This window comes from Diadema setosum, chromosome 9 (genome assembly GCF_964275005.1).
Source record: "Diadema setosum chromosome 9, eeDiaSeto1, whole genome shotgun sequence".
Lineage (NCBI taxonomy): Eukaryota > Metazoa > Echinodermata > Echinoidea > Diadematoida > Diadematidae > Diadema > Diadema setosum.
The window spans coordinates 37,766,450-37,822,412 of record NC_092693.1 but is presented as its reverse complement, the minus strand read 5'-3'; the positions used below and the strand labels follow the sequence as shown (position 1 = coordinate 37,822,412).

Here is a 55,963-nt window from a genome sequence, read left to right as displayed (position 1 = left end):
TATAGTAGAATAATTACTGCATTTCAGACAAAATCATAAAATACATAATAAATATACTCTTCAAAAGTGTATATTATTATACAATGTATTAAAGATATAAAGAAGTGTGTGTGTTGTTGTCCTATAGCATAAGGGTGCATGGGTCAACAATGCTTAAATACGAGGAGGGGCATCACCAGGTCTCTCAGAGAGGGAACGAGGTAGATATACGTCATAACAATACTATATAGTATCATGTAGTAAATGACTTGTAATGTATACGGTTTTGCAAGTTGTTTAGGTCGTTCTATACTTGCAATCAGTTCTGATTAAATAGAATGTTTTTCAAAATATCATAGACGGTAAAAATTGTTACTTGTGTAGTAAATTTGTGGGGAGTTTTATGCGTATTACAAAGTCTAGTCGGAAGTTCCTCAAAAAGAATTCACCATCCTGTGGATATAGTTATGCTGTTTGTAATGTTGATGGCTTGATACCTTATTCAGCCTGCACCCGCAGCTCGTCTTTCATGGGGTCTCCAGTCGTGAGTACACGAAGTCATTCTCACAAGTGCAACACCCACTGGAGTCAAGGCCCATATGCACGAGCAAGACATTCTACAAAGTTCTACAATGTATAGAATGACCACAACGAGATACGTCGAGGCTGTTCTTCTCTAAATTGCGGTTTTCTTCAAAATAAAAAGAAAGTCTTTCATCCCAGTACTGCAGTAACACGTTTCCAAGACAACTGAGTATAGGCCGATCTCATGTGCAGTTGTACGCGTATATGATTAATGATAATAATAACAACAGAGAGACTCTTAGGGGTTGGTGTAGGATTGCTCATTTTCCAATCAGTAAATATTATTTAACCATTCTTTTTTTTTTGCGATTTCACTTTTGAATAACATAACATTATGCTAGACAACTTTGCTACATTAATCATTGTCAACAAACTAAGGCCATCATACTTTATACGAAATTCATTAATATCCATGTATAATCACCAGCACCCCGTTCTTAAGTGATTATGATAATTCATTAATTTGTTAAAACTTTCTGGGCATCTACTATTCAACACCTCATGAAGTATATAGGGGATGCATTATCAGGCCTATTGACATTCTTATCATTAGAAGTTTGGCAAAGATTCATTGTTTGAAAAAGTGTTCTCGGATGTTGTCTTAGTGATTCCAGGGCTGCCAACATTGGAAACTAGTTTAGAGTGAGACTTCCATAGGCCAATGCTATAATTTAGGAGTCAAAATGAGTGAGATCAATAGAACTGCATGCAAATGAAGTAAAGTTTTAGTTAGAGTGAGAAAGGACCAAAATGAGTGAGTCTCACTCTCAGTGAGTGAGAGTTGGCAGCCCTGTGATTCCATTATGAGAATTATCCCAATTCTGATCATGAGGACAGATTTTCTTAAGACCTTTTATAGGTTCATTACGAAGATCAGTATGAGCATATGGAATTGTTTTTCAAGCATTTCCTTTTTTTCAGTTATTTTAAGACTAATATTGGAAAGATCAATTTGACTATCAATTTACTGAAGGGGTCGGTGCAATATAGTGCTAGCCCACACAATAGTCATTTTGAGATAATCGCTGTTGAATCTTTGGAAAATCCATATACATTGTACATTAATAAAACATGAATGGATGCATTTTTTTACCATCTTATTGGTTGAATTCAAATATGATATTTTCACGGAGGTTAGAGTGAAGGATAAGGATTATGAAAATGCATGTAACTCAATTTTGACAAAAGTGTGAGTTAGCACTATATTGCACCGACCCCTTAATTTTCGAGTGGAACCATAAGAGCTCAAATTGGCATGCATGCTTAAGTTTTCCTCAATCCATGGGTTGGATGGATGATGGTTTTGAACACAGATAAGTGTACGGTTTTGACAATATCCAGGAAAAGAAGAAAGGTGCAACACGTGTATCATCTAAAACGCCCCTCTTGAATTTGTTGAATCCGTGAAGTACTTGGGTGTAACCATCACTTCTGATTTGAAGTGGACCCAACACATCAACAATACTGTCAATAAAGCCAATAACGTCCTTGCATTTCTAAGACGCAATCTTCGCATAAAATCTTCTGATGTTAAAGCCACAGCTTATAAAACGTTGGTTCGACCATTGTTGAGTATGCTTCCACAGTTTGGGACCCATCTTCCAAGAACCTAATCCACCAAGTGGAAATGGTCCAGAGAAGAGCTGCGCGATTCACTTTAAATCGCTACCATAACACGTACCTCAAGTGTCACCAAAATGCTACAAGAACTTGATTGGACCACTCTGGGACAACGCAGAAAAAATGACAGGCTAGTTATGATGTACAAAGTACGCAGACAGCAGTAATCTTACTCCTCTTTCAGCACAGGACTGTATAATTAAACGGGCTACTCAGTTGACGAGAGCCTCGCAACCACGAGTCCTATCCCATACCCGAGAACTGAATCGCATCGCCATTCGTTCTTTCCAAGAACTGTAAGGAATTGGGATAACTTTAGAAATTGTTTCAGCGCCATCTGTGGGATCATTTCGAAGCCGTCTAACGGTTGATCACAGTGGCTAGTTATTTTCGTCCAATTTTACATGTGCTTGTAAATATCTATAAATAAATTGTATCATAATGTAAATAGCACAGTCTGCAAGAATCTTCAGTCTATTGAAGGAGCTGCCGAGGCAGGCTTAATCGGAAGAAGAAGAAGAAGAACTAGTTGACTGCGCTGAAGGGCAATAAGGTATTGCTAGTGCGCACTCTAGTTCTTGATGTAACTCTATGAGTACTTCAGGCAAGGATGCACACCACATCGGATGTGTGTGTGTACGTGTGTGTGTGCGCCCGAGCGCAGCGCAGCATAGCAGCTCCAAAGAATGACAAGGGCGGCCGGCGGCAGAGGCATCACTCTTCACTCACCACCAAGCCGACGAGACCCGCTACCCTAGCCCTGCTGGCCCTGGGCACTAGCTAGCTAGCTGCAAACACGTCACGGGTGCACCCCAGCAGGATCACATCAGTTGAGCCGATACCCTTGCGTCGTGCGACGACCCCGACAGCGAAGCCGGGCTGCCTGAAAACGGAGATTCGTCTTCGATTTGGCAAGTGGAGAAAAGAGCTGGAAAATCGCAGAAGTAAGTGCTGTTCAGATAAGAAGAACGTTCATAGATAAGCAGATTTGAAGGAGGTAAATAATGCACTAGGCACTAACGCGATGTAGCAGTTATTTTCGTGCGAGCCTACACTTACAGACTAGAGGGAGAGTCTAGTGTAAGTTTAGTGCGGTGTCCTGTCCAGAACAGAGTTAATTCTCTTGACTATTGTTGCTTTGGATGCTCGAAAACCTGTGGTATAAACTTTAGACCCATTGAACATGATTACATACCATGTAATATTGTTTAATAGTCGGACATTACCAAACTGGTTATGTAATCTTGGTGTGAGCATTAACTGAAGCTTCATTTTCATTTGGAAAGGAAATTCGTTTATATTTGCTGTGCAGTCTTTAGAAAGTGTATATGTGCGTTCGTTTGTGTTTGTGTGTGTGTATGTAGAACTCTATTAGAGTTTTATTTTTCAGTGGATTATAGGAATATTATAATAGTTAAACTCGTTAGATGTGGCAGATCTAGACTAATAGTAAAATAGTCGGCCTAAATAGTGAGGCACGTTAAGCTGCACAATGTACTTGTGTCTATGGGCCAGACCAAGCAAAGGGGAAAAATGTAAATTTTATGTCAGATGCTACAGCAGGCACTCAATTGGGCCTAGTTTTAATCAGTGATTAGGAATTAATAGATCTAACCAAAGTAGACAGAAAAATCCATGAGTCTTTTATCTTATTTTATTTTTTGAAGTTATTGCTCTCCTCTGTAGACAGTACATAGGGCCTAGGGGATCCACGAAGCCAGACACAGTCCCTGCGGAACATATATATTCCCAACAACCGGATACAGACTAAACTTTTGGTCAGTAAGTAAAACTGCCCTTAAACTCATTGTTTAATACACATGTACTTCTGACTAAGTTTATTGTATTTCTCTTGATGATCGATAACATCTTGTGCAGCTGGTTAAATTCCATGAAGGAAAGGCTGTAGCATACAGTATGATGACTATAACTAGAGTGTGGCCGAAGGATGAAAGAATGTCATTTTGAACGCAGCATTTGTATGTGTATTACATGTAATGCTACATGTACGTAATAGCTGTGCATTCACTTGTGTAAAATCTGAAGATGATGCTAATGGAAGATGAAGAATCTGGGTTCGATATTAAAATGTGCAGGTGGCAATCAAATATTACATGGGGACCTGAAGGATTCTAATATTTCAGAAGAGAGTCTAGAAATGGTTTAAAACACAGTGTTCAACAGAATTTGGGTGTTGTTTAAAATTATCATTATCAATATTAGGCCATTCAGTTGAAAAACAACATAATTGTCAATGAGCATTCATTATTTGACCCTCATAAATGATTATAAGGCAGTACATAGCTTTCTGTCCAGTGTTACATTGTACACTCAAATCTATGTTCACCTCAAATCTCATTTTGCAAAAATTCTGATGCATTGCTTCTTTGAAGCAATTTTGGGGTAAAGTTAAATCTCATAAGTTGTTCTAAAAGATAGTATTGTACTGGGGGTAATGCACATTGGAAACAGAGAACAAAGCAACATCCCTGAGATGTACACTTTTACTGAGGAAATGCCCACGTTGTGGTTGGTGAAGATACTGTACCTGGCTCCTTTGTGACAGGGGTGCTGGTTTTAAAAGTCCTAGAGTGTAGTGAATGAAAGTATACACACCACGTCGACATTGCAATAAATGTCTTTGGTTTATAACAATCCCTTTTAGCTCTATCCAGCCATGAACATGTGTAATCATGTAAACCTGTGCCTCGCAAAGCTCCCATAAATCAAAATTCCCATATCCTATCAGAGAGGAGAACCGGACCATTGTGAATGCTCAGGGGTCAAGAACTGAAACTTGTTAATGCATTCATGAGCAATGCATAATGCATGACCAGCGACGTACAGTGTAGTAATCTTTCAATATAGCTGGTGTATTCTTGCAGAGAAACCCACGTCTTTGTGTGCCATACAAAGCCTATATAGCATGCCTAATAAGTTACAAAGGTTTGATGTCATGAGACCTCGAGGCTGTATGGTACCCATAGTAGTGAGAGCTTGCTAGAACTGCCAAAGTGTGAAGGGAAACTTACCATTTGCTTTGTACACTTGTACCTAGTAATCAATTCAAACACCATCTGCAACAAAATTGTTGGAAGTACAGTGAAATGAAATAATAATAATAATAATAATGTGTCAGGGACATTGGCTGACATAGGAAATAAGTGAAATGATGCAGAGAGCCCAATCATGTGGATTACTGTACTTCAGTAAGCCCCCCCCCCCCCCCCCAAGCAGGTGCAACAGCAACAACAGTGCCACAGATTTGCCTGATGAAAGGGCTTACTAGTACTGTGAAGTCATGTGTGCATGGGAGATCAACTCCTGCATCTAATTCTCACATGGTATCCCACTGGGTTCATGAACCCCCTTATACTGCTTGTGAAAATTCACAATCACATCCTATGCATTGTACTTACATACGGTAGCTACTGTAGCAGGGTTGCCTTGGTAAAGCTACACCATGTAAAGTGTGTGCAGTGGATGACAGCAGCACAAAGAATATGGTACGTAGTAATTGTTGTCACATGAGAGTGCAGTGGAAATGCACACATGATGTGGGTCTTATGACTTGTGGGAGAGGGGTTTTTTGTGGGGGGGGGGGAGGGAGGGGAGGGGTGCACAATGGCCACAAAGTGATTGCTTCTTTTGTGTGTAATGTGTGTGTGTTTGTGAGTGTGTTTGTGTCATGTTTATAATGCTGTTCCTACAAGGACACAGAACATACACTATGTACAGCTGTACATGTGGACGACAAAACCCATGGATATATATACAATGTAATTTGTTGTTGGTCAACGCAATGTGAACCATCTCACATAATAATGACCACGTCACATTCTCCCTTAGAGAAATGTCAAGACACCCTAACTATGACAAATTGCCCTTCATCGATTTGAATTGTATAAGCACAAATTATTTGGTGTTTTAGTTGTAGCCACAATAAAAAAGAAAAAAAAAACAACAATCTATGGGCATACATACTCTGACTGTACAACCAATAATCTCCTGATTACTAGACAGGCGTCATATCCACTAGACTATCAAGGTTCCGTCAGACAGCTAGTGCTGGTTCTAGTCCTTTTCAGCAGGTATTGCATATATAAAACTAGAGAAGCACTCTGAGAGTGCAGACCTCCACCAAGCATGCAGCCCATTTCCACCCGCACTGATCTTGTTCTTCCACAGAGATGTGCTGAAAGCCGCCCGATTTCCCAATTATATAGAAGCCTTTGTTACGTCATAAACCCTCAGCTGCACAGCGCGCCTCGCCCTAGCAGAAACTAGAGCACGTGCTTTAGTGCGCGCATGCAAACCTCAAATACGCGCAGCCTGAACTCCCAAGTTCATTGACCCTACCTGCCAAAATATTAAAAATCCTTCATAAATTCCCAAAAAATTCTCGGATCACTACCAAAAGTTAATCGTTTGTTACTTGTGTCATTCTCAACCTTTCCTGCAAGTTTCATCCCAATCCGTTGACTGCTTTTTGAGTTATTTTGCACACGGACGAACGAACGAACGAACTAACTTACAAACAAACCAACGGTAACGAAAACATAACCTCCCCCTTGGCGGAGGTAATGAAAATGTTTGTTGAAATGAATTAATTCTTTTAATTGTTTGAATGCCCAACTATTGCTCAAAGGATATTGTAGTGCTGTTGTAAAGGGATGTTTGCAAATTGTAATGAGTGGAATTAGATCATAATTTCCTTTAGAATCCTTCTGTTTTGTAAGTAAATATGTCTTCTTTTTTCTTCACTGCAGTTGTACATAAGGTATATGTAGGTGGTGAATCATAATTCCAAGAAATTAGTTCCCTCCATTTCATATCTGATGGTCATGCTTATTTGAGACATACAGTGTAATATTTTAACATGAATTGAGTGGAAATTTACAGCTGTAGGGCAAAATCTAGGGAGACAGGAATAGACAGGAATACACACTGCACACAATGTTTCTTGAATTACATTGTAATGTGCCTTTCAGAATGACACTGCATTTTTTTGTAACAATTGACCAATCTTCTGTCTTAGAAAAGAAATGCTTTCTGTAAAACTAATCTTGCCAAGTCATGTTGACTTTAACCTGGATAGATAGTCTTTGCCTTCAGAACCTTTTACCCCCTTGCTTAGAACTAAACAAATATTTGCTCCTTCTCAAAAGTAGCCTAGGGTGTAGAAACAGAATGTAAATGGAAAATTATAATGAATAATTTTCATAGGTCTCAGAACACTTACAAGGAGGATATTTAATCAAACACATTGTATGCAAACTATGACCACTATTCAAGTACATACTTGTTCTGAATTTGGAGTATCACAGCTGTAACAGTGTACAGTAAAAGCATTTATGGTCTGTCTCATGATCTCACGCATGGCACTCATTTTTCTCACACATCGGGTGAAGTCTGCAACTTGGGCCAAAAATAAGGAGCATAGCAATTGAAGGTATATTTCCCTTCTGTCTTTCAAAATAAGTAGAAAATAGTTACTTAGATATGCACCAGATCACATCATTAAGAGCTAATAATTAAAAAAAAAAAACTCCCTACCATGGGAGGGGGGACACCCCCTAATTTGCGCGTGCATGCGCGTGAGCGCCGAGACGCCGAGTCATGAAAATCTCACTCCTGCAAATTTTTTGAACTTGGCATCACTGAAAACCAGAAATTTTCACATGCCTGAAACTTTCACTAATTTTTCGAGGAGTCAAAATTTGTGAAAGTAAATTGCACACAAAAGTTCTTGTCTACACAACCTCATAGATGCTTAAAAAAAAAAGCAAAAAATCTATGCTGGAAAAAAAAAAGCTGTTGGCTCCAGTTCTTAAAGTTTTATGCTGCAATGTTTCTGGATTTACAGTAAGATGTGCACTATTTTTGTAGCTGCACCCATTCAACTACCACACCGGGGTATGTGTAGAGACCTCTTGTCTATGATCAAGACCACTGCAATTGCAATGTACACTTTACTTCTATCAAAGCAACTTTGTGAAGAATAGAGTAATTGGACAAAGCTGAAACCTATTCACACATAGCTGCTCTTATCATGTGCAAGACAGGTTTGACTGTATATACTAAAAACTGAATGCTGCCAGTCACATTTTGTGTGTTTGTGACTCTTTGCCCAATTATCTAGACATCAAGTCACCATGACGACGTCGGCCAGCAAAAATGGATTCCAGTTTGCCATTGACCGCGGGGGCACCTTCACGGATATCTACTGCCGATGTCCAGGCGGGAAGGAGGTGGTCATGAAGCTTCTGTCCGTTGACCCTTCAAATTACTCGGATGCTCCGATGGAAGGGATCCGACGCATCCTTGAACAGGTAATGCAAGAATCCTACAATTTCACTGGGTCATTTCATGGGCCTGAAATTCATCCCTTACTTTTTACAGACAGGAGATCTGTGATGTATGTTGGAATCATTTCACCGTAATTTATTTGGAATTAAGCCTATTTGAAAGAATATGGCACATTGAAGTACTGTACTAAAAAAGAAAAATTAAATAAATAAAAAAAAAATAAAGAAGATTATCCATACATTCGTTACAAGGAGATAAGTGTACTGTAACATAATTGTTATTGGTTTTTCTAAAAACACAAACAAAATTATCGCAGTGTTTTGTTTAATAAATGCCACGAGTCCACTGACATCCATGGAAATAAGCAACTAGGCCTCCTCGTCAAGTAACACAAACATGCTGCATATTGTGGGAAAGTGGGAAAGCACTCATTTTGTTACATGAGACAGTGATATTGCTTCTTGATTGTGGTTTCAACCACTCACAAATTTGTCTTTCAAGTCCAAATTTACGAAGTATGGTACTGTCAAATACTAGTATGGCATACTATGTATTTAAAAGACAATTCTATACCATGTGAAAATTAACTTGAATCACAAGAGTAATTCAGCTTCTATTTGTTTGGACAATCATATGAGAGGGGTGTTTCAGAATTTGTGAATTTCTCATTTTCAATTTTAAAAAAAAAAAGAATGTTCTCAGTTATACATCAATTATTAGATGAGACAATGATGTCATTTGTTTCTGACTCTCCTATAGTGAAAAATATTCAGATATCTTTCTGTATAAATAATTGGGATTTTAGTGAAGTTTCACTGTTGTTGTTGTTGTTTTTTACTTCACTTAATGTATGGAAAAGCCAACTTGAACACAGGTTTACTGTAGTTTTAGTTACCAAAACTCAGTGTCAAAATGGAGTATTCTTGACATCAGTTCTCTGTGGGGCCTTTTTATTACACTCTCAGGTCGACCCTTTATGTGTCAGTTTATGTACAAATGTAGCCACAATTTGCCTAGATATTTCATCTTTATTCTGGTAGCCCCCCCCCCCCCCCCCCCCAAGCTCACGTTGTTACTAAGACCCCGTTTACAGTGCGAGGCTCGGCCGCGGCTGAGCCCACCTTTATTACAGTGTAAACGCGCAAAAGGCCAAATGCGAGGCCAAAATTGGCCTCGCATTTGGCCACGCTCTGGAGGTGGTCTCGGCTGCAGCCGAGCAACGGCCGAGCCCGGCCTTTTCTCAGTGTAAACGCAAACTGGGCCAAATGCACGGCCAATTTTAGTCCGGCTTCCAAACCCTCTGCCTATACTATTTCGCTATTCAGGATATTAACCCCCTCAATGTCAAAAACTAGTATAGTTTAAGTTGGTTTTGTCTTGCAAAGGATTTTTTCCTTCGGCAAAGGCCTTTGCCCGAACGGTGACTTCGTCGCCACAAAATTGAGTTGGCAAAGGGTCTGAAAACCAGACAATACCAAATTGCGTTTGTTTACAAGCAGAGCGCCACTACAACAAAATATTGAAAGGTTTTAATCAAAAGTGCGGCCGAGCCCGGCAGTGTAAACGGACAAAATTGCGAGGCTCGGCCTCGCAATTGAGGCTGGGCTCGGCCGCAGCTCAGCCCAGCCCCACACTGTAAACGGGGTCTTACATGTCACACAAACTTGTGGTCAAAGGGAGTATTCTTTGCTTCAGTTCTGCTGTTTGTTTGTTTTTACACTGTCAGGTCAACCCTTTATGTTTTATTTGCCTTAGCCATGACTAGCTGGGATATTTCCTTCTTTTCAGTGGCTTTCCCCACCCTATAACCTTGACCACTACCCATTCAGGTCTAACAATGTACTTGTAGTAATCCCACGCAGAGGGTCATTATGAGACATACTGGTACACTGCTGGCAGTGAACTTAGTAGCAGGATTACATAACCTGTATTCATGAAGACTGAGAACACTTGAAGCAGATGGGTGAATAGCATAAGCCAGCACAAGCAATCCAGCAGTAGACTCGTAAATTTGTGAAGAGAGCATTAACAGTATATTAAAAGGGCACAATAAGCCAATGCACAGTTAGCAGTTGTCTGCAATATGGTCTCTGAACTTCAGACTTTTCAAAACATGGATTGATTTTTTTTAATAGAAGAATATTTTAAAGCAGCCAGATGGAAAGTAGCAATTTATGTGTAAATGCTGCATGAATGACTTCTTATTAATCTGGCTGAAAACAATACACACTCATCTACATATCATGAAATGCACCAACTTCATGAATATTTATTCACTACTTTCGAGGGGCTAAGTGACAAATGGGCTCACCTACAAAGTGTAGGTTGGAAGAACCATGAAGTGATAGACTATGATGATACAAGTGTGTGATACCAGTATTGTTGTGATCACTACTGTTATTACTTATAATATGTATGTGTAGCAGCCAGCAGCAGCAGTTATAGTAGCATTAGTGGATATTATTATTATTAGTAATAGTAGCAGTAGTAGTAGTCTTTAGTAGTAGTAGTAGTAATAGTAATATTAGTGGATATTATTATTGTTAGTACTAGTAGTAGTAGTAGTAGTCTTTAGTATTAGTAGTAATAATATTAGTGGTACTGGTGTAGTAGTAGTAGTAATAGTAGTACTAGTAGTTTAATAGTAGGTAGTCACTCTGATATTGTTATTTTTCTTCTTTGTCTTGTAGTCATCAGTGAAATTAAAAAAAAAATAAAAAACCTATTTCTTGTCTTTCTTCAGGAAACTGGCACACCAATGCCACAGAGCCAGCCGGTAGACACGTCTCAGATTGAGTGGATCCGCATGGGGACCACGGTAGCCACCAATGCCCTGCTGGAGCGGAAGGGCCAGAGAATGGCCCTGGTCATCACAAAGGGCTTCAGAGATCTCCTCTACATCGGCAACCAGGCACGCCCCAAGATATTTGACCTGGTGAGTGTGGCTTGCCCCACATCATACCAGTATATGTAGCGCCATGCATCACTGTCTTGTTGCTCACATTATACTGTGGTACCTGGGACTGGGTGCCAAAGTCTTGCCAACATATTTACACATTGCCCTGACCCACAAAACTGTTATTTTCCTGATTGGTGTCACTTGCAACCTCTGCACATTTACAAGTGCTTGTTTTGGTTCGAAGCCTAAAGTCTTCTACAATGTAGGTCGGCAAGATAAACTTTGTTCACACATTGTATCATATGCCCTGCCAGGGATCTAAAAATGTTAAGGAAATTACTTAACCAGACACTGAACTAAAACTCTAATACACACTGTGGAGGAACAGAAAGTGCTACGTAAGCATTTTTCTTATGCAGCTACACTTTCATGAAAAACAATGTGTCCAAAGGTTAACATTGCCCTGTAAAACCATATGTGGCCATGTGTAAATACCAGGTACGTACATGAGACTCCAACAAACACATATTGACTGTTGGGTCAGGTCAACCATTATACGCTCCATGGGCCTGTTTTATAAAACTTGTGATAGAAATCAATCAGCCAGAAATCTCTTGAAAGCTGCAATAAATCTCAACCTGTGATTGATTGATTGCAGTTCTCCATCTTAATTTCAATCGTAACTTTTTTATAAGATGGATTTGCATTCAATCGTAAAGTTGTGATTGATTTGAATCAATCACAAATCTTTATAAGACGGGCCCCTGGTGTATGGGGCAGCGACGAAGGTGTTGCACATTTACAGTGTACTCTATGTAATGTGCAAAATTGGCACAGAGTGCAAATATAAGTGCATTCATCACCACATATGAGTAATAAATGAAATCCATGTATTGACATTGAATTAGCCATGTCCAGATTCCATCAAAATTCCATCTCTGGATTTTCTCATTCCCTAAATTCATGCTTTACAATGCTGTTACAATGGTTGTTTCTGTCCCAAACTCACATTTTGGAACTATTTTGAAGCACTAATGCTGGGTTTTTGTTTCATCTGCAAATGGTAAATTATGCCTTTAAGTTTGATACGTAGCTTGTGTCAGTCATGATTCTTATAATTGAATGTTGTGTTGGTAGTCAGGGTCTGTGCTGTGTCAAGCTAACCTCATAGGAGGGACGTGGAAGTTTCTTCCCTCCTCCCTGCCCACAGTAGTAGGCGTGCCCACACGGAGTGAGCCCAAAACTCTGGCCGGTGATACTACTATCTAGGCTGCCACTAGTAACAGGTGCAGCACTGAAGTACATGTATGTGTTGATGAGTACTGTGAGAGGAAGATGTGTCTATCTCACATTCGTAGTGGAAAGGAAGGAGTCCAAAGGTGATAATGAGTTTGGGAAGCTCCCTTCCTACTAAAGAAAAAACCCAGCATACTTATATTATTTTTTTTTCTTTTTTTGAAAAAACAGAAGCCTTCTTCAACATGGTATTCTGACAAGCATTCTTTAACTCATGGAGGACTAATCCAGAGTACAGTCAACTTCGGATACCTCGACGTCGGATAAGCCGAATATCACTTACCTCGGGGGCAAAATGAAAGTCCCGATTGTTCCTATGGAGTTTCCGTGTATTAAAATTCGCGTAGCTCGAAGAAATAACTCGAAGTTCGGTTACCTCGAAGTGAAATCTACTGTCCCGATCTTAATTAACTTATTGTTTTTCCCAGCATGTAGCTCGAATCGAATTGCAACATCACTCAGCATCTCCGATTAAGCGCGCGTGGACAGCGAAGAAGACGTCACAAATCTTTTCACACTCGACTGTAAATATTCCCGACCAGAACGATCGCGCGCCCAAAGAAATACCCAGTACACAGCTGACAAGAAAAATCCCCAACACCTACCTACATACGTACACGGTATGCACATAGCACCCTTGCCAATGGAGTGCTTGCGATAGCACTATGCTCTGCCCATCATCTTCTTTTCTTTAACCACTGTGTTTTAATTCTTGACCATGATAGTCATACCGCGCGCGTAGATTTCTAAACCGTCGTGGCGCACCTGCGTAGGACAGGTGTTGGATGTTGACAGTTATATCTTTGGCATTAATCACGGTCCACTTTCCAAACATCGATCTCCTGCGTAGTGCCCTCTTTTTGACTTTTTTTTTTTTTGCCTTTCACGAAGTATGTTTCTTTTATTCTTCCCCGAGAACGCAATCACTGATTTTTTTTTCCAGCAATACGATTATGAAAATATTGTGGAATATGATGTGGAAGTATAGGCCGAGCATAATAAAGAATAGAATAATAGACAGGGCTCCACACTAACTTTTATCGGGCCACCAGTATCACTGATTTCTATTTTTTGGTGGTCGAATTTACTCGAAATTAAAATTAGAAAATCCAATCATCTTATTTTGTGTTTTATGTTAAGTTTTTTAAGTTTTTATGTTTTTAAGTTGATGCCTAAAAATTTAGGAGGTCAAACTTACGTTTGAAATGAAAAAGTGGGAGCATTTGCCGACATCTGTTAGCATCCGACATTTGTTTTAGCATTGTAAAGAGTCGAAAGTTACCGTTATTCATCTCTTATTGTAAAAACAATCATCCAACATTTATTAGTCTGTTAGCACCTTACGGAGCCGAATATTACCGTTAATCATTACTAAATGTAAAAGCAAACAACCGACATTCATTTTAGCATCTTACGGAGCTGAATGCTATCCTTATCCATTTCCAAACGTGAAAGCAAACATCCGCTACTTGTTTCAGCATCTAACTGAGCGGATTAATACTGTTAATCATTTCCAAATGTAAAAGCAACAATCTGTCGTTTATTTTTGCATCGTACGAAGCAGAATATTACCGTTATTCATTTCAAACATACATTTATTTTATCATCGTACGGAGCCGAATTTTACTGCTGTCCACTTCCGAAAGTTAAATGAATCATTCTGACAATATTATTTTATCATCGTACGGAGCCGAATGTTACTGTTTTTCATTTTTGAACGTCGAAGCTGACATCAGACGTTTATTTTACCATCAAACGTAGCTGAATATTACCGTTATTCATTTCGAAATGTAATAGCAAATATCCAATACTTTTTTTTAGTATCATATGGGGAAGAATATTACTGCTATTCACTTTCAAACATGCCAAACGTAAAAGCAATATGTATTTTAGCATCTTCCGGAGCTGAATGTTATTGCCATTTACTTTCGATCGTAAAAGCAAACATCCAGCATTTATTTTATCATCGTAAGGAGTTGAATGTTATTGTTACTCATTTCCGAACGTCAAAGCAGACATCAAACATTAATTTTACCATTGAACGCAGCTGAATGTTACTGTTATTCATTTCGAAATTTAAAAGCAAACATCAGACAGCTATTTTAGCATCGTATGGAGCAGAATGTTACTGGATTTTCCGAACATAAAAGCGATCATCTGACATTTATTTCAGCATCTTCCGGAGCCAAATGTTATTGTTATTTCCTTTCTAAAGTATGAGGAAACATCCGACACTTATCTAACCATCGTACGGAGTTGAATATTGATTTTCATTTCCGAACGTCAAAGCAAATATTCGACATTTATTTCAGCGTCTTCCGGAGCCGAATGTTGTCCTTAATCATTTCCGAACTCAAAATCAAATACCTGACGTTAGTTTTAGCACCATACGGAGCTGAGTCGTATCGTTTTTCATTTCCAAAAGTATGAGCAAACATCCAACATTTATTTTAGTATCTTTCGGAGCCGATTGTTACCGCTGTTCATTTTCAAAAGTAAAGGCAAACATCCGACCTTTTTTGGTGGCGCGATAGGGCCACCAAAATCTTCATTTCTGACATTTTGATTTCAATTCCGATTTTCATTCAATTCATTCACATAAAAGTCGATTCAATTCCAATTGACAAGCATGCAAACAATCGGTAGGCACTATAACAGACACCATGTTGAACATCGATAAACGTCGGATAAGTCGAAGAAAATTCGACGTACGTACGCGTACCTCGAATTTCGCGTACCTCGAATTTCACGTACCTCGAACCATTTTCTTCAGTCCCGACGAATTCGAGGTATCCGAAGTTGACTGTATAGTCAGGCAGACCCTAGTCCTTGGGAACGTGTGTTGTACGTGTAGCATAATCTATTCATCCTCAGTGGGATAATAGTTAAATGTGAAACATTGCTGAAAAGTTTCATGAAGTCTGTTGCTTCAATGTGTAAGAGAATTGCGCTTTTTAATTTGCTTCCACTTGGTCAGGGTTGTGTGACACAGACATTAAGTTTTTCAACTCACAAGTTATCGTAAGTCCACTTTAGGTAATGCAGACATATACAAGAAAATATCACAGGAATTGAGTACACCATAAAATAGGTGTCACTCTACACTTTGTATGTCTCCTTCCGGTGATATACATCCATAAGGGAGTTCACGGTTGTGATTTGCGCATGTGCAAAATAAAGGTCAAATGAGAATGTTTGTGTATTTGCCATTGACTTTCAAATGAAAAGAATCCTCAGGCAAATGAAGATTTGGAATGTTAAGTTGTGTGTTTCACCTTGTTAGAACGCACAGGTGAAAGTGATTCATCAATAATGTTTAACAAAAGCTGCACACGCATTTCATTGACATTGATTACAAAGGTGGCATGCTTCAACAAAAAATGCTCTGTCACAGGTCCTTTCCATGTTATTTGAATGTCTGTGGTGTAGGGGTCAAATGAGACATGCGCTAACCATGAACTCCCTTATTGACATAACAGTAGTTTGAGACTTTCATTCTATGTTTATTTCTACTGATCTGTGCAGGAGATTGTTGTGCCAGAGGGTCTCTACGAAGAAGTGATTGAAGTGGATGAGAGGGTGATAGTCCACCAGGATCGCTGCGGCTTGCCAGTCCCTCCAAATACCAAGGTCTTCACTGGTACTACCTCAGAGAAGGTAAACATAGATTGCAGGGATACTGTAAGGGATAAGTGAGGTCCTCCGTGTCAGTTTCCATGCTTTGTTAAGAAATTACAAACATACACGCTCATTTTGAAACAATACATGCATGAACTAATTTACTTAAGTACAAGCACTATTTGTATAGTTCAACCCCCACCTTATGAAAGACAATGCTTTTGAAACAGAATGTAAATTCCTGACTTATTCATGAAAGCATATGCTGAAAAACAAAAACAAAGAAGAAAAAAAACGAGACATGAAAACTCGTCACATTGAGGACGAGTTAGGTGATACGCTTGTGGTCATCAGATGGCAGTCATCTGTGATCGACAAAGAAAAGAATGTGATATAGGCACCTTCAAGTTATATTGAGCGTGCATGCGAAACCGTTTCGTAACCACTCGGCCACGGGTCATCCACGGAAATGGTAAGACAAAAAAAAAAAACAACAACAATGTATAGATATAACAGGGGGAAAGTCAATGCCCACTCAACTAACGTGGCCGTGTGAACATCTATTGCATTGCTAGACGGAAAAGCGGCCTTGTAACGACTGAGGTCGCTATGCCATTTCTGGCAACTTGGGAAAAATACGTCCCGCAGACATAAAACCTATAATCGGCTGGTTTTGATACCTTGCCTTTAATCACAATTTTCAGTGTAATGACGTCATCAAATTACAAAACAATGACATGGTCTTGAAAGACAATTGTTCAAAGTACAACACCTCAGTCGTCGTCATTACATACTATGATCGGTTTGACAAAGTCAACCTGCAAAATTTGCTGCAGTCGAAGCAATGTGGTCTCCAACACACAAAAAAGAGGGATATGGCGTGTGTGTGTGTCTCTGTGTGTGTATAGGTGCGTTTATATACGAACGTGATTTCTACATGAACGAATATGTAATACAAAACTGAAGAAAAAAAACAGTAAAGTAGCTAAGTATTTTGTTTCGTGATCTTGTGGGATTCGAACCCGCAACCTCACGTCTCTGAGACGTCGCCTTTAACCACTCGGCCACACGGTCGTCTCGACGGGAAAATATGGGGAACGTTATGGACTTGAAAGACATTTGTTCAATGTATAACACATTCATCGTACGTTGTCAGTTTGCTATTGACATGACGATCTATCACATGTTGTTGTTGTTGTTATTAGATTTTCTGGCGTACAATTCGTGTACCGAATATTGACGCCATCTACGTGCGGGTCTCTGTATTTTTTGGCTTTCGTTGTTGTTACCGTACTTTTCATGAGGGGTCCCAGGTCCGGTGTCAGTGAAACCTTCCTCTCACTTCCTCTATCACATGAATATGAGGCAGGCATTAGTACCTGTATGAAATTATTATAGGCATGGTTATCAAATTGCCTTAAAATTTCCTTATAATTGCCTTATTTTTACACACAGTTATGCTATCCCTTTAAACTCGTCACAGTTTAATTAGAATCATTAACATCATACATTAGTACCATATTCAGTTCCATAGCTGATTACGTTTGCTAATCAATTAAGATTAATTGTCTAGAATGTGTCATATGGCCAACCTGTATACACACGTATATACACACACACAATGTTAAATGTATGTATCAAACATCTGTAACACAACTTTGAACTAACTGTAGGAATTATCGCTGCACTTATCATCCATACTTTTTATCACTATCTGAAACTCCACAAAAACCACTAATTGACAAATAATCATCAATACAGAAGACTGAATACCTTTTTTACAATGTATAGCTTGTTACATGTATAAATCAGCACAAAGTAACCACGACTACATTGTGTTACTAAATTGATATGAACAAATTTCATTTTGTTACAATATCCTATATCAGTTTGAAAAGCCCAGCCTCCAAAACTATGATTTTGCAGCAATCGAAGTAATGCAGTCTCCAACGCAAAACAAAGGTATACTGTGTGAGTGTGTGCGTACAGGTGTGTTTACATGGAAACGTGATTTCTACATGGACGAAGGTGTAGTACTCCATTGAAGAAAAAAAAAAGTAAAAAAAAAATATTATTTTCTTTCGTGCTCTTGTGAGGATCGAACCCGTACGTGTGCAACCTCACGTTTCTAAGACGACGCCTCTACCCACTCGGCCATACGTCTCGACGAGAAAATTAGAGGAACGTAAACTTATGTACGTTAAAGATGAATCAGGAATCGTTTGGTCCGCATTCCATTCTCATTTTCAGTTTTAAATTGCAAAATTGTCAACCTCATGAGGAGATTTCAAAGAATAAAATGCATGATTACTGCAGCTTATTGTCACAGCTACAACATACTAAAGTTTCAGAGGAAATGAAGCAAAATCAGCTGAGATAAAGGTGCTTAAACGTTGTCAAGTCAATGCATGGTTTCTAAAAAAATCACCTCCCATAGACATAACACGTAAACTTGTCCGATTTTGCGTCTTTACCTTTAAACACAATTTAAAGCATGATGACGTCATCAAATTTCAAAACTATGACATGGACATGAAAGGCAAATGTTCAAAGTACAACATATCTGAATTTGGGATAATATTGAGCTTAAACAAAAGAGATACGAGCAAATGAATGTCAGAAACAGTACCTTAAAAAAATTAATTCCACTTTTTTGATTTCAGATAATGATATGATGACGTCATAATGTATTCATGGAGATATTGATACTTGAAACGTTATTTCCAATTCATATGTTTTTGTAATATGCAATAAAAACATAGGGTAACCAGACGTTTTAAAGAGCTATGGCGAAATAAACAAAGACATGTTTTTCGCTATATTTGCACATAGACGCGCACACGAAATTTCAACTTTGACGCCAACGCATTCCTTTGTTATAGGTCAAAATTGATCGGAAATCAAGGAATATTGTTGCTTAATGTATCAGGAATCCAAATCTGTCAAAAAATGTGCATTTTGATTTTGCTTACGCGCACTACGCGCGAAAATGTGCGGACGGACGCGAACGCGCGAAACGCTTAAAATTGTCTGAAACTTCGAGATTTCCCATTGGTAAGTTGTTTTGAGCCTTTTAAAAGTTTGACGCGCGCGTACGCGCGCGTAATAATGTCCTAGGTAATTAGCATTAAAATGTAAGATAGAGCGTGACCTGAACTTAATGTCCACCGAAAATGATACAGAAATGACCTTTAGTTATGAAGTTATGATCGATCATGTAACATGGTCCGAAAATCACAAAATGGCGCCTAGATGACGTCATAGATATGTTACTGTCATGAAAACCTTATTGTGGCTAGATTTTGTCATGAGACATGTTCCCTGAAAATGTCATGTTATTTCGTAATGTCATTCTTGAGATATTGATGACACAAAATTGTCCAGAAAGAAAGAAGAATAAAAAGAAATAAAGAGAGATTTTGACAATCACAATAGGTGATACGCTGATAGCGTATCACCTAAAAAGAAATTAAAGTCATATTGTCTTACATTCCCTGTAGTCTCCTTACTAGGATTATCAATTTCAAGCGATCTATTGCGATCTCTTTTTTTTTTTTTTTTTTTAGAATGCAAATTTTTTCATAGGCCACATGACGGGGAATACATGTAGGCATTTGGGGCATCCTCAACCATGCCAAAAGAATCATTGGACTGTCTATGTTGTGTTGAAATGCTCTGAAGTAGAACTTACACCTACACCACATGTCAGTTGACATTGGTTTCTTTGACTTTGTGTACGTATTTTTAGAGGGTCCCATACCCTACAAGCTTTGCTTTTTAAGTGGGACCCTCCATTTCCATTCTAATCTTTGTATTAGGTATATACCTTAGAAACGAAATTCTGTTGTTACTCGTGACCACTTGTACGTTTTCTTTGAAATTGTTATAAATTTGTTCTGTAAATATATTGTATATATTTTTTTTTTCTGTTTATTCAATGGAAATGGAAATAAAATTGAATTGAAAAAAAAATTGAATTATATCCCTCAGATTATGAGATGCAAAAGCCCTCATTCACAAACCAATGCAGATTGTTTGATAAGTCAAATTCTTTTGCAAGAGCTCAATGCCAATCAACTCTGATTGTTGCAGAGAACCAACTGAGCAAAGCTTCTTTTAAACAGTTTCAATGCAAAAATTAGAAATGTCCTAATTTTGTATTCTTTCAGGAAAAATGCATAATACCTTTTAGACTGTTCTGTTTCTGTTGGTGCTGATTTTTATATGAAAATGACACTTTAAAACATTGAAATGTTTTCAATTCCTTGATTAGAAAGTGACAAATTGTCAAAATTTTATCTTAAATTTTTGTAAATATAATAACCATTGACAATTACCGTAGTGTTAATCAGACAGGTAATGATTTAAAATGATGGTAAGGTATTTTCTGAAGTTAACTCTGCCCTGTTGGTAAGTGAACAACATATGACTTCCTTTAAGCTTCTACAAACACATCTGCAAAGATGTTTCCGTAGTGGACTGACATTTGGAGCTGTTGCCTGTGCGTACAGTACAGACATATTGATTATTGCACAGCACATGCTGCGTTCACACACCTGTTACGTCTGTTGTATGATCATTATTTTATCACAGCTGCTAGAATGGAGCAGTGTGGACACAGCTGAGCTGAGGAAGGATCTACAAAGGGTACTGGACAAAGGAATCAAGAGCTTAGCTGTCGTGCTGATGCATTCATACATGTAAGTAGACAAACTGCATCATTTTCACACTGATAAAAGTATGAAGAAGGAAACGGAGATGTGGAGAAAAAATTCATTTAAAACACTAACCCGTTGAGGCCAGGTCCCAAGTATACTCGGGCAAGTGTCTATAGGAAATGTGTGTTGTCGTAAAATCAGCCCGTCCTCAACAGGTTAAAGATGCTGTTTGATCTTGAATGCACTATAATAGAGTGTGTTCTTGATGAATGCAAAGTTAGCCTCATGTGTTGTTTTGTTTCATCAAGGGCATATACTCCTTAATGCATAGACAAACATGCAATTATGCCTTTCAATGCATCAGTAGTCTTGAATAGGTGTGATAGAACAGGCACCACCTTGAAAAGTGCATTATATGTACATCATAGAAAAAGCACCATTTTAGAGTGAATAACTGAAGTGTACTGATAACATGAAATTACCTTGAATACACTTATTCAATGTTGTATATGTATGGGTATGCATTATAATGAGAATAATGAGGTCATGCGATGCCAATCAATCACAGATCATATTATAAAATGCACAACAACAAGAACAACAACAATAATAATAACAACAACAACAACAACAAAAGTACTGATTATAAGCTTGCAGAAAGATCTCACAGAAGTAGCCAAAAGGAGTGTAGATCTCACACTTGGGGTCAAATGGATAGTGTTTGATAAGTTTGTTTATATGATATTGATTTTAAAGCAAAAAGATTAATATGAGTCATTTTATATGCCCACATTCATTTTTGCATTTTGGATGTGTGTTTATAAGTTGTATGTGAGTTTGTGAGCAAGTGTTTTGCACTCAGTGCTACATGACATGTACATATAAAGATATACAGCCGGCTAATTAACATAAAGTTAGATTAAAATATGTCATCAGTAGTGCTAGGGATAGGAAGAACAAATGAGGTGCAGTATGTATGGGATGTTTGGTGAGTTTCAGATTTTGGTCATGGCTTGACTGTCATCAAAATAAAAAAGAAATCTTACGGCCAGGTTCAAATCTGGCCGTTTGTAAGACAAATGAAAGACAAATCAACAACTTGTACTGCTTTGAATCATGTTTACTTTTTTTCTTTTTTGATGATGGAAATAAACAAACTATTGAATTGAAAATTGAATTGAAAAACCCTCCTTCACAAGAACCATTATCAGATGAAAGGAAGATATCTATATCATCCCAATCCAATTGTAGAGAATGGTGTATAAACTCCCCAATGTCACATGGACCATTATAAGATGAAAGGAAGATATCTTCATCCCAATTCAGTTTTCAGAGGATGGTGGATAAACTCCCAAATGTCACTATCTCCCGCAGGTTTGAAGATCACGAGCGAGAGGTCGGCGACCTTGCTCTAGCAATGGGCTTCCAACATGTGTCACTGTCCGGCAGCATTATGCCAATGGTGAAGATAGTACCCAGGGGATACACTGGTCAGTTCAGATGTCCTTCATGGATGTATTTATACAATATTTCTCTCAAATTTTAGCCTAATAAGATGTGTAAACTGATTTAATATTTTGTTATATTGTTTATAAGCTTTGTTGTCATGGTAATAATGATCTAGAGGATAATAAAATGATGAATGACATTGAGGATGAAGATTATCACCACCACTATCATTTTATGTGGTGTCAGTGTTGCAGCTAGCATCACAGTAGCACCCTTTTGATGTCATTCTTGTGCAGCGTATGCTAAGCTGCGTGTATTTATCATAATGTTATTTTTTACAATACTGTAGTTTGATGTTACAAAGAAAGTGTATAGTATCACAGTGCATTCTGCCAAGACTAGGACACAGAAAGGATCTAGCTGTTGTCTTTACCCACTGAAACCTATGTACATGCACTGTCAATCACATTTAAGGTTTTTTTTTATTGTTAGAGTTTTTAAAATAAATATTAATTAACAGCATTACCTTTGATAAAAGACTGAAGAGAGGAAATTCCAAACTTTTTTTTCACAGCCTTGCAACAATCATGGTTTCTCACACACTTTATTAGCACATTTGTGTGAAGAAGAAAAAATGAACCAATTTGACAAATCTGCCTGTTTGAGATATTGCAAAATATTCTCAAAAGTAGAAAGTAAGGTCAATGAAATATAAGATTATGTGTTGTGCTTCAATCCATACACTTGCCAATTCCCACCCCATTCTATTTATTGATTGGATATGATAAAAAATGATACTGAAATAAAAATAAGTAACGAAAGTGAAATTGACATTTACATTTGATTCAAAATGAAAATAAAATTGGAAACAAATTCAGTATGAAAAGTGAAATTGAAATTGAAATCAGTTTGAAAAATTAAAGTGAAATTAAAGTGAAATCCATATAAAAAAGGAAAGAGAGATTGAAAGTGAAATGAAACCAGAAACAGGATTGAAATTTAAAAGGATAGTATAGTATTGGTGGAGATGAGGATTGGGCTTTTAACTTTTTGCAAGATACCAAGAAACCACTTATGAAATACTACAGAGCCTACCATTCTAAGAGCAATTCAAAGTTTATTTGATGAAAATCAGTATTGGAATAGCTTAGACATCTGAAAATAAAGTAAAACAAAGTGATCGTAATAAAAGTGGGGCCCACCTTTCATTAGGATAGCTCTGTTTTGGATATCTCAGCCATTTCAAAACCATTTTTCATCAAATAAACGGTGAATTTCTCTGGGAATTACATGTGCTTTCATATTTCATTCTAGGTTTCTCGTTATCTCAACAAAAATGTTAGAAACGTAAATTAGGTCTTAACCAAAACTATACGATCCCTTTAAAATATATTTGAAATTGAAATGGACCAGGTTGAGTACTCCTTCTCTCTCTGTCCTGTTGTAGCCTGTGCTGATGCCTACCTCACTCCCTGCATCAAGTCCTACGTCAGCAGCTTCTCCTCAGGTTTCAAAGACAATCTCAAAGACAAGCAGGTTCTCTTCATGCAGTCTGACGGAGGTCTTACCCCGATGGACAAGTATGTAACCCATCCCTCTTTTCTTCTATTACCCTCAGTCATGTAAGAGGGGCAGCTATACGTCAACATCATATCTAGCTAGCAACCTTTCCGCCCCTTCCCACCCCCACAAACACATTTTGATCTGATACATTTTCAATCTTTGCCATGCATACCTGAGTTTTGGCCACAGGGGTGACTGCTTTAGAGTTTACATTTTCAGTTTTTACTTTTGCCTCTGCTAGTTGGTGCTTAGTATGCACACATGCATATTAGTATATGAATTTGCTTGTGTTGTTTTTGTTGTGTTTATATCATATGCATTTCTTTCATTTGAAATGTTCCCCTAAAAGATAAGTTAACTGAATATTTCAGTCATCAAACCCATGGTAGTTACATTTTCTCAAGAACATCTCCCCCAGCCTTATCTATGCAATGTAGTTTTCAAGATAAGGAGGATATTAATTCCGTAGACTTTGTCAGAAGAAATAAGCATAATCCTAACTGTACAATAACCTGATCTCTAACCCTAATCCAAACCTTTCCTTGTTGGCATTTAGAAATAAATTACCATGTGTATTTTTGTTGGATTTTCCATGTCAGGTTCAACGGGTCGAGAGCTATTCTCTCCGGGCCGGCCGGCGGAGTAGTAGGCCACGCACTGACCACATACAACCGAGTGTCCAGTCTGCCTGTAATAGGATTTGACATGGGAGGTGAGCACGCCACAGTGACCAAAGTATTTGTGCAGTGATGGTGATCAATGAAGAGTAGCAATGCTCTTGAAGCTCTCCAGTGTCTTCTTCGACATTATACTTGATCATGCTGGATAGGTACTCTCCACTGACTGATGAACCACGAGGGCTCTGTTTCGTCCGCTCATTTTCCCATGTAGTGTGTTTGGAGTGGAGCACTTTGCTCAAGTTTTCACCCAGGCTTTGTTGAGTCGTTTGCATGCATGACTTGTGACTCTCTCACGCATGTGACCTTCATTTTATGCCATATCGGTGGGACAGAGTCCTTTATCATGTGACAGGCCACATGACAGATCACATGATATTGGCTCAGTGGGTCATTCAGAGTTGTGGACCACATGCTTCCTATGTAGTGGGTGGACATACCACAGACTGAGCAAGCTCACCTTTGAAACCAGCAATAGTGATAAATCATAATTGCATGAGATAGTGATAATGGGGGGGGGGGGGAGGAAGAAGCAAGTTGGAAACATGTAGCAAAGACTGGAAATGATGTCAATGTCGAAGATAAAATGATGATAACTTTGCTTAAGATGATGGTAGAAAAACAACTATGATGGCAAAGAACAGTGCCAATAAACCCATGATGATTACAGTGTATGTCACTTAAAAATTGATATTGATGATAGGATATGACAGATGTTTTAGATCACAATAGTTGTGTACATCTGCTCCCTTAGTGTCAATTTTTCATCTCTCTAAATGCGTTAAAATATATTCTGATCAATCTGTCTTTCATTCTTGAGCACAGCTGTATCAGCTTCTGTTTATTTGCCATGTCTTGACCCACCTGACCACAATTTAAATTCACTCTTGGCTGAAATTTCCCCACGGCAGGAACGTCCACCGATGTGAGTCGGTATGCGGGAGAGTACGAGCACGTTTTTGAGACCACCACAGCCGGAGTGACAATCCAAGCTCCACAGGTGAGGAGAATGTGCTTTCCATACTACTGAAATTACAACCAAAGATCAATGGCAGTGTCCTTCAGGAGGACATGTATCTAATAATAGTGTAATATTTACTTCCAATCTTCCAAACTTCAAGCTAAATCCTTCCAGTTTTATGAGATTGGACATGTCGTGTTGGTAAATATCATCCCAAAGATTTGAAGAAGTTGTAGGTAGCAAGAGAAGAGGATGAATATAACCTTAAGTATCCAGAAAATATGTTTAACGCAGTATGTAAAGCTATTTTGTGCTCATAATTTGTGCTGTCTAAATATGATACTGCTTGAGGAAATGGGTCACTTTTGAACCCATAATAAGTATACACTTACAAACAGAATATCATGACGCATCTCTGTGCTGTGATCTTAATTTCAGCTGGATATCAACACAGTAGCAGCGGGAGGAGGGTCGAGACTGTTCTTCCGCTCAGGGATGTTTGTCGTTGGACCGGAGTCAGCTGGGGCACACCCTGGACCAACATGTTATAGGAAAGGTGAGCCCCTCAGGATAATGGTTTTGCTGGTGATGGGGATAGACATGATAACAGTGGTGAGGATGGCGAAATGAAATTGAAGATAATGATGATGATGATGATGATGATGATGATGGTGATGATGGTGATGATGGTGATGATGATGATGATGATGATGATGGTGAAGGAGATGGTGATGATGACGATGATGATGGTGATTGATGATGTTGGTGGAGATATGATGATGATGATAATGGTGATGGTGATGGAGATGATGATGATGATGATGATGATGATGATGGTTGATGATGGTTATGGTTGTGGAGATGTTGATGGTGATGGTGATGATGGGGATGATGGTTGTGGTAGTGGTGATGGTGATGTTAAAATGATGGTTGTGATGGTAATGATGGTGGTGATGAAGATGGTGAGGGTGATGTGATGATGTTGATGATAGTGACGATAATGGTGATGATGGTGATGATGAAGATGGTGATTGATGATATTGGTAGAGTTGTAATGATGATGATTATGATAATAGTGGTCATAAAGATGATGATAATGGTAATGATGAATATTCTTGTCACCTCAACTACCCTTTACTTTGTAAAGGTATTGAATTTTTAAAACAAATTAATGTTAAAATAGGGATGTCTTCTTTTGGAGGAGGCATAACAACCACACTCAAAGCAATCCATTGTGATTGACAAAATAACTTTCACAGTATGTTAATCCCTGCCCTGCTGTGCAGGTTGTGGTGCTAAGCCTAAATGTGTGACAATCTCATGAGGGAATCAAGGTTGTGTGTGCAGTGGTGCAAGAGAAATACCATCAGCTGATCAAATCTGGACAATCCCATCCGGCGTGCCTAAGAAGCTCACCAGAGTGTGACCATGTGTGTAGCCACTATCTCTGACTCGTGCTGCCTAATTTTCCCAACAGACCATGCCATCACAGAACCTGAAGGGCATTTAGAGAATATGTGAAATGTGGAGTCCTGTACTGAACAGAGAAATGTATGGACGCATATGTCACATTCATATTGGCATTAGCGTCAATATTTTCGCATGTTCTTAATTTCGCGAATAGCAGCTGACTCGTGAAATTCGCGAAAATAAGAACCGCGTGAAATATTTGGCGTATACAGTATGCAAATTAAGTCCAAGATCTTATTTTAGCCTGTTAAATGCTAATTAAAAGTATTGAGAGTCTTAGTAGTGGTTTGTTTATCTGTGTAAACATATTAAACAATTGTACGTCATACAAACTCTCAAAAGTCATTTAAATTCTTGTATTTGATTTTAATGGAAATTGTTTTGTATTCTTTGTTACAACTTTTGTCACTGACCACTTTTCTACCATAACTTGCATGAAAATAATCAGTGAGAGTGATTAATAGGAAAATAGTCTGGTTTTTATGAGTTTCATGACAGACCACTGTTTTCCATAGGAAATGTACTCAAAATCACCAAATTATACCTGTTTTCGGGTGACATGTAGCTACAAAAAAATGGGCATGGCTTCGAAGCAGTATGCAGATGCAAACAGAGCAAATTTGGTCTCGAAAATTGAGCTAGACTTGAAAAAACGAAGTCAAGAAGCCTCATGAGGAGGACTTATGTTACAGAATTATTGTGTGAAACCTTTTTTTTTTTTTTTGGGGGGGGGGCAGATTCTACATCTGGCCCTTTTCAGGTTAATGTATAGAAATAATGGAAAGATAGATGAAAGATGAAATGCAGGTACATGAATAATAGAGCAAATTTGTTCATCCTATTGTGACACGTGATCCCTCATGTCCAACCCAGGTGGTCCCCTCTGTGTCACTGATGCCAACCTGGTGCTGGGCCGCCTCCTGCCGGACTACTTCCCCAAGATCTTCGGCAAGACAGAAGACCAGCCACTGGACATGGAGGCTTCCCTGCAGGCATTTGAAGCACTTACAGCACAGGTCTGTTTTTCTGGAATGTTCTTGCCATGTATCGTGCTCGGTTTTCTGCTGATTTGGAAATAAGATGCATGTGTAGGTAAAGTGTATTCTGAGTTAGATGTTTTAGTAAGTCTGTTCTGTGAAATTGTCAGTGAAGAGCTATGAGATGATTGGACAGAAAGGATAGTATATTGATGGCAAAACCAATCTGCTTGTGTGCAAATCCGATGACTGTCTGTCCCCTTTTTCTAGGCCACTTGTGTGTTCAGTCTTGAAGGAAGACAGAAGCACTGTACTCAATCATGCTGCTAAAAAAATCCATGTGTTGCTGAAAGTATGTAGCTCAAAACTGATCACATTCACTCAAATAATCATTCAATGAGTCATGCTTTTTACATTTCAAAAATCTGGAGACAAAGTGAAGTGATCTGCAATCAAGGTGAAAGAAATTTATAGATTTCACACCTTACTTTGGAATACTGAGACTGAACTTTGTCCATCAATGCATCAAATTTCAAGGTTATGTACATATACGCCACCAGCAGTCCTGTGCATTATATTTGGTGTTTGTTCTTCAGAGCTACCACAGTAGCTCTATCAACAACAAAACCAACAATGTACATAGTGTGTGCAAACATTAATTGCGTGTCTCTTTTCATTCATATTTATGCATACAATGCACAAACTGAAAGTCTGAAGCAAGACAGGAAAAGGGAATGAACACTCTTTCACTGCATTTCCCTTCTGTCCTTAGTGCGAAAGTGTTAAGAGACGAGACTGAAGATTGTACGAGCATAGTCGCTAAAGTCTCCTTCCTGGAGCACTTCCATCCTAAAGTGAAAACTCTCAAATGAATAAATTGTTGTGTTGTCTGTTCTGTTGTGTTGTCATGTGGGTAACTGGAAGTTTTTGTTTCAATCTCATATAAATACGTATACCCTGGTTTTGCCTTGCTTTAAAGGACAAACTTTCTGTTCTCTTTTCCCTTGTTTGCTGCATATTATGCTTTGTCCTTGGATACCCAGGGAAAGAAGCAGTCATATGTTTTTATTGACTATATTAACAGGAATTATATTTGTCCTGGAGCTGCTGTCATTGAAGCAAAACACACACAAAACACCAACTCATTGATGTATGCACTTTGTACACACAGACAGTCAAAAGTTGAAAACTCAAGAGTCAAATCATATTTTGTTTTTCTAAAATGCAGTGAGTACAAGGTACGTGTCATTCAAATCGAATCCTCTCACTATAAGCAGTATTTGATTTCTAGTTGAATCTCCCAAGCTCAAAGTGTCTTATAGTGCATTTCTTATTCATTATATACCGTGACTTCCCTATGTCTGTTATGTCACAGCAAGCAGCCCATATATCCTACATGTACTGTGCAGCAGTGTATGGACCAAAATTGTTTGAATTGTGCTGTTATTGACATAGTGTGCAAAATTATCAATTTTTTATGGTATAGAAAAAGATCACAAGGTATGAACAATTTACATTTCAGAGATCATACACCATTTTGCTTCACTGATTGCATGTATTTTACATCTTCACAATTAGGCCTACAAGGTAATGACTGTATCCAGTTACTGGTATGTGGAGATTGGTATCACATGTGTAGATCGTGAGAAAGATAGAAAGAAAGTGTTATTGTTTTTCTTCTTGGTTATGCAGGTAAATGAGTTCTTGGCCAGCCAATCAGGTGACAGCAAGACTGGCCCCATGACCCCACAGGAAGTGGCCATTGGGTTCATCAGAGTTGCCAATGAGACAATGTGTCGACCAATCAGGGCTCTCACTCAGGTAAAGATATAATATATTAGTTCGTTCATAGCTCTGAGGAAAGTAGTGAATCTAATACTGTAATGATTGCTGTGTAATTACGTATGTGCAGGTATATATAATGTGGTCACCACTTAATCGGGAGGGTTCAGGAAACAAGTTTTTCTCCTGTTTAAGTGGAAGTCCCTCTAAAGCGGTGGCTGGTATTAGCCTATGCAAACTACCAGACATGATGCCCAGTGTATGGGCATTATACTAAACCATGCACAGGACCCACTGATATCCATGCCAGCAAGTACATATATGCTACGACACACTGACACAAATTGGCAATCAGAAAGGACACAGCGATCTCGTAGTTCGGACAAATGCATGACCAGAACACACCTTGTGTTTATTTGATCCACAAAATAACCCTTTGCAGAGTTCCCAGTACATATCAAGTCACAATGCCTATAAACCTGCCAGTGCAAAGGAAGAGGCAGCATTAAGCATTTTGTTGCCGCTAAAGCACTTCCCGATTATCTAGTGAGCACGATGTATGTAAAAGAACATGTGTTTATTTGTTGTTTAATGAATGACGTCTTTTATATATAGCTATACTTTGCATAAAGGTCTTGCTCTTAAAGTAATAGCAAGATATTGAGATTGTTTAATTAAGGATGTTGCAACCTCTTCAATTTCTCAAGGCCAGAGGTCATGACACGTCCCGTCACATCCTAGCTTGCTTCGGGGGTGCAGGAGGGCAGCATGCATGCGCCATTGCAAGGTCTCTTGGAATGTCAAGTGTCTTTATACACAGGTGAGTTACCAAAAATATATACATATATATGTGAATATGCTTTAGACATATGATCAATATAACAGTTGTTATTACATCTTCCAAGTCTCCCCATAGACCCGTACACAAGTCTTCACTTCAATTTCTTTATCGTCATGAATTAAAAGGGGAGTAAGTGCAGTCTTCATGTTAAAGGGAACAAACAATCAAAGACTAACATTTGCTGAAGTGTTTTGATACTGTCACACATAATCATTCATCTCATGATCTGAAAGTCGTAGAGGACGTGAAAAGTTGTGGAGATCAGTCGTTGCCAACTGGCTCTGTCCTCAGCACTGTGCAACAGTGTTGGGCTGTAAAGTCATGTCCATCCTTTGATAGGCTGTCTTCCTCTGTGTCTGTCACCTCCCAGTGTTACTTACATGATTGTTTTAGACTGTGTTGTGATGAGAGTTGTCTGACAGCATGAGGGACTGTCTGACAACTCCAAATCTAATTTTTAGGACCCATTAGAGGATTCATTAATTAAGAGAACATAGCACCTCTCTCTTGTGAGCTAAGCTTGCCTATTATAAACTCAAGTGATACTTGAGGAGCTAATTGGCCTGATAATAGGTCCATAAGAACTGCTGATTAGTATCACTTTTGCCTATTAGCGATCCTCTCATGGTTGTTAATTATGGTTATATTTGGAATTGTCTGACAGTGTCCAAACATTTAGCATATGTTATCTTCTAGGTGTTGGATCCCTTAACATTATTCAAGAGTTGCAGTGATAATGTCGTTCTATGATTTCTTGTTGTGTGTCTTATCAACAACAACAAAAAGATTTGAAGTACTAACCTATGGGAAAGGTGTTAGTGGATAATAGCTCTTCATTTGACTTAGGTATTTAGTTGGACTGATATTGATGCTTCAGGAAAACATGAAGCTTCTCAATTCCGCAGTGTTCTTCTATAAGTTGTAAATTCGATGAACTGGCACTGTACAGTTTGTTTGGCTCAAATCTTTAATATTAAAGCCAGCTTTGGACATATCATGGAGTGGAATTCAGCTTTGCCGCAGAAATGATCATCTTTTCAGCACTAAAAAAAAAATAATTAAAAAAGATAGTCACCTGTAAATTTCACAGCATATCCTAAAAAAGATAAAGATTAAATGGAACTGGTTAAATGGATTAAATCTGCAGAGTATCAGAAAGAAATTACAAAGATTTGCCAATTGAGAAACAAGCACTTTGATATATTCTAACATGTGATGCCAATTTAGAGATCAGATATAAATTTAGCAATCTAGAGACTTATAAAAATCATTTTGCAGAAACAGACAGTTAGACATAATAAAAAAAGGACTGGAATAAAAGAGAATATATGACTCTACCATATGACATGCCACAAATGCACAGTACCAATCATAATAAAAAAAAAAAAAAATACAACACCAAATAAGAAAAATGTAATTAATGTGACCCAAGGACCAGATAAATTGAGAGTGATGTCATAAACACCTCTGTGTCTCCACCCCCTTTGCCACCAATAGGTATTCTGGAATCCTGTCTGCCTATGGCATGGCCCTGGCCGATGTGGTACATGACATCCAGGAGCCAAGCGCCCAGAGCTACGAGCAGGCCGCTTTCGAGCTCATTGATGCTAGGATTGACGAGCTCGCCCAGAAGTGTGTGGAGGAGTTGGAGGGGCAGGGCTTTGCGAGGTAGGAAACCTAATTTTTACCCATCCAGCCAGCAGTGTACGGTAACAGTGGGCACAAGTAATATTTCGTGCTTGGTCAGGAAAGATGAATTTCACGTGTTCTTAAGTCTGTGAAATCAAAATGTAAAGTAGTATGTGCTTTCATTTTCACGACTGTTCCTCATCATATGTATGTGTGAAAACTTCTGCATTTTCCACTCTTACAGTGTGCTGTCAGGAAAATACTTCTTTGGAACACAGCCTATTGTGCCTGCTCAGGGTAATGAATAGCTGAGTGCACTGTGATCTTATGTCATCCACTCAATTTTGAAAAGTTGTGCTTAGAAAGATGAAGAAGAAAGAAAAAAAGAAATGTTGAAAAATAGTCATAAAATCCTGTAAATCAGTAAATCAGTAACTTGTTGGTTTTGCAATTGCACAAGAAATTGTTCTTCATCAGACTCTTTTAAAAGCAGTCTAAAAACTCACTTGTTTAAAGCCTTACTATGATTACTCATTACATGTATTTGATATTTGTATGTCTTTGTCTCCTTCACTTTCTCTTCCTTCCGCGCCTAGAGCACTCTGCAGAGTGGATTTGGCGCTATATAAATCATATCAATTATTATTATTATTATAAATGAAGGATAAAGTCCAGAAGTCACACATTGGTAGTGTCATGCTAGAGATAAACGAAGGTTAAAAACTTTTGATCCGACACATTGAAGTACAGGATCATATATTAAGGTATGGCTTGTTTTTTGTTTTCTAATGACTTCTCAAGAGTTGTTGTGTTTTTTTTTTGCATGTTTTTATAGTCACATTTTGGGTTGTTTTTTTTTTTTTTTCATTTCAAAGGCCATTCGCGAAATTCATGTAGATAAAACCACCGGGAAAATTTTGGCTCATACAATGCATGTAATATTACACACCAAGATATATTTCACATACAGTGTTTGGTTGTCTATGGGTTTCCACCTACCAGGGATCACATAGAGACGGAGCCTTTCCTGCACATGCGCTATGACAGGACGGATTGCGCCCTCATGTGCTCGACGGCAGCATTCCCGGCCAAGGATGGCACCAGTCGCCACGGCGATTTCCTGGCAGCCTTCATGGCAAGGTACAAGAGGGAGTTCGGCTTCGTCATTCCCGAGCGGCGCATCGTGATCGACGACATCCGAGTGAGAGGTGTCGGGAAGACATTCATTGACATGGACACAAAGAGGAGTCCAAGTGGGGCTTCCCCTAGAGTTGAAAAGGTGGGAAGGGGGAATACCCATAGTGCCTGTTATCATGGTAATGATAATATAATCATTTGATTTATCATTTGAATACATCATTATTTTATTTAATTCAATCATTCAAATTCTCATTATAGTGACAATATAAACATTAAATTTTTCTCTATATATGTGAAGAATAGGTATTAAAGTTTAGTTATAGATCAGTATGAATGATTACCACTCTAGCTCAATCAACCAAGTGTATATGAAGCAAAAAAAAGATTGTATGCATGTATATGAAATATTCATGATAATTCACATGTAGTGAGACCTTGGGTCTGCAAAGAATATCTACATTGTTAGCAGAATCTAGTGCTTGAGACAAACCTCTCAGCCATTTTGAATTTGGAGGAAAGAATCTCAATTTTGACCATTTCCAGCTCTTGTTTCAAGAGGAGTTTCCTATTTTTCTTGGTTATTTTACAATACGCTCCTATGAGAACTGCTCTTCCTTTCCTAATGTTGAGCCAAATCATCCCTATTTTTCAGTCAGAAAGCATTGGAGGTCTATTGAGAAAGTCCTCAAACCAAATTATTTGTGCTTCTCAGCAAAGGTTTTTCCATTAAGATTTAATACTGCTTCCTACATGACACAGGTGGTTAAATGTTACTTTGAGGAGGGTCATTTAGACACCACCATCTATTGTCTGGAGGAGCTGTCATGTGACCACACCATCCTCGGACCGGCCATCTTGATCGAGAAGAACAGTACCATTCTGGTGGAGCCAAACTGTGTAGCATCCATCACTGACAGTGGCGACGTCAAAATCCAGGTGAGTGTCCTCTGAGTTATCATTCCTCGTGTTTCTCCAAGACTATTTAATTTCGCCTGCATTGGTTTTAAGCAGCGCAAAAACTGTTGCAAATTATTTTTTAATGCCCCTTGTGTTTAACTGGTACTCACAGTCACTGCGGGGAAACAAGAATACGCTGATACACGTATGTATTCAAGAGTCATTCATACTTCTCCAACCAATGAGCAAAACAGCCAGAACACTTGCCTAAGACTTGCCCATCATAGCAACTACTGACATGTGCCAACTGCACTCTAACTATTGGAATAAATATTGTCAGAACAGGTAAATAGAATATTACAGTGTAGCAAGCTACATTGTTGTTCAGTTAAGTTGGTGGCTTGAACAGAAATGATGTCAAGTGCCTAATGTGTAATATAATGATAATAGTAATAATATATAACTTGTATTGCACCAATTCCACTCTGTAGAGTTCTCAAAGCGCATAAATGCAGAGCAATATTAAGATGAAAACAGAATAGTTTTTACATGTTTTTTGAAGGAGTCACACGTCATAAACACTTTGATGTCATCAGGAAGGCTATTCCAGAGTTTGGGGAAGGCATAAGTAAATGATCTTTCCCCCATGATTTAGTGAGTGTAGGGACAACAAGAGAACCAGAAGCAGGTTATCACAACTATCATGTGGAGGTACACTGTATTACTTTAAATTAGAAAGATACTGTAACCTGGGGCAGAACCATGAAAACAATAAAAAGCGAGCAACAAAGTTTTAAAAACAATGCAATGATTGTATGTACTAGTAGGATCTTGGTTCTGCAGTGCACATGGTGGTTACAATGTGCATATACATGCTGGAGGGTTGTGTTGCATGTTGTTTTGGGACACTAGAAGGAAATGCATCCAGTTTCTGTGAGCAATGCTGAATACAGCAAAGGAACGACCCTATATGAACACTGTTTTCAGTCACTTGGTTGTGGAGTGCTGGTACATGGTGTGAAGCATGATATTTGATTGATCTATTCTATTATTTGATATCAGATACATTTTGAGCTGAGAGATAAATTTGTATGGCAGACATTTCCTGTGAATCAATTTCAGTGAAGCTGAATTCATGACATTGAGACATTGCTGTGCACTATAAGGTATGGTGAATTATGTGTTTTCTAAACCAATGTGAATATTCCTCAAATAATACACACACACACACACATTTTAATAGTCATTGCTGTGCACTGTAAGGCATGCTGGAGGGTTGTGTTGCATGTTGTTTTGGGACACTAGAAGGAAATGCATCCAGTTTCTGTGAGCAATGCTGAATACAGCAAAGGAACATTGTGTGTGTGTGTGTGTTCCACGCTAACATACTGTGTAAATACACTTACACACAGACATGGAGTCACTGCTTTGCACTCTGCTGAGGCACAGTGCATTGTGTGTTTCACACCAATGTAAATACACTTACACAATGTGCTCCATCACCGCAACATGCTCAACACTGTGCATTGTTTGCCTGTTATGTTTCTCATTGCCTCTAGGTTGGCAGTGGGAGTTCCAAGGTGATCGGCACGGAGCTTGACACCATCCAGCTCTCCATCTTCTCCCATCGCTTCATGAGCACTGCCGAGCAGATGGGGCGTGTCCTCCAGAGGACCTCCATCTCCACCAACATCAAGGTATCATTATGCCTTTTGTTGTTATCATTGTCATCACCATCTTCATCCCAGTAATAATGATGATGGTGATAATGGTGATAATGATTGTGATGGTGATGGTGATGATGATGATGATGATGGTGGTGGTGGTGGTGGTGGTGACTATGATGATGACGATAATGATGGTGGTGATGATGATGATGATGATGATGGTGGTGGTGGTGGTGGTGGTGACTATGATGATGATGATAATGATGGTGGTGATGATGATGATGATGATGATGATGGTTGTGATGATGGTGATGGTGATGGTGATGGTGATGGTGGTGGTGGTGGTGATGATGATGGTGATGATGATAATGATGATGGTGATATGGTGATGGTGGTGATGACGATGAGTAGGATGATGCGACGATGATGATGGTGGTGATGATTATGGAGGTGACGATAATGATGGTGATGATAGTGGTGATGATGATGACAAATGATAACAATATAAGAGGTGATTATGAAAGTTATGATGGGAATTAGAATTTAATGAGAATAATAACCACCGTAAAACTAACAGAGAACAGAGTGATAATGTAAAGCTAATTTTTCTGGGCTAGCTTTATTTATGGAGGTTCCACAGTGGTCCTAGGCACTTGATTTCAAGCACCTCTCTTTTATGAATTTTATGCGAAATGAACGTGTGTAGATAATGATGATGGTACAGTAAAAGACTACAAATGATACATAGCATGATCATTGTTTGTGCACAGTGATAGTGCAGAGCTGCCAACTAGTATGTTTAATGATATACTCATGTTTTTTTCTAATCAAAATGTAAGAAAATATATTTTTTAGGTATAATGTTTTGTCTTTCATTCACCACGTCTTATATATGTGTGCTCTTTCCACCACAATATGTAAACAAGAATGATGACCTTAATTATTCCACCTTACCCTCACCCTTAAAGGGACAAAATAGCATGAGGGTTAATTAGGCATATATCCCACAAAATGTATTTGTAATATAGCTATAAATTGTTCCCTTGTCTTCTGTAGGAGCGACTTGACTTCTCCTGTGCCATGTTTGGTCATGATGGGGGACTAGTAGCCAACGCTCCCCACATCCCAGTCCACCTCGGCGCCATGCAAGAGACCGTGCAATACCAGGTATGAACTCTTTGCTTAACCCTTTCTATGTCTGGGACTTTGGACAATATGTACAGTGCTATAGGGTTTTCTGCGCCAATCAGCACTCAAAGCACACAGATGGTTGACTACTAATCTTTGCAAGGAAATCTTCTTTTTTAGCCTCTTCATGCTACAGAAAGCACACATGAAGTGACTCTCAATAAATTTGTATCTCAATTTGTCAGGTGCATTGCCGGTAGTTTCTATGAGCCTGTGAGAAGAGTGCCTCAAGTAAAGTAGAAAGCAAGGAAACCTGTTTTTATCAATTTAAAAGTTGCATAAGTTGTTCATTTTCAAAGTCTTTATGTAGTGGTAAGAGAATTTGTTCCCCTTTTTGTTAGGATGGGGTTTACACCAGTGTTGGTTCATCTAATGATCATTTCTTATTTAGACCCATATTTGCTTGGGCAATAAGAAACAACAATTGAATATGATATATTTGTCTTGTGTGGATATGGAACCCTACAAAACAAACAGGAAAAAAAAAAGTGAACCTAAAATCTCCTATAAACAAGAAATTTGCCAAGAAAGTTGTCTGGCTGCCCACTTGTATTAAACATCATGCTATAAAATAGTTCATATTTTCAAATCTGTCTACCAGATGCGTGAACTTGGTGACGACTTGAGAGAAGGTGATGTCATTCTCACCAATCATCCCGTTGCCGGGGGCAGCCATCTTCCAGATCTGACCGTCATCACTCCTGTAAGTAAAATCTAGAATGGTCATCTCTTTGCCTGTTACACTGGTATAGTTTGTTGCATTTCCTCATTCCTTGGAAGAACACCAGTAACTGTATTTGAGTTAAGCAAGTTTTACTATGTAAAAATAAGTATCAAATGAAGCTGTGTTACTTAATTTTAATTCTTTTCAGCTGTGGAACTCTACCCTGGAAAGAAAAATATCAACAAGCTTTTAAGATGTATTTACTCTTTTGTTTATTTCTATTGTTGCACCATTGACAGTTGAATTTTATTTAAAATAGATGATTAGAATTACATTATTTGATAGGCTTTGATATATTTTCACAAAAGGTTGAACAAACATGATTTTTTGAAGACGTTTTGTTTGCTAAGTAAACATCTGTTTCTAGATTTTTGGTACGATGTGGCACAAGTGTGTGTATCAGTTACTTCTTTTGGCAAATAGAGTTGCTTTATCTATTTATTATTCTGTAGGACATTGCATTTTTTTTTCTTTTGGCAGTAACTACTTCTTTCCTAGTCCCACACCATTACATTTGTTGAGTTTGTTTTCCTGTATTTCCTCTCTACAGTGTTAATAGTCAGGTTTTGGCAGTTACATATTGAGTCATTTATTCTGTCTAGTAATCAGGAGATTGTTTGAGTCCAACCCGAGTATGCACGCCCATGATTTGTTTTACCATGGCTGCTACCAAAACACAGAATAATTGGTGCTTATGTGTGTTAATGAAGGGCAGTTTGTCAGTCAGTTGCAATTGAGTCGTTCATTTGAGATATCACCTCTCTGTACCTGTAGGTCTTTTACCCGGGCGAGCCCAAACCAGTCTTCTATGTAGCCAGCCGTGGCCACCATGCTGACATAGGAGGCACACACCCAGGCTCCATGCCGCCTCACTCCAAGTCAATCTATGAGGAGGGCGCTATTTTCATGTCTTTCAAGCTGGTCAAAGAGGGCGTCTTCCAGGAAGAAGGTTTGTTTGGATTCAGTTCCTGGAATCCTCCAGTATTTCCCAATTCCAAGAATTTACTGTGAGTTGACAAATTTCACAGAATATTGTCCAGTTGATGGTGTATATAACTGAAATTTTTTTGAAGAAAATTTCAAAGAATGTCAAGTAAATTGAGAAAACCGTAACTTAATCAACGGAAAAGTATTGTGCATGCAGTGTGTATTTTGGTGAAATGCCCATTACATGACAATTGTTATATGTAATAAAACTGACCTCTGTTTGTTTTCTCGTGTAGTTGCTTTCACATTTTTTGGACACTGTAGAAAACAGAGACACAAATTGCCTTTCAGATCAGAGCAAGGGAAATTTTGCTCGTTTTTCGTTAATATGGCCAATATTACAGGACATATAGGCCTTACCACTTCGAATTTGCACTCATATCTCATCCGTATCTTTTTTTCCTATCAGAGATTACCCATGACAACAAATTTGCTTGCCAGAGGTCCTCCTAATCGAGAAACAAGTAATGTATGGAAAATCCACTCCAGTGGGTTTAGACGAGCTACCTTTAAAGGGATCGTATAGTTTTGGTTGAGACCTAATTTCGGGTTTCTAACATTTTTTGGTGAGATAATTAGAAACCGCTTATGAAATATGGAAGAGCATGTAATTCCATGAGGAATTCAATGTTTATTTGATGAAAATTGGTTTTGAAATGGCTGAGATATTCAAAACAGAGCGATTCTAATAAGTGTGGGACCCACACTTTATTACGATCGCTTTGTTTTACTTTGTTTTTGGATGTTTCAGTCATTCCAAACCTGATTTTCATCAAATAAACTTTGAATTCCTCTTAAAATGGTAGCCTATGCTCTGTACTATTTCATAAGTGTTTTCTTGGTATCTCGCAAAAAGTTGAAAGTCCAATTCTTGTCTCCACCAATACTGTACCATCCCTTTAATCACATGAAACAGGTTAGAGAATAGTTTACTACTTAGAATGTTAGGATGAGACAAGCACATATTTGAATACACTGTGAAATATAAGAAAACATCATTAAAGTTGCATATTGATTTTTCAACCACCTCCCCCTAAATCCCCCGCCCCTCTAGCTGTGACGGCCGAGCTGAAGAAGCCAGCCCAATACCCGGGATGCAGTGGCACCAGAAATCTCCATGACAACCTGAGTGATCTCCAGGCTCAGGTTGCAGCCAATCAAAAGGTAGCTTCAATGTACAAGCATTGCTGTTATTCGTTTCTCTCATTCCTTTCCTAGTTTGCAAAGTTGTAGTGGCCACTTGAAAGGTCATTTGCCAAACTATTCTGTCATTTTGAGTTTTTTCCTGCAGTTGCTTAACTGTAATGCAGATGCAAGAATGTCAAGCTTATTTGAAAGTTCTCATTCAATTCAATTCATTCTATGAAATTGACTTCTCCACTTTTTTTTTTTTTTTTGCAGGAGGCATTTGCTTCTAGGATTTTATTTGCACACCCTAGAGTAATTTTTCAACGCAGTTGTGATATTCCTATCCTGAAATAGTTTGCAAGGTTTATTTCAAGAGTCATTTCCCATCCTTTAGAGATTCTTTGCACTTTTTCATTGTCACAGATTGTCATTTTGTTAGACCATTCATAAATAGCATGTACCTTTTTCCTGTAGCAGCTGAAATCTCTTAATTTATGTTGACCTTATGTCCAGTGTAAAAGTTTGTTAACCCCAACACTTCCATCCTGTCATGTTTGTCCAGGGGATTTACCTCATCAAGGAGCTCATTGACCAGTACTCGCTGCCCGTGGTCCAAGCCTACATGCAGCACATTCAGGCCAATGCTGAGGTGGCGGTCAGGGACATGATGAAGGAGATTGGACAGAAGACTCTGGCCAGCACGGGTCACACTACACTGACCGCTAAGGATTTCCTGGACGATGGCTCTGAGCTGGCGCTCAAGATCAACATTGACGAAGAGAAGGTGAACAGTCACACAATATGCAAACTGGCATATGCTTTGATTTTTATATTTACATGAGAGATAAACGTTTTATGTACGCATTTGATTACTATAATTCTTTGTTTTCCTCCTTTCGTGGCCCGTTTTGTAAAGCTGTGTTTATTTGTTGTAAGTGGCAACTATTGTAGGTACCATGGAAAGAACTTTGATGCTTAGAGCTGATTGAATGTTCCCTGACTGCTGCCGTGGTAACTGATTATTACTTATTGTAACCAATTATAAAAAACTGCAATTACTGCAACACAATAATTGTGAAATTACATGTATTTAAAGTACATATAAGACAAAAAAAGTCTACATATTCTCCACAATGCAGGGGATGAATTATAAAGAAAAATGGTTTATATTCATGACATATTTTGATCCTTAAACCTTACCTCCCCCCTCCCCCTCCCCCTCTTTCAGGGTTCAGCAGTGTTTGATTTCAGCGGAACCAGTCCAGAGGTGTATGGTAATATGAACGCCCCAGCAGCAGTGACAATGTCAGCAATCATCTACTGCTTGCGCTGCATGGTTGGCCACGATATCCCTCTCAACCAGGTATGTAGACACCTCACCAATGCACTCTGCAAGCAGCCAGGGATAATATAGAGCTGCAATAAGTCTCCCCACTCCTACAGAGTGCTCCTGAAAACAGAAGCCACAATTTTTTTGTTTGCAAATGAAGAAAAAAATCTTAAGTGCTTCTAAATAGTTCATAAATGTGAGTTACGGATAGAAACGATCAATGTAAAAGTGTCAATCACTATAATCAATGTTAAATATACAAAATATGGATAACAGTTTTACTAAAATTGTTTTGAGAGTGAACTGTCTACAGTTACGGTTTGAGAAAATTGCTTTTGTCAAAGCTTATATGTATTCATTTGCAGAGCTGCATTATCTCCCTGGTCCTAAAGGAGGCACCTCGAGGGAAAAGAAAAATTGATATCTCTTTATATCCTGATGAAAAGCGAGCTTTAGATCTTCAACACTAATGTTTACAATGTGGCTGATAGGCAAAAATTATGTTTTGCACATGCACAAACAGCTGTTTCTTTGTCCAGCCCTGGAGGAGGCCTGTCATAGACATTAGTGCCGCAGATGTGAAGCTTGCTATTACAAAGAGAACATAAAAGCCTCCCTGATCAGTTGTAATTACATCAATAGTTGCAGCATAATTACATTTATTTCTGTAAACAGTGCACTCCCATTATAATATACACGATTACTGGAAATTCTTGTTAAAATGAAGTAAAAATTCAGGTTCCAAAATTACCATCTTTACATCATTATATACTTAACTTATACTTAACTGGCATATAATGAAATTATGATAAAACAAAAGAAAACTGCCGGTTCTAAGGACTTCATTATAATGTGAGTGCAGTGTACAATCATTGATGAATCACCTTGATGAAACAGGCCTTAAATGAGATTTTGAAAGCCAGTACGCGAGTGCATCTTTAATCTCTTGACAGGGTTGCTTGAAACCGATCCGAGCCATCATTCCTAAGGGAACCCTCCTAAATCCCTACCCAAATGCCGCAGTGATCGGGGGCAACGTGGAGACCTCGCAGCGAATTGTCGATGTCATTCTCAAAGCCTTCCAAGTGTGTGCAGCATCTCAGGTATGGAGCTCATTTTGTTAGTACCACATGTGGCAAGAGATAGAACATTACTGTAACAGTGGAAATTTTTGAGATGTGGAAATGTTTGCATATTTCAGAGGACATGAAACCTGCATGGAAATAAGAACAATTAATTTTTTGTTTAATGTGATATGAAATATTGCTTCTATTTTTACTCTGCGTATTTAAAAACATACACATTTTTTCTGGCCTGGCAGAGCATTAACTATATACTCTACCTGTGTGAGAAAATATCCATGTTTACAGTTTTTTGGGGTGTACCTCCATGGTTTTGATAACAAACCCTAGGAATGAGACATGATTCTGTTTCTTTTTTTTTTTTTCTTTTTTTTTTGGGGGGGGGGGTGGGGAAGGAGAGGGTTGGGGAGAGTTATATTTACAGATATGTGTACGCAAGGTAACTTTGGAATTGTTTAACCCACAAGGCCAAGCCAAGTGGGCATAGACTAGATTCCATAGTGACACTTTTCACACTATTCATTCATTCATTCATTCATTCATTCATTCATTCATTCATTCATTCATTCATTCATGCTTTCATTCATTCATTCATTCATTCATTCATTCATTCATTCATGCTTTCATTCATTCATTTTTTTCATCTCCAACAGAACATCTAATTACAATTTGTTTACAGAAGATATAAGTGCAAATTGTTGACATTACAAAATGTAATAAATCAAATGTATGAATATGTGATTAATGAGGAAGGTGAAAAGAAAAAAAAAATCTAAAATATTGAATGATATACCTCCTGATGTCTAATAGAATGGTGGACAAATTTGATGCCAGAAGCACATCTTTTTTAACCATACAGCTGGATGACAAATTTACTTTGTATGTTTCTTTTTGGCTTGCCATTAGTGCATACCATGCATTCTGTACTTCAAGCCATACCTCAAGTAATTACTGGATGCACGGTAAATATACTGGATGTATGTTTAGCTAGCCAATAGGCATCTTTTACTGGGTGTCCTAACACTTACTAAGTGCACATACTCTTGCTACAAGTGCATATTAATATGTTTACAGTGGCTATCAGTGAGCCAATGTGCCCCTCGTAAAAATCAACACACAGCTTTTGACCAAGAGATTGCATACAGTTGTAGTTCTCTTGATCCATTCTACAATTCTGTTTTGTCTATATCTCCGCAGGGCTGCATGAATAACTTCACCTTTGGAGATGACGACGTTGGTTACTATGAGACGATAGCAGGCGGAGCTGGAGCTGTGAGTCTCTACATTGTTTCAGATCCCTAGAAACCATCAACAATGTTAAAAACTAGACTTCATTTTGAAAAGGATAAGGGCAAACACATATGATTCAAATTCCTTGTAGGTTTTTAAAAGATTTGAAAAAAAAAAACTACAAAATTCGTGCTTGTTTCAGTGGACTTTTTACTGTTAAATTTCTTATTTTTTCCTCTAGAAGAACATTCCATAACTTTATATTATTGACAATGAGAATGTCAGATCAGTTGTTGGAAGCTTGAGCAGTCTTGCCTCACAAAAAGAGAGATACTCTGTGATGTTAATCATTACAAGTTAAAGAGCAATGTGGCATTGAGAGAAGTGTGTGATAAAATGGCTTATATTTACAGTTTTTTAATTTTCTTATTTCCCTGCATTCATTTGTGTTTGTAATCCTGTACCATGCGTCGTATGTGTATCTGCATTCCTGAACACTCAAAATATTGACTTTTGCAGGAAAACGTGCCAGATGATTGCGGCTTCACAAGCTGTGTACCTCATGAAATTCACTTAAAACGGCTCAATTTGATCTATGGTTGTACATTGAAGGGATGGTCCATATAGTGTGAACGCAAAGCTGTGGATGAAAGGATAATGGTCAAGAGTCAAGTTTTACATGTCTGGCGAACCTTCCAGGCCCTCAATGGCTGGTCATGTCCACACACAACAGTTGTTACAAATCAAGATGATTACATGGGGGTGTGAAGTGATCAAATCAGTTGTCTGTAGTTGTTATCCTTACTTGCTTTCGCAATGCTGTCATCTTCAAGATGCTGATCATTTTTTTGTCATTGCTCGTGTTTGACATCACAACAGGGTCCCACATGGCATGGCAGGAGTGGAGTACACAGTCACATGACCAACACCCGCATCACTGACCCTGAACTCTTTGAAAGGAGGTATGTCCTTCTTCCAAACCATTCAAAAGTCAGCCCGTAATTACCTCGAAATGTCTACCCTATGAAACCCATATAAAGAGTAAATATCCATGAGTATCTTTCGTCTTGTATGCTGTGAAGTATCTGTCCTGTATGTTCAGGTAAATATTGAGACATTTTTTGGTCTGTTCAGGTACCCAGTGATCCTGAAACAGTTTCAGCTCAATGAGGGCACCGGAGGAGAGGGGCGTTACCGGGGAGGAGACGGGGTCATCAGAGAGATCATCTTCAGGCGGCCTCTGACCATCTCTCTGCTCATGGAGCGCAGAGCTTTCAGACCGTACGGAATGAAAGGTGACCAAGAACACACGCTGTATGATTTTGACAGAGATGACGATGATTTTTTGTGTTGATAGTGGGTGATGAAGGTTATGATAATGATGGTTGATATCTTGATGAGGTTTATTCTAATGATGTTGATAATATACAAATATTGACTGCTACAGAGGGAGATAATAAAACTATTTGCACCGAGGTGATTTCTCAACAGTGCTATGTCCCGAGACGAAGTCGAGGGACATGGCACTGTTGAGAAATCACCGAGGGCAAATAGTTTTACCATGGCCCGAAAGAAAGCAGTCGATATTTGTTTTATATCCCTCTCGAGCATTTACTAGAGTGATGACAAGGTTCCCTTTTGGAAATTTGCAGGCTTAACGTTAAATCTAGGCTGTGGCAGTGTAGCAGCAGTGCGTGCAGCGCGTAGCAAACAACACCGCTGCGCTGTATGTATAAGCCACCGTGTATTAAACTGTTGTTGATTCCTACGCACGAGCTACACTACAGCGTGCAGAACTCTGAAATTTTGAGGAGGTCCAGAACTAGAAGTAGGCCTAAAGCGCCTTCGTTACCCAGATCATCTTCAAAATCGGTTTGAGTTTATTCCCAAACCGTGCCTGATATGTTGTACTTTCTGCTGCCATTTACGAAATTCCTCCATTACTTGAAGCTGTCACTTTGTCAATTGAGCTGAACTGCATTGATTACACTACACACACTCGCCATCGCACCAGATTTCTGTAATGCCGTCGGCACCGCGCTAGCTAGCTAGCTAGCCACTATCGCTGCTGTAGTATCGCTACTACGCGCACTGCGTACATTCTAATGTGAGAAATTTATATATCGATCACACGATCACGATTGCATGCAGATAGTGGATTCCCAAAAGTACTATATCACACTAGCTAGTAAGTCATTGCACCACATTCAGCTGCTCATAGCTAGCTAGTAAAACTACACCATTTTCGTGCTTTGTATAATCATATGGCAAGAAACTTTACATGAGGGATATAGCAGCTTTTATGATGATAATGATGATGATAATGATGATGATGACAATATGATGAAGAGGATGACAATGATAATGATTATGGTTATGGTGATAAAAGATAATTATCAGTATTTGATATAGATATCAGTGATGTTGTTGGTAGAGATGAATTTGATAACGATTGTTTTGAAGAGGAATACTGATCTAAGGACGATGATGATCATGCCAGTTGTCAAGGCGGTTTATGTGATTAGGGTAACTTAGTGCTGATGATTATTGTAGTGGTAAATCGAGTTTCAGTTCTATGATGATTAGAAACACCTGTCAGCCAAGTTTGACATGGATTATGATGCAGGTTTGATTTTGTTCCCTGAGCGAGTTGCTATTAAAAGTCTCACAATAGATTGCACTGCTTTGCACAGATATGAACCTTCTAATCAGAGTGTGTTTTATTGTTGAATTTATGTCATCGCTCCATTAGGTGGATGTGAAGGGAAGCCCGGAAAAAACTTTTTCACCTTTGCCAATGGACACACCATCAACTTGGGCGGGAAGAACTCCATCAAGGTCAACGCAGGGGTCAGTCTACGTACCTTGTTGCCCATAGAGGGTGCCTTGTTGATGTTCTTTGTTACAACAGAATATTGCTTCATTTGTCAATGATCCAACATCATTGAATAAAAGGGCAGATCATGTGCCTTTTTTGGTTGCAAATTTTATATTCAAATGTGTGCTGATTTACCAATAAATAAAGCATGTGTGGACTGATGTCTTGTACATCATCTTTAAGTTCTGAATTTAGACATGCATGTACATTGTGTAGCGCAAGGGTATTGCAGTATATGCTGACTCTTTCATGTTTCCTGTTATGGTTCAGATATGCCTACTGGTTTTAAAAATTTTCCCTTACATGACGTAGCTGTGCATCACAGCATACTGTGCTTTCTTTCTTTTTGCTATCTTAAACTGTAAAGTAGTTTCAGAAAATCATATGTATTTCCCGCTATCTGAATTTGTTTGTTGACTGGAAAATCACACAATTTTTTTTTTCTGTTGTGTCTCCATTCTTCTCATAGGATGTCCTGAAGATCTGCACGCCAGGAGGGGGAGGATACGGACCACCAAACGGAAATCACCGTGGCGATGACGAGGAGTCCGGGCGACCTCACAAACGATCTCGCCAAGAAGGTGGTGGTGGCAACCAACAGTTTCTGGAAAGAGGCAGTGTGTATGCTTACAGACTAGCTCAGGAGCAGGTATAAAGCTGGAGTACGATTATCCTGTCACTGAGAGCAGCATTAGGTACAGAAACATCTCATTGAAATAAAGTTGCTTATGAAGGACGAACCACTTTTTAACAAGATGACATTGGTCCCAATTTTCCACCATTGTATATAGGTGGTCCCTTTTTTAGTATGTTTACAAAGAGGTACCGGTTATAACAAGATGAAAGTGGTGGTCTTGTGGCCTACCTATAAAGGTGTTTCCCTGCACTTGTAACATTTGCAACTTGGTATAAAGAGATTGTGTATTTGGGGGAAAAAATACATGAATTGGAGAAATTAGAAATGAACGTGTATGAAATGTAGCATTACATTGATAGAGAGATGTTCATTGCTCTTGAATCTTGATTTGGAGTAACTATGGATGGAGGTGTGTCAAATGTAACAGTACATTAATGAAAACATCACATTGATTGATTTTACAGCAGTTCCAGAGTTAGTGGTGGAACAGCACCTGCAGATGCCAATTTATTTCACTATGTAGTGAAAAAAAATTTTAAGGGGTTGCATAAACTGCATGTTTTGTGTATCATAACTTATATGTAATAAATTTCTGGGAATGCACTTTTATAGCTTCAAGACAATCTGATGAATACACAAATGGCTTCACTGAAGATGATTGACTTGTGTGGCAGCTTGTTCCTTGAATCAATTTCTAATGTAGTGTTCTAATGAAATATACTAAGCATGGCCCAAGTGAACAATGTATTTACAAGTATTCCACCTACTTAAGTCTATGCAAGGGAAAAAAAAATTACAAAAATACTTGTTTTACATGTTGTCATTTTGATAATATGCAGAGTATTGGTAAAGTGTTGACCACATCACAGTACATCTGCAAAGATGGTGAATGTAATGGGTAAGTTCTTCAAGGAGGGGGGAAAATAGGCTTACTCTAATTGTCAGGGATAAGAAGACATTTTTGGAGCATTGGCTTGATTCTTTAACTCTAGTGATGTGTACATTAAGCTTTGAGTAATTTGCAGACTCTATTTCACAATTTAGCAGAATCTTAATGAAATAATAATATATTTATATTTTTAAATCTTTTAAGAAGTGGACTATACCATAGAGGCTTTTTAAAAGAGGATTTTACTCTAATAACAAAGTTGCTGTGAGATGAGTGCACATCAGTGAAGATTTGTCTGAAATTTGATATGTACAACAGAAGTATCACCATGTGATTGTCTGTGAATCTTACAATACATTAACATCTAACTGGTCAGGAAACTGTCTTTTAACTTTTTAAATAGGTGATATCTTTGAAACAGGGGGCAGTTTTTGATTCTGAAAAGAGAAAAATGAATTTAGTAGTTGAATGACGTTGGTACTTGCATGACCATACCTGGCATAGGGTACCAATGGGGTACCATGTTTTGTAACTGACAACTCAAAATGAAGTAACATAAGCCATTTGTTTCAATAAGTGTGTGAGATTAGAAAAATTGAATCCCTGCAAGATAGGCTTTTCTTTGAGAGTAAAATCCAATCTCACATAGCATGACAAAACAAATTGCGTGTTGTTATCAGCAGTATGAAGTTCCCAGTGGCAATAGTTAGCAAAAGGAATTTGATGTACATGTATGTTTACTAACACCTTGTTAATAATTGGGCTCTTAACATTTTTATAAAATCTTGGTATCAAGTGAAATAGCTTTTAGCCTGTTTATCATGGCTGATCAATGTTACGTGTGTATATATATGTTAATGATATATTTTGGGCGGTGAAGTAGGTAAAGGAGAAAGAGAGAGTGAGTGAGAGGGAAAATGGAAAGGGATGAGGAAAAGTTGTCGTAGTTTGTGAGGGTTAATTCCTTTTAATTCATGTTTTAGTATACTGCCAAATGTTAAATTGTACATTGCTCTTTCACATTGGTGCAATTTTCAGCAATATCTTCCAGCAAAGTATAATCTACCAATATAGAGATAGTTGTCTTGAATGAACTAAGGGATACAACAGCTTCAACTGGTATAAAGCTTAAATTGTATTGTCTTTTTGCTGTTTTACTCATTGTGAGAAGGTTTCTTGAAGTATTTTATTGTCACATCAAATTGAGATTCACAGAACTTTAGTGAATTCAAATGCAATGTACTCTCACAAATGGAAAATCAGAAGTTATTGTCAATAGCTTTGGTCACACTTGGCAAAACTTCTTGAGTTTAACTTTGACAACTCTTCCCAAAGTTTACTTGTCCATTCACTCGGGCAGCCAAAATTTTCAATAATTCAGCAGTAGAAGTTTTGGTCACTAGTGCACAAGCACAACAACAACAACAAAAAAGAAAGCATATATTGTCTGATGTCTATGGATTGGTACGTGAACACTGCATACATGTACATCCCAATGAGGTTGCACTTCGGAGGTACCACTGCAAAGAGGCAGTGGGTGTGGTCAAGAGACAAACTTCACAAAGTTTTGGTTGCCAGTGTTCAGACTGCACAAACTTTGAGAAGATTTGCATTTGGGAAATTTCCCCAGTTTGAGTGGGAAGTGTGGGGGGTGTTTGGGAAGTTTGTAACCTCACTTTTAGCCAGTGTGACCACAGCCATTGTTATTTAGTGTGCATTTGAGCGTTAACCACATTGCAGTCTTCAGGACCCTCTTCAGGACCTGCTCTTTACGTGATTTTTTTGACAGTTGAGCTGATGTAATCTGAGTCGGATTGGCCAGGTAGAGAAATCTAATATCTATTCTGAATGAGTATCTGTGTGTACCAATACAAGAAACATTCCTGCACTTTTGACCATGATAAATGCAGTGGTCTCATACTGATCTTAAACATTGTATAGTATAGTGTACTTCTGCTAAATGGAATGTATTGTTTAGTAACAAGTAATTGAAGTTATCTTGTCATATGTTAAAAGCAGAAATGGATGCCAGTTTTGAGCTGTTGTTTGTTTGTGACAACTCAATTTGAGGAGGGTTGATATGGATTGTGCTTGTGTTTTTGTCAAGGAATGCCACCTTTTTACTGTAATTTAATGCGCATTTTAATTTTGACAAACAAAAGATGAAATGATGAAATATACATCATTTTGTGACAGAGCACAATGAAGGGGCACATCATTGCTTTCAGTTTGATCGGTAATAGAGCAACATGAATGGAACAGAAACCAGCAGTGTGATAAAGCATTTTTCAAGCTGTATGTGTAATGCAATGTAATGGTCATATTGATTCCATTATATGTAAGAGACAAACTGTCAGTCGTTAAGTATTATGGCCATACCTGTACAGGTGACGAAAATGAAATGCTTCTATCGGAATGTGCATTCACTTGCCATTCCACGCCACATTCTTTTCAAAGCAAATTCTGTCCTTGTTAGCAGCACTGTCCTCATAAGAGATTACATGGAATACCTATGGTAGTCATAATGTGCTTATATACTGTTTGTCATTATCATATGGTGTGTGTCTTTTTGGAGGAGAGGGGGAGGGTTGAATTTGTGGTCTTTAAAATATTTTTCCAGCATGCTGTTTTAATGTGAATGGTGTGTGAAACCTGAAATTTCAGTGTGTGAAAGTCTGAGTGAGTGACATTTGTCATGATGTGAGATGTGAGTGGTTGATTTTTAAAATACCATTTTGGGGGAGTATGTTGATAATTCTTGATAAGATCATAGTTTATCTTTGGTATAAAATGGTGTAAGCTCACTACAAGAACTATGTTTGTGTAGGTACTATAATGTACTACATGCATATTAGAGAAAATAAAGTATGTGTATGCAGAGACCCCAACTCTCCCGCTTTCGACGGGAGCTCTCCCGCCGAAAGCCCATTTTTGCAAAATCTCCCGTTCTCCCGCTTGAGATTTAATTTTTCCCGCCCTGGCTCTGTGTCTCCCGCTTGAAATGATTTCTTACTTATTGTCATCGTATGTTGAACAATAAGCCTTAGATAACATTAGGGATCAAGAACCCTAGAGCTACCAGGGCCCGTAAGCGGGCCCTGGACCCCGACTGCAAGGAACTTCGCGCTTCACGCACATCAAGTTGGAGTCTCCCGTTTGCTAGGGGTTTCAGGAGGGAGAATCTCCAGATCAGAAGGTGCTTGGGGTTGGAGTCTCTGTATATGTGGAATATATGCACATGATATTATGTATAGATACATGATATAGTGCATACATACTTGCACATTGTGTCATGTACTATTATGTACATATCCACACCATATCCACATTGAATCTGTTCATTTCGAACCTGCTTGTCTCTTTATGTAGTTGAATATGATATAAATCATTGTGACCAGTTATGATGAAGACAGTCACATGACATTGTCTGTGATTCTTAACGTTTCGTCCAATGTTAAAACATTTTTTACCAATTTTCTGGATACCGTACTCTCCCGACCATGGTGAAGATTACAGATATTAATGTTTTGTCTTATGTTGTTGTCTGAGGTTTGGTTGCATCATTGTAGAGGTATTAGTTTTACAGTTAGATTGTAGTTAACTGTTACTATTCCTTTGGCATATATTGGTATATTTGTTGAATTTCTTGTCTTTGGAGGCCAAACTTTACTTGCTTTGTATAAAAACTCTTTGTTTATTTGTTTTATCATGTATGAGTCGTGTCATTCCTATTGACGATAAGTGTTCTCAATGTAGCTAAGAACTGATTGTTACATGTGGAGATAGACGGCAACAAGGGTTTCACAACACAGCCCTGTCTTTGGACAAGTATAAGGAAACAGTCAAAAGATCAGCATTATTGCTAAAGATTTATATGCCTTCATGTGTGCATTCCTGATATGTATGGTGCGTGTCTATATGTATTGGAGAACAACTCTACCTGACTTTGAAATGCCATAGCTTTAATACTCTCAGCAGTGATCATGTCAATTTTATAAGTCTTGGAGCACAACCGCTTTCTTGTGTATCTAGCAAGGAGTGTGTAGGGCAGTGGATTAAAGGTAACATTTTTGTTTGTCCATTACGCTCGAATACTAATCATGATAATCTGTTTGCTTACCTACGAGTGTCTGACATTTGTCCTAGTGCAAATAATTTTATGAAATGAGGAGAGTGAAAGTGAATTTTTTTAATAAAATGTCACTTTTTTAGCACAAGTAGGACAGCACTCTTGCCTTGAGATCTGTTCTCTCACTAGAATTTTAAAAGGCTAGCATTCGGTGTAGATTGTGTTTGAATGATGGACATGTTTTTACCATTTACTATTTCTGACATGTTAAAGGTCCTGTGGCATTACCTGTGGGAGCAGTGATTTAAAAAATGTTCAAGATATCACATTTGACGCATATGTGTAGGTCTGTTGTATCACAAAACATCCTACCATATAAAGTTTTGCAAGAAAGCCTAAAATATAAGGCAGCTTGCCTTTCAGCACACATATCAATTCTCCTTTTGGCGGTTCAGATCATATATTGTACAGTAGCTATCCAAAGTGAAACTTTCATATGCTGTAATTAATTGCTGAAGGGACGTTCTGATTGGTCAAATGTATCCCAAGCCGTGTTCAGCAAGATTTATATCAAGCAGGTTGGTAGTAGGCTTTCTTTGGTGGAGATAATTGGAGGGGGAAAAACGCAAGATTTTGTTTTGTATTTCAGCATTTGGCTCACAGAGACATCATTGTTGTTTATTTTACATTGGGTGACTGAAAACAAGGGTTTACATGGCGTATGGTATCTGTTGTTAGAACATATTTTGTGATTATCTTATTTGAGGTCTCAAGTTGTATATGATGTGGGAGGGTATTTCAACTATGGGGGTAAATAGTGCCAACAAATATGTTGAGTCCAAAGTAAACTATAAAAATGGAATTAATGTTGTATCTGTTATGTGTTCTGTTCATTTGTCTGTGTGTTGTTAAACATGGTGAAAATATGGCTCTCTGGATCTTTCAGTCATGTTTTATGGGTTTTTGTGATGACTGTTATTGCAGATGGTCTACCTATAATCATGGACCTGCTGCACATGGATATTCATCACTTTTTTAATTAATGCATGCCTCTGTCAAAGTCAAAAGTGTCACAAAAACTTTTTAAACATTCTTCCCTGCTTTGATCTCCTGATCTCCGCTGCTGGTAAGCCAGGGCAAAACACAACACAGCTTTGACAAATCTTAAATCTCCATGTGCCAAAGAGGATAATTGTCTTTAATCGAGGAAAATGCATGTGCAGTCGTGGCATGGTATATCACCATTCAGAAATTTTCATTAGGGAAATGTTTCTGAAGTTCTTTTGAAGAGAAAGCTAACTGTCAGCTTATTGATTATGATTTGCATTCTCATTTTCCACCTTTCCCGCATATAATTCCAGAGCAAAAACAGATTTAAAAAAAAACAGAAAACAGTAAGGGAAGGGGATATGTATGTCTTACTATTAGGCAAGGTCATATATGTGAGCGATTGTGAGCAAATAGGTAATTTCCAGTCCAATGACATGAAATTAGTCATGTTCTGAGGTTTTGGTGCTTCTCATCATTGACGTTTATTCGCAGGTGTTTCCGAAAAGGCTCATCAGCCATATATGAGACCAGAATTTGGGAAACAGTTCTTTTGTCAGTGATGATGAATGATTACTAGTATATGCAATCATCATTTTCAAAACATCTGTATGTACTCATTATGATGGGCATAATCAGTTGGCAGTAGTGAAGTCCATTCATTAATAGGGTCCATGCTCAAACTCATCCGTAAGAGTTGCTGTGTAAATATTGCGAAAGATAGCATGTGTGTGTATGTGTGTGTGTATGTGTGTGTGTGTGTGTGTGTGCGTGCACTAATGCATTGATGTAAATTGTTTCAAATGTCTAACTTTGTCAGTTGCAAAGTAATTGAGATCAATATGCAATACAATGTACAATGAAAAAAAAAGAGAGCAATACTCAATTTACCCCACATTATATGCATGTATGATGAAAGGTGATTGTTATGTGAAGTGCACAATGCCACTTCATTCTCAAAAAGTTAACAGTTGCACACATTTTGAAACACACACACACACACATATATATATATATATATATATATATATATATATATATATATATATATATATATATGAAGAGTTTGTTTGCAAAAACCGATAAGTCCATTTTTGAAGATTTGGAAGTGCGGTCTCTGTCATAAAGTAAAAAATAATACCTTTTAAATGATATATTGGTCACTACATATAAAGGTACATTTTTGAAGTTATGGTCAAAAGAAGCGAAAATTTTCTTATTATTCTCTTTATTTTTCTTGACCTTTAATCGCAAATATCTCCATTTGACAAATATGGACTTATCGGTTTTTGCAAACAAACTCTTCATATATACATATATATACTGTATATGCTGTTATTTTCGCGAGGGTTTTAATTTTCGCGAATTTCGCGAATTGCAGTTGGATCGCGAATTTAACAAGATGCAAAATTGTCGCCATGCGCTTTGTTAATAGAGCATTAATGTAAGCGTCGGTGTCAATTCGCGAAAACAACATCTCGCGAAAATGTGTATGACTTTGTCATTCGCAAAACTATCTGTACGCAAAAATAACAGCGTATACAGTATATACACACAGAAGTATTGGAACAAGTTCACGTGGTTGACTGCAGGTTCATCCGTATTTGTTGCAACTCTGAGTTTCATGCAACCTCCATGAGGTGCAATCATCAGGCGTGAACTTGTTCCAATACTTCCGTCTAAAGCTCTTCCTTTGAGGATATCGAGCACTCTTCATAGTAGGATACAATCACCAAGTGTGTATAATTATATATATATATATATATATATATATATATATATATATATATATATATATATATATATATATATATATGTATGTATATCTGTTATACTGTGTGTATATTTGGTAGGAATCATAAAGCACATAAATGAGGTATAATCACTGATGTAATTCTATTTGCATGCAAATCTTCACTATATTGCAATCAAATAGGTTAATACATATCGTAAAGAACGGAATCCATCTTAATAGCAGCCTACAGTGGTATGACTTTAAAGCTTGTGAGTTGTTGCACAGAAATTATCGAGAAGGAAAAAAGTGAATAGGCCTACCAAAAATGAGTTGTAAGATATTACATTAATTTGTACAGGCGGCTTTCTTTGTAGGAGGGTGTGGTGATGACATCAAATGTTGCGTCATCATCGTCTTCAAACAAACACACACATATTATGAATATAACTTTAAACTAAACATGCCAAAACTTTCTTGGGTTCAGTTAAAATTGTTGTGATGATATTACAGCTTCTTAAATTTTTCACTTGGATCATTCTGAAAGTTCATTGAACTAGCAAGCTGTATTGTAGCATGCATATTACAGGAATACAGTGCTTTATCTGTCAATCATGAAACAAGTGCGTGCCATTATCATTTTTTATTTTATTTCATGTGCTCCTTCATACTTTGTGTTCCAGCATGTGTACATTATACATGAGTGATGATTGACAGCATATCTTCAAGGCCCCACTTCCAGGTAGAAATTAAAACATTCTGATAGCTAAAACATCCTAATTCATAGTCAAATCACTGTCATGCCTATAATTCATCTCTTAATTGTTGACCCCCCCCCCCCACCCCCCCCCCCACCCATTATTTCATTTCATTTTTTTTTTTTTTTTTTTTTTGGGGGGGGGGGGTTAAAACATAATTAATGAAAAGAACAAATGGGGGTGCATACGTGCACCCCTTTAATTTTGTAAAGCCCCCCCCCCCCCCCCCCCCCATCATGGCATTCCTTGATCCACCCCAAAGGATAA

At 38.2% G+C, this 55,963-nt stretch overlaps 1 protein-coding gene across 1 annotated transcript; it reads left to right on the top strand.

Moving 5' to 3' along the window:
* The first annotated feature begins 5,808 nt into the window (after positions 1-5,808).
* Positions 5,809-48,418, top strand: LOC140233370 (5-oxoprolinase-like). The gene is made up of 29 exons (XM_072313476.1): positions 5,809-5,819; positions 8,327-8,516; positions 11,237-11,428; positions 16,214-16,345; positions 20,900-21,006; positions 22,339-22,454; positions 23,861-23,993; positions 24,576-24,688; positions 25,565-25,653; positions 26,053-26,170; positions 27,958-28,100; positions 29,754-29,882; positions 30,551-30,663; positions 32,182-32,352; positions 33,316-33,592; positions 34,213-34,389; positions 35,910-36,047; positions 37,074-37,184; positions 37,807-37,908; positions 38,704-38,878; positions 39,971-40,080; positions 40,607-40,828; positions 41,273-41,407; positions 42,328-42,477; positions 43,654-43,728; positions 44,566-44,648; positions 44,821-44,981; positions 46,439-46,536; positions 47,034-48,418. Exons 1-29 carry the CDS (start codon positions 5,809-5,811, stop codon positions 47,217-47,219), a joined length of 3,957 nt encoding a protein of 1,318 aa, XP_072169577.1. The 3' UTR covers positions 47,220-48,418.
* The last annotated feature ends 7,545 nt before the right edge of the window (positions 48,419-55,963 follow it).

Excerpts from the sequence above, each read along its gene's own strand:
- LOC140233370 (XM_072313476.1), top strand. Across the intron at positions 40,081-40,606 it reads AGGTTGCAGCCAATCAAAAG|GGGATTTACCTCATCAAGGA; the intron begins GTAGCTTCAATG and ends ATGTTTGTCCAG. Across the intron at positions 43,729-44,565 it reads TAGCAGGCGGAGCTGGAGCT|GGTCCCACATGGCATGGCAG; the intron begins GTGAGTCTCTAC and ends ACATCACAACAG.